Source organism: Bombina bombina, chromosome 4 (genome assembly GCF_027579735.1).
Source record: "Bombina bombina isolate aBomBom1 chromosome 4, aBomBom1.pri, whole genome shotgun sequence".
NCBI lineage: Eukaryota > Metazoa > Chordata > Amphibia > Anura > Bombinatoridae > Bombina > Bombina bombina.
Genome location: NC_069502.1, coordinates 964516727 through 964588815, shown reverse-complemented (window position 1 = coordinate 964588815; position 72089 = coordinate 964516727). Strand labels below are relative to the sequence as shown.

The 72089-nt window shown below is 39.5% G+C and overlaps 1 protein-coding gene across 1 annotated transcript; it reads left to right on the top strand.

The window, feature by feature from the left end:
* The first annotated feature begins 47072 nt into the window (after positions 1–47072).
* On the top strand, positions 47073–66869 carry LOC128657602 (cystatin). The gene is made up of 3 exons (XM_053711981.1): positions 47073–47378; positions 49168–49275; positions 65713–66869. The coding sequence occupies exons 1-3, from the start codon at positions 47157–47159 to the stop codon at positions 65788–65790; spliced, it is 408 nt and encodes a 135-aa protein (XP_053567956.1). The 5' UTR covers positions 47073–47156; the 3' UTR covers positions 65791–66869.
* The last annotated feature ends 5220 nt before the right edge of the window (positions 66870–72089 follow it).

Here is a 72089-nt window from a genome sequence, read left to right as displayed (position 1 = left end):
GTATTTGTTAAAATGTGAACTAAATATATACATGAGATTAACATGCCCAGAAAAAAAATGCAGTGCAAAAAGCGTAAATGTGCCCTATTACTATGGTCAAAATTGGTTCTCAATGGGGTAATGGTATAAATAAATATTTTAATATAAATGTAGTTAAAGGTGTTGTGTGATGGACTGGAATAAAGTTATAACAGGCTTTAATAATAAATATCTGACAAATAAATTTGTGATGCTAAGGGGCATATTTATGATTGTGCGAGGGGACATGATCCGATATAGCGGATCATGTCCACTGCACATCGATAAATGCAGACAGCATACACTCCCAGCATTTATCATTGCACCAGCAGTTCTTGTGAACTGCTGGTGCAATGCCGCCCCCTACAGATTCGCGGCCGCTAGCAGAGGGTGTCAATCAACCTGATCGTATTCGATTGGGTTGATTTCTGTCCGCCGCCTCAGAGCAGGCAGAAAGGTTATGGAGCAGCGGTCTTTAGATTGCTACTTCATAAATTCTATTTCCGGCGAGCCTTCAGGCGCACGTGGCATCGAGCTCCGTAAGGAGCTTGATAAATATGCCCCTAAGTCATTAGAAAACCATTAAAAAACATACGGCTAGATTACGAGTTGTGCGTTAGGCTGAAAAAGCAGCGTTATCAGGTCCTAACGCTGCTTTTTCACTACCGCTGCTATTACGAGTCTTGCAGGTTTAGGTGCACCGCACACTTCTTTGGCCCCACCGCAAAACGACTTACGTAAACTTTGTAAAGTCTTTTTTCTATGGGACTTCCATAGCGCTGGTATTACGAATCTGTCCTGGGAGGCCAATAAGTGAGCGGTACACCCTCTACCTCCAAGATCCCTAACGCATTTTAAAGTCCGTAGTTAAGAGTTTTATGGTACAACACCCATAAACTACCTATTAACCTCTAAACCGAGGCCCTCCCGCATTGCAAACACTATAATACATTTTTTAACCCCTAATCTGCCGCTCCGGACATCGCCGCCACTAGAATAAGCATATTAACCCCTAAACCACCGCACTTCCGCCTCACAAACACTAGTTAAATAATATTAACCCCTAATCTGCTATCCCTAACATCGCCGCCACCTACATTATTCTTATTAACCCCTAATCTGCTGCTCCGGACACCGCCGCCACCTACATTATACTTATTAACCCCTAATCTGCTGCCCCCAACATCGCTGACACCTACATTATATTTATTAACCCCTAATTTCCCGCCCCCAATGTCTCCGCAACCTACCTACATTTATTAACCCCTAATCTGCCGCCCCCAACGTTGCCGCCACTATAATAAACATATTAACCCCTAAACCACCACACTCCCGCCTCGCAAACACTATTTAAATATTATTAACCCCTAATCTGCTGTCCCTAACATTGTCGCCACCTACCAACATTTATTAACCCCTAATCTGCCGCCCCCCAACGTCGCCGCCACTATACTAAATGTATTAACCCCTAAACCTAAGTCCAACCCTAACCCCCCCTAACTTAAATAGAATTACAATAAATCTAAATAAATATTAATATTATTACCTAAATAATTCCTATTTAAAACTAAATTCTTACCTGTAAAATAAACCTTAAGATAGCTACAATATAACTAATAGTTACATTGTAGCTAGCTTAGGGTTTATTTTTATTTTACAGACAAGTTTGTATTTATTTTAACTAGGTAGAATAGTTATTAAATAGTTATTAACTATTTAATAACTACTTAGCTAAAATAAATACAAAAGTACCTGTAAAATAAAACCTAACCTAAGTTACACTAACACCTAACACTACACTACAATTAAATAAATTAACTAAATTAAAAACAATTAAATAAATGAAATTAAATTAGCTAAAGTACAAAAAAAACACTAAATTACAGAAAATAATAAACAAATTAGAAGATATTTAAACTAATTACACCTAATCTAATAGCCTTATCAAAATAACCCCCCCACATAAAAAAAAAACCCTAACCTAAACTAAACTATCAATAGCCCTTAAAAGGGCCTTTTGTGGGGCATTGCCCCAAAGTAATCAGCTCTTTTACCTGTAAAAAACAAAATACAAACAACCCCCACAACAGTAAAACCCACCACCCACAAAACCAACCCCCCAAATAAAATACTAACTAAAAAACCTAAGCTCCCCATTGCCCTGAAAGGGGCATTTGGAAGAACATTGCCCTTAAAAGGGCAGTTAGCTCTATTGCAGGCCCAAACCCTAACCTAAAAATAAAACCCACCCAATACACCCTTAAAAAAACCTAACACTAACCCCTTGAAGATCGACTTACAGTTCTGAAGACCAGACATCCATCCTCAATGAAGCTGCAGAAGTCTTCATCCAACCGGGCCGAAGTCCTCAACATAGCCGGGAGAAGTCTTCATCCAAGCCGGGCAGAAGTCTTCATCCAGATGGCATCTTCTATCATTATCCATCCGACACGGAGCGGGTCCATCTTCAAGACATCCGACGCGGAGCAACCTCTTCCTTCGGAATCTTCTTACTGAATGATGGTACCTGGATTGGAACAGCCAATAGAATGCAAGCTCAATCCTATTGGCTGATTGCATCAGCCAATAGGATTTTTTCTACCTTAATTCCGATTGGCTGATAGAATTCTATCAGCCAATCGGAATCTAAGGGACGCCATCTTGGATGACGTCACTTAAAGGTACTGTCATTCAGTAAGAAGATTCCGGATGAAGAGGATTCTCCACGTCGGATGTCTTGAAGATGGATCCGCTCCGCGTCGGATGGATGAAGATAGAAGATACCGTCTGGATGAAGACTTCTGCCCGGCTGGAGGACCACTTTGCCCGGCTTGGATAAAGACTTCTCCCTGCTTCATTGAGGACTTCGGCCCGGTTGGATGAAGACTACTGCCGCTTCCTTGAGGATGGATGTCCTACAGAACTGTAAGTCGATCTTCAGGGGGTTAGTGTTAGGGTTTTTTTTTTTTTATATACATTTTTTATTGAGGTTTATAGCGTTGACAACAAGTAAGAAAAATTGTCCCAGTACATTTCAGGTAAAGTTAATAAACATATATAAGGTAAGTAAAATTAACATATGGTGAGATACATGCATTGCAGCCAAAGATGTCGCTTCTCAATCATCCTAGAGGAGCAGTCCCAGGAGGGCATTCCATGTTAAAAGTTAATATATGCATTTCTGGGTAGTGGGGATGGCAATTAGCCATGACCACATGACCTCGTCTGGAACAATAAATGTATAAACAGTAATGTTGAGACTAACTGCATGCAATAATATGAGAGAAGCTGTAGCTGTAGTTTCGCTAGTACATGCTATAAACAAAACAAAAAAAAAGAAAGAAACTAGGACACATAGCTATAAGACCTCTTTTTTCCTTATATAACCTAAAGGGGTAACTGATATTGTCAAGAATTAGTTATGTAGCAACAAAACAGCGGTCAAGATCCGCTCGGGAGAACTAGTTGAGTGAAGAATTAGTAACTGGTAACTAAAATTAACAACACAGGAAGCGCAGGCAAGTATATGGGTATATTTTACGTGTAGATTTAAAAACACAAAAACAGTAGCTTCCTAATTTCTGGATGAATGTTTCAGTGTTAGAGTTAAGAGGAGGACCTACGGGAATTTAAAGGCAGTAGTAGGGGATATGTTGTAGTGATAAATGATGAAGGGCAGTAGAAACAACCTGTCATATCAAGAGGAGAACACCAGGGAATCTATGGTATCTGATTCTATTAGGGGGTAGTTTATAGGTAGAGTATTGTGGGCAGTGGGTTACTGTATGCCTAAAAGTAATTCACGATTAGAAGTGGAGGGTATAATGTATCCCTTAGTTTATTTAAGGGGTGTACCTTGAATAGGTAGCCTAGAAAAAGAAGTGGATGCGTATGTTTTTTTTGTTATGTTTTTTTTATTTCCCCAGGGGATATAACTTAGTGAGATCTAGGTACTATAGGGTGAGAAAATGAGTGTCATGGCATGGGTCAGATTATCGCATGATACATAGGTCTAGTAACAATTAGTACTTGCAATCTGTGGGATTCCCTCTCAGTGCCTAGTACTGAAATAGCATAGAAGGTTTAGACAGTGGGAGTAGGAGTTAGTTGTAAGAATGGGCAAATACTGCAAAACAGATTCTTATTAGATGCATGTAGGTAGTTATCTTTATACCTAGGGGAAAAATTTAACAAACTTATCAAAATAGGTAAAAATATATAAATATATATAAAAATATATAAGCATTAAAACGTTGGAATTGGCAACAATACATCAGGAACACAAACCTAAAGAAGGAGGGAACCTCAAAGCAAACTTAATTAGGTAGGACCACATCTTAAAATAAGACTGAACAATGATGAAAAAGCATAAAGTCTGTCGTCCGGTGGAAAGTGGAGGTGTAGTAGGGCAATATTAGAACTGACAGAACAAGTTTTTACAAGGTGATTGATGAGGTACTCTGAAGTTAGTTTGCCAGAGACGGTAACTTTATCATCCACAGCCTCTCTTCAGGGGTTTGATGAGTCTGGGAAGGCGGCAGAGAAGAGAGCCAGGTATATCGCAAACAGGCCATATGATAGGAAGGTGCCCATGGCTGCAGGGCTGAGCGAGCCTTAGTAAGGCATATATATTATGGAATGCGGGTATTAAGGTGTCCGCTACAGTTGTGCAGTTCTGGATGTCAATACGCAACCCTTTTGTGTCAGGAGCTCGTTTGATGGGTCTCCGATCTCCAGCTGGGGCCCCACTATGCACACGGTGGCCAGCCTCACCAACCCGGGTCACAGCTACAGGGAACTCCAGCCGAAAACCAATAGGCCTGGCAGATGCGTTGGAGCTCAGCGGGTTCGCAGAGAATATTAGCTTTCGAGAATGAGGAGTGATTTCCTGCTGCTTCAGTGGTTCCCTCATCGCAGTTTCGAGATCCAATTTGGTAAGGGCACCGCTCTCCTCTCTGCTTATCAAATGGTGCGGTAGATCATCTCTCCTGTCTTCCGCCATCTTGGGTAGGTGGCTATGTCCCCGATCTCTAGCCGCTCTAATGATGTGTGTGAGGTCTTCAAAGTTCGTGCTAATTCTATAATCGAGATTGTCTAGAAGCGCCCATATCTGTCGGGTAAGGTCCTCCTCCATGGGTAGTCAGGAACTAGAACATGCTATACCCTTTAAAAGTAGTTATAAGTAGTTACCGCTCTCCCGGGCTGCCTACACGCCAGGGGGAGGGGGTACTATGAGGTGGGCTGCAGCGCTCCGTTTTGTGTATGGTAGATTAGTTCCTCTGCCACAGTTGATCCTATTCAAACTACTATGTCCAGAGTCAGGAACCTCTCCTAGAACAGGAGGGATGGTAATTATGCAGAAAGCTTGGGATATAAATGTAGATATCAGTAATTATTTCAAGTTAAGTGTGGAGCTGCACAATCATGCGTCTTATCATGGCTGCGGCTTGGTCACGCCCCCGTGTTAGGTTTTTTTAAGGGTGTATTGGGTGGGTTTTATTTTTAGGTTAGGGTTTGGGCCTGCAATAGAGCTAACTGCCTTTTAAGGGCAATGTCCATCCAAATGCCCTTTTCAGGGCAATGGGGAGGGCAATGGGGAGCTTAGGTTTTTTTAGTTAGTATTTTATTTGGGGGGTTGGTTTTGTGGGTGGTGGGTTTTACTGTTGGGGGGCTTGTTTGTATTTTTTTTTACAGGTACAAAGATTACTTTGGGACAATGCCCCACAAAATGCCCTTTTAAGGGCTATTGATAGTTTAGTTTAGGCTAGGGTTTATTTTTATTTTGGGGGGGCTTTTTTTATTTTGATAGGGCTATTAGATTAGGTGAAATTAGTTTAAATATCTTGTAATTTGTTTATTATTTTCTGTAATTTAGTGTTTGTTTGTTTTTGTACTTTAGCTAATTGTATGTATTAGTTATATTGTAGCTAGCTTAGGGTTTATTTTACAGGTAAGTATTTAGTTTTAAATAGGAATTATTTAGGTAATAATACATTTTTTTATTTAGATTTATTGTAATTATATTTAAGTTAGAGGTTGTTGGGGTTAGACTTAAACTTAGGTTTAGGGGTTAATACATTTAGTATAGTGGCGGCGACGTTGGGGGTGGCAGATTAAGGGTTAATAAATGTAGGTAGGTGGCGGCGATGTTAAGGATTAGGGGTTAATAATATTTAACTAATGTTTGCGAGGCGGGAGTGCGGCGGTTTAGGGGTTAATATGTTTATTATAGTGGTGGCGACGTTGGGGGCGGCAGATTAGGGGTAAATAAGTGTAGTTAGGTTGCTGCGACATTGGGGGAGGGAGATTAGGGGTTAATAAATATAATGAAGGTGTCGGTGATGTTGGGGGCAGCAAATTAGGGGTTCATAAGTATAATGTAGGTGGCGGCTGTGTCCGGAGCGGTAGATTGGGGTTAATAAGTATAATGTAGGTGGCGACGATGTCAGGGGCGGCAGATTAGGGGTTAATAAGTGTAAGATTAGGGGTGTTTTGACTCGGGGTTCATGTTAGGGTGTTAGGTGTAAACATAACTTTTGTTTCCCCATAGGAATCAATGGGGCTGCGTTACTGAGTTTTACACTGCTTTTTTGCAGGTGTTAGACTTTTTCTCAGCCGGCTCTCCCCGTTGATTCCTATGGGCAAATCGTGCATGAGCACGTACGACCAGCTCACCGCTGACTTAAGCAGCGCTGGTATTGAAGTGCGGTAAGGAGCACAATTTTGCTCTACGCTCACTTATTGCCTTTTAACGCCGGGTTTGTAAAAACCTGTAATACCAGCGCTGCAGGTAAGTGAGTGGTGAGGAAAAAAACTGCTCGTTAGCCCCGCATAACTCCTAACGCAAAACTCGTAATCTGGCCAATATTTTGTCTGATGGAAAGAGTATCTTGAGTTTGAAAATGGCTTTTTTAAAATTGCATTAAAGGGACAGTCTACTTATTTTTTTATTGTTTAAAAACACAGATAATGCCTTTATTACCCATTATTATTATTATTATTATCGGTTATTTGTAGAGCGCCAACAGATTCCGCAGCGCAGAGAGATTTCAATCATTGAGCCCTTAGACAGCCATCCAGTGGCAGATACAGCCACTAAAAAAATAACTTATATGAAAGGCTAACTCTAAAAAAAGATGTTCAATACATTATTTTTTAAATATAATATTGTTTTTATACAGTCCACAATCTGAGTTAGCTTCTTGCATTTGCTAGGGAAAGCACACCTGGCCTCTGTGTTTAATGCTGCTGGGGTAGCTGTGTTGTGAGCTGGTGAGTCTGGTACACATTTTTATAGTTTTAAGTCTATTATTATTACATGAGTATGTCTCTGGTTTCTTTGACTCTCATGCCACTCAAACATTCCCATGTTCTGTGCCAATGAATATCAACTTAGAGTCCTGCACAGCAGCATCACCCTCTTCTAGTTTCATATGAAACCACCATCCACCTATCCACAGCTGTGTTTCAGGTGCTCTGTTCTGCTTTCCAGACACCTTGCTATATCAACAGTAATAATCCATTCCTCATAAAGATATACAAGGCAGATTCATGCAGCAAATTCCGTATACACTGTACCTGTGTTCATTTTCCAAACTTTAATACCGGTCATGCTTTTTTACTAGAGCTTTTTCTATGTAAGGCTTTTTGATGTACCTTTATTTTCAGCAGGTTACACAGTTTTTATGAATTGTGGCTTAAAGGGACATAATACTCATATGCTAAATCACTTGAAACTGATGCAGTATAACTGTAAAAAGCTGACAGGAAAATATCACCTGAGCATCTCTATATAAAAAAGGAAGATATTTTACTTCACAATTTCCTCAGCTCAGCAGAGTAAGTTCTGTGTAAAAAGTTATACTCAGCTACTCCCAGCTGCAGGTAAAAAAAAAAAAAAATGAAGAAATGAACAGCAGCCAATCAGCATCAGCAGTGCTGAGGTCATGAACTCTTACTGTGATCTCATGAGATTTGACTTAACTCTCATGCGATTTCATAGTAAGCTTCCTCTACCTAATTGGTGAAATAATATGAGAGTGCACAAGTTGTTTTTATATATTTCTTATCAGATATAATAATATGGATTGTATTTCCGCATATGCTTATTTTTTTTATTTGTAATGGCCTATTTGAGAATAATGTGACCTTTCTGGAAGTCACCAACCCACTATTCTACCTTTGAATTAGTGTTTAACCAGTGTTTAAACCTCCCTTTAATACACTGCATACTGTTGGCATCATCTAGTTAGCATCTCCTTGACAAAAAGATAATCATAACACAATATTTTGCCTTGTCATTCTTCTTTTTTTCATTAATTGTCAGGTCAATGTAAACAAGAGCTAAGTGTCTCTGTGTATGTTACTAGCTTTGCAACATTTTCAAATTTGACTACACAAGAAAAAAGTGTGCACACATTTTTAGTCAGATGGGAAAAAATTGCCCAGGTCAAAGGGGGAAGGGGACCCATATCAATGGTTTAGTAAGGGGCCCAAACACTTCTATTACTGGTACTGCATAGAAGCAAATTATATATACTGTACATAAAGCTCATCTTTTATATCATGCAGTCAGTATGTTGTCCTTATTTGTCTGGTCATATGTGCACTACTGGCACTGCTGTCACGGCCATGTCCAGATTTGAGCCCAGAACTCATGATTCACAGCCTCTTTCGCTGTTCCTGAGCCACCAGAGGTTTTTAGAGACTTGTTACCTCCAAAGGATTGCTCTCTGGCTCCACCTGCTTGTCAGCTGCAGGTAGCTCTGCTATAAAAGGCTGCTTCACAAACTACTTCCTGCCCTGACATTGAGGTTCATCTTGTTACTGTTGTTATTGCCTGTGACCTTGCTTGAATTTACTGTTTGGTTCCTGAATCTGGCTTGTTCTCTGACTACCCATTGAATCACCCTTGGATTTGATGCAAAATTTAACTGCTTCTCTGTTTTCTGAACTTAGCCTTGCTCACTGAATATTCTATTGGATTCTCCCTGGATTTGATGACTGTTTTGACTGTTCTCAGGTATCTGACCCTCGGCTTGTTCCTGGCTATTATCTCTGAACCAGTCTGTCTATGCGTCCTGTGGCATCATTCGGCTTCTCTGGCATCCTGTTCCTGTATCCTAGTCCTGCAGAGGATGCTTGTCAAGCGGTGGTATCCGGGTTTCAGTGCCTAGCCTTACAAAGGGCACTTGCAAAGATCCTATATCAAGCGCATGTACCCAAGAGCTGCAAAGGATATCTGCAAAGCACTAGTCACCTGCTTTTGCATCCAAACTCTGCCAATTACTAGTATCCTGCACCTGTGCCAAGCTCTGTGTAGGGTTTCTATGAAGTGTCTGTCTCCAGCTACTGTGTCCAAGCTCTGCAGAGGATATCTGCCAAGTGCCAGTATCTCTGTCAAGTTCTTGTGTCCAGCTCCTGCCCTGCCAAGCATCTGTGTCCTGATTCTGTTCTGGCCTTCAGTGGGCACCTCCTGTCTCTGCCTCAGTGTGAACCTCCTCTCAGCCTCCAGTGGGCACCTCCAATCTCGGGCCTCCAGTGGGCACTACTGTTCCTGGCCCTATCGTGGGCATTACCTCAGACTCCACTTCTGGTGTGGGCACGCCTGCTCGCCTATCCAGTTTCCAGCCTCCAAATCTCTGGTTCCAGTACAATAAACCTGCTTGTTTTCTGTTACTAAACCATGCCTAAAATGGCTAATCCCATAAAGAAGCACATACTGCTGGCCCATTTCCGTATTCCAGACAGTCCTGAGCCTGCCACCACCTCACATAAGCTCTATACCCCCAAACCTGCTCAGTCAAGCATGACAAATACACATAAATCAGACCTAACAGATCACTACTGTCAAAACCAAGATTTTTACATATTGATTAATCATTTACTTCACATTTGTAGTGGTGATTTAGACATATTGGTAATAATAATAATGTGCTAAACTGTCTCATAAATCCTTGGTTTAGGTAAAAAGGACCAAATAAATCACCAGTACCCCTCTTCTTCCTATATACTGTGTGTTCCTCCTTGCCCTTTCAGCTTCAGTTAACAAGGACCTATTTGATATATTAAAGGAAAAAAATAACAAGAAAACATACCTCTTGCAGGTTAAAGGAACAGAAAATGCTGATAACACTGAATAAAATTGTAGTCTGCAGAAATAGATTGATTGGTAAGTATATTGTTTTCGCTCACACTTTGGGCCAGATTACTTTTTCACTTTTCTTGATCCATTGACTTCTATGGGAGAATATGTTAATGCGGTCACAACATTCTAACTTCAGTTTTTTTTGCGCGTCGGTTTAGCTTTATGCTTACCTAATAAATTATTTTCTTTCCTTGGCATGGATAGTCCACACATCCATTCTAATTACTAGGGGGATATTCAACTCATGGCCAGCAGGAGGAGGCAAAGAACACCCCAGCAGAGCTGTTAAAGGGATAGTCTAGTCAAAAATAAACGTCCATGATTCAGACAGAGCATGCAATTTTAAGCAACTTTCTAACTTACTCTTATTATCAATTTTTCTTTGTTCTTTTGGTATCTTTATTTAAAAAAGCTGGAAAGTAAGTCTAGGAGCCAGCCCATTTTTGGTTCAGCACCTGGATAGCGCTTGCTGATTGGATGGCTACATTTAGACACTAATCAGCAAGCGCTATCCAGATGCTGAACCAAAAATGGGCTGGCTTCTAAGCTTACATTCCAGCTTTTTAAAATAAAGATATCAAGAGAACGAAGAAAAATTGATAATAGGAGTAAATGAGAAAATTGCTTAAAATTGCATCCTCTATCTGAATAATAAAAGTTTAATTTTGACTATACTATCCCTTTAAGTGTCACTCCCATTACCCATAATTTCCAGTCATTCGGCCGAAGGAAAAATGGAAAAAGAAGACGACACAAAGGTGTAGAGGTGCCTGAGGTTTCTATAAAAAAAAGATGTCTTAAATTAAATTAAGGGCGGGTCGTGGACTCTCCATGCCAAGGGAAAAAAAAGAATTTATCAGGTAAGCATAAATTTTGTTTTCTTTCCAATTGGCATGGAGAGTCCATTTTAATTACTAGTGGGAACCAATACCCAAACTAGAGGACACAGAATGGAAGGGCGGGAGAACAAGACAGACAGACCTAAACAGAAGGCACCACTGCTTGAAGAACCTTTCTCCCAAAAAAGCCTAAGTCAAGGCAAAAGTATCAAATATGTATATTTTGGAAAAAGTATGCAAAGAGGACCAAGTGACCACCTCGCAGATATGTTCCACAAAAGCTTCATTTTTGAAGGTCCAAATCTCTCCGGAGGCTGATATCCAGCTGACTCCTAAGCTAAATGGATAACACTTCTCAACCAGAGAGAAAGAGAAGTAGAAGAGGCCTTCTGACCCTTACGTTTACCAGAGAAAACAACAAACAGGACAATTAAAAGCCCAAAACCCTTAGTTGATTGAAGGTAAAAATTTTAGAACATGCACAACATTCAGGTTATGCAAGAGGCGATCCTTCTAAGAAGAATGATTAGGACAAAAAGAAGGAAAAACAATATCTAGATTGATATTGCTATCCGATACTACAGTGGGAAGAAAAACCCAACATAATATGAAACACCACCTTATCCACATGAAAAATAAGGAAAGGGAATCACACTGCAGAGCTGAAAATCCGGAAACTCTGCAAGCAGAAGAAAAATCAAGGAAAAACAAAACTTTCCAAGATAACAACTTAATATCAACTGTATGCATAGGCTCAAACAGAGCCTGTTGCAAAACTCTAATAATAAGGTTAAGACTCCATGGAGGAGCAACAGATTTAAACACAGACCTGAATTTGACCAAGGTCTGAACAAAAGACTTAACATCTGGCAGATCTGATGTGTAAAAGAGAAGACATTGCAGAAATCTGACACTTCAGAAAACTGACTCATAAACCTTTCTCCAGGCCATTCTGAAGAAAAAAAATATTCAAGAGAAACCCTACAATTCACTCCAATAAAGGAATACCTCATGGGAAATCTTACGAGTAATAGGATTACGAGCTTGAATCATGGTAACAAAAACCTTCTCAGAAAAGCCGTGCCTAGCTAAAAGTAGGTGATCAATCTCCAAGCAGAGAGCTTTAGAGAATCTAGTTTAGAGTGGAGGTTGGGACACAGAAGTAGACAGTCCTTCCTCAGACACAACCTCCAAGGAGGAAGAGATGCCATCTTCACCAGATCTGTGACCAGATCCTGCGAGGCCAGGCAGGAGCTATTAGAATAAAAAATTATACAAGCTAATACTCGAGGAAGGAGGGAAAAACAGTGGGAACAAGTAAGCTAAACCGAAGTCCCAAGGAACCATCAGAGCATCAATCAGAACTGTCTTGAGGGTCCCTTGATCTTGATCGATACCTAGGAAGCTTGGCGTTTAGACAAGATGCCATCAGATCCAGATCCGGAGCCCCCCACCTGAGGGATATCCTTGAGAATACTTCCAGATGGAGACCCACTCTCCTGGATGAAAAGCCTGCCTGCTCAGAAAATCCTCCTCCCAATTGTCCACCCCTGGGATGGATGACAGAGAGGAGACAATCTGGACACTCCGCTTACTGAAGAATGTGAGACATCTTCAATATAGCTAAGGAACTTTAGGTTCCTCCCTGGTGGTTAATGTATGCCACCAAAGAGAAGTGGAGACCAGGCTGAAAGAACATTGAAGAATGCCCTCAAACCCAGCCTATTTATAGGGAGGGCAGATGCCTCCTGAGTTCAAAGTCCCTGAGCTCTCCAGGAGCTCCAAACTGCACCCCAGCAAGAAAGGCTGGCATCCAAGGTCACAATCACCCAAGATGGACTCAAGAGCATGAACCCTGAGATAGACAGTCCTGAGAGATCCACCAGGACAGAGAATCTCTTGTCTGGTTGTCTAAGACTATCCTCTGGGAGATCTGAGAGGTCCCGTTCCACTGTCTGAGCATACATAACAGTAGAGGTCTTAGATGGAAAATGACCAAAAAGATAAAAATCCTACCACACACAGTGTTGTCAGGCAGTCTCCCATCCAGGTACTGACCAGGCCGGGCCCTCTTTTTAACTTTCGAGATCAGATGGGATCGGGTACTCAGGACAGAGTGGGTAGACTATGTCCATGAAAGCCACCCTGAGATCCAAGACGTCCATACACCGGGCCTCTGAAGGAAGGGTAGAGGACTGAGAGAAAAACAGAAAGCAAAAAGATTCACCTTCCACCCGCGAGAGCGGAGAAAATTTCCCCTACCAGTATATGAAATAAATTAACTCTCAGTTACTAAACTGCTCACTTAACCACTATGTTATCCATACAGAGAATCTGTATGGATCCTGATAAATCAAAAAATTGCACCTGAACCAAAATAAAGTCAAGGTACAGAGCCAACAAAATACCTTGAGATCTTCACTGTCAGAAGATAATATTCAAAGGGATTTGGCAAAGTCAAAAGGAAGGTTGCAAAATTGAAGAGTTTGTCCAAAAGACAAACCGTAGAAAATAAGAAAGGTTCCCAAGATAGGAACATGAAAATACGCGTCCATCAGGTCGAAGAAAGCCAAGAAATTGACCCTCCTGAACCAAAAGGAAAATAGAACAAATAGTTTCCATTTGGGGACAGAGTATTTAAGAAATACTAACAAGGCCCGACCCTGCTTAACTTCCATCAAGGAGAAGTGGCCAGAGGTTATTTGATGAGACACTTGAGGTCTTAGATGGTCGTAAAAAAAATACCCTCTAATTAGGGAACAAAGAAAAAATAAGATAGAATCCTTGACCGTTTTCGCCAGAGGAAACTGGGATAATCTCTCCTAGAGAAGCAAACTCCCTTACCATATAAAATAGGGTCCATATGGAGACAAAGACCCAGCACCGCTGGAGACTGCCTGCCTGGGATTGAGCCAGGCACTCTAGGTTCAGAATCCAGCTTATTCTAATAGATAAAAACCTTGCTTTATACAAAGGAATGATGAAAAAAAAAAGGCAAGAAATCTCCTTACTACCAAAGGGATTGCAAAATAAAGTCCAATAAAGCCAAATAAGAAGTAAACAACGTATATTACTTCATATAGAGAAAAGCAGCATGAAAACTAAGGGAATTACATTTGAAAAGTAAGAAAAAAGGCATCCTACGTTAAACTGCCACAAGATGGCGACAACCCCTTAGAAAAGAGACCAGTACTTCTTAAAAGTAATAAGGTATTGTGCAAGACATTTATTCCCAAACTAACCCTTATAAATCATAAAAGTATAAATAAGACTGTGCATATAAATTATAAAAGGAAAATTAGGGCGTATAACATAAATACCCCTAATAGATTCCATAAGACACATTATAGTAAGCGAGCATGCTGGAGACAGACTCCAAGATGGAGCTGATCTGTAAAAACTCACAGTCTGTGGCGGGATGAAAGGACCGCTATGGATGACATTATGCCCTGAAGAGATGTACGCCGCATCAACCTGTCACCAGTGCCTGCGGCGGTGCACTCTAAATTAGTACAGGGTCCCCTATAGAGGAGATGATCTCTACAGACATATCATGTTAAACTCAGGCTTGAGTTAAGAGTGAGTGGTTTGGTTAGAGGGGCGCTTGCTCCAATATGTAATCCACCAATTCGATGTCAGTCCAGAAGACTCTGGAAATGAAAGGACTCTAATTTTGTGTTTGTATACACTCAATAAAAATAAGTGCAGTATACTCACTAAATAAAAAATCCAGTATCAGCGACGCCACAATATGACAAGAAAGAAACCTTAGTGGCTTTATAAAAACATAGGTTTATTAAGCTCTACGCATTTCAACGAACCAGTCGTCTTTTTCAAGAGCAAGTTAAAAGGCGAAACAAAGTAAGCTACATTGTGGCAGATACTGATGGTTTAAATACACTGTGCAAAATAACCAGCTTCCGGTCTAATGGAAGATGGTTTTACAAAGTAATCGCTTTCCCAATTAAATTTATTTCCAACCGAAAATAATCAAAACTTGTAAAAAGTTGTGCCAAACTATAAAAAGCTTAAGTAAAGAAAATATTATAAAATAATCTCATAAAAATTATCATTAAACATCCCTTTCAGGTTGAAATAAAACTAACCAATCCCTACCAAACCTAAAGTTCAAAATGACCAATCAAATTTAAAGTTCCCATTCAAGTAGGCTTAGGTCAGTTAGTCCTCAAATAGGTTCAGCTAAGTTTGTGAGGTCACATGATGTTGGTGAGCCAATCCGGATGCGGTCTTGTTTCTGTGTTAGGTTTCAGTTTCCAAATAGATCTGAACTATCCGGAATGAGTCACATGTTGGATTTGATCAATTATCTGTTACTACTTACTGGTATTCCAGTCTGATTTGGAAGATCACATGATTGTCGGCTTCCCAAAAACATCCATCTTTCGAACCCATAATAAACAATAAAACTGAATATCTTTATGATACAACCTTATGGAGAAGATAGAGACAACTAGTCCTCAGATAACATACATATTCATATCAAACCATTGGAAGGATATAATAATCTTAATATTAATTTTGATGTTGTATTTTCACGGAAACTACATAAAATACACAGAATATAAATATATAAGAAATATAGAAATAGATATTCATTTTCAAACAAAAGCTGCAACCCTGATATCTTTATTGAGACCCCGGTTGGCCATATGTTCTGAGGGCATGTATCCACCAAAGTTCCCTTTTTAAAACGTTCCTTATCTATTTGTCCTCCACTCCAGTGCAGTGACACTATCTCTTTACCCATCCAACTAAGACCCCCTGTTTTAAAGCTCTGACAGTTGTTGCAGTGTAAAGTGTTCTTTATCAATCTTGTTCAGATGCTCCAAGATCATGGTTTTTAAAAATCTGGTTGTTTGACCTAAATATTGGATTTTACAATTACACTGCAACAAGTATATATTATTTTTGGTTTTGCAACTGATAAAACTCTTAATTTCAAATACTTTCCCAGTAACTGCTGATTGAAAGTACTTATATACCTTATTTGAATAATTACACCCTTTGCATCTCCCACATGTGTAAAAGCCCTTTAAATCCAATATTTGGATTGGTTATTGGGGACACATACCCTTCACAAGAGAAGGGGCCAGTTGCTATTTAAAATTGGTTCCTTTTCTGAAAACTATCTTTGGTGTCTGAGGTATAATATCCTTGAACAATTTATCCTCTTTGAGGATATGCCAGTGTTTCCTAATATTATTTCAAACCTGTCTATGTCCTCTGTTAAATGTGGTAATGAATCTTGGGAAACTAGATTGTTGGTTAGTTCTGTTGTTCTTATCCTTCTCAATTAGGAGGGGATTTCTTTCTAATTTTTTAATTTGTATTCTCTCCTGACTGTTCCTCAAAATCCTCCATCCTAAGGAATTGTCCCCTAGGTATCGTTTTTAACCATACAGGGTGATGACGACTATCTTTCCTGAAATAAGTATTTATATCACATTTTTAAAAAAAAGTTTTTGTGTGAATATGATTATTTAATATAAATATTGAGAGATCTAGAAAAGTGATCTCTTTTTTTATTTATTTCAGGTGTGTCTCTGGCTCCTGAAAGCCAGATTCATTATGATGAGTATAAGTTCTATGTGACTCGTTGTGAAAAGAATTAGTTCTATGTAATGTGATACGTGCTTGAGGAGTGTATTGTTGATTCGATTTGTGGCCATATCTGCGATTATTAGTGTTTGCAGCACTCCTGCTCTAAAATCATGTGCCCTATGTTTAGGTTGGTGTCTATTGTACCCTTTTGCCTGTACCTTGTGATATTGATTACTGGTTTTTACCTATTTGTATCTACGTTATAGTGCCCAGGCCTGGATCTATTTCCTCCCCTAGAGGGGCCTGTATTAGAATCACAGTGTCTAAATGTATTTGCAATATTTAAACCTTGTTTTTGAACATATTGGGTCCCATTTTCAAAACCCTTGCTATCCCTGAGGTATATATTATACGTCGAGTCACCAATCTGTTCATCTATCTCTCTTGCTTTTTCTTTTATCTGTTCAAATAAGTCTTTACAAGTTTTATTGGTCAAAAAAGGATCCAATTTGGTTTCTAGTAAACAAATTTCTTTCTCAATCTCTTTGAGATTAAAATCCTGAGTTTCAAAAAGTAGGCTTACTAGCTCCAAAGAGCACTTATGGAGAGCCGCATTCCACTTTTGCATAAAAATTTCATCATCAATACCAAATGCAAGTATTTTTAATACACGTATGCTCCTTGGGACAATATCTTCATTTAAATATCTACTTAGGAAAAAGGTCTCCTCCCACCATGAGTATACTGCACTTATTTTTATTGAGTGTATACAAACACAAAATTGGAGTCCTTCACTTTCCAGAGTCTTCTAGACTGACATCGAATTGGTGGATTACACATTGGAGCAAGCCAAACCATATCTACTAACAGTTCGCTGGGAGAAACTGTGAGAGGCAGCGGCTCCGCTCCTGAAGGGGAGTATTTGTTCTTACCATTTACTTAAACAATTGTTTGTATTTTTCCATTGTTGTTTTCTCCTTTAATGGTTAAGAACACATTGCAAGATTAGAGAGCAGCTAGGCAAACTAAGTATAATAATACGTTCAAACAGAATGCCAGAGAGGGTTCTGATTGGGAACATATATTGAATAAATTACAAAAGCTTTATCTTAAGAAAAAAAAAATGGTGGGAGACCACTTTCCTAAGTAGATATTTAAATTAGGATATTCAGACTGAAAGCGCAAGAGAGAAACACCCCACAATAGTGTAATATGTTAGGCACAGATAAGATTTATTGATACACAAATCTACTCACAAACAGTTCATATCATCTTAATAGGCACAACAGGAGGGATTTCAGTCCACGGCAGTCATAGCTGTTTGATGTTCCGAGCCGGCGTGTGACGTCACCACCCTACAAAACCACATTGCACATACCCGCCTCCTATCCTGTCAGTACAACAGCTGATCACACCCTCTCCTAGCCCCAACGTTTTCCCGACCGCTTTCTCAAGGGGATGTGTGTGTGCTAATCCAAGAAAGGGGAAAGCAGAAGAAGGTGCCACAATAGTGCACAATCAGTGTAACTAGATCTCCATGCACACAGTAGATGATTATACTTACAAAGTATAAAGCACTTGATAAGTGCCACAAATGCCTACTGGACCTTTAACAGCTGTCCAGATAGCTGTCCTCACGATATACAGCAGAACCCCCACAGAGCAGTGCAGCCTGGAGACAAGCAGATTGCGTCCTTTGGAAACTTTCTCCACTGAAAGCAACTTCTTTACAACTGATCCAGTTGTAAAGAAAGTTGTTAAGTCCAATGACTAAAAATAATATATGTTTGAATTAAAACAGAATAAAATACACAACGCGTTTCCCGGTCACACTGGCTGCTTCATCAGGTGTATATAAAACAATGGACATTCACGACTTAAAAAGCCCCACTCGGCGTCTAATGCCGCTCAAGGTGCATGCGTACAAATTTTCTCATGACCAATGAGGTGTTTGGTATAAACCGGCTTGACTCTGATAGGTCTAGATAAAGGTGTGTCATAAAGAATGTTGAGCCTCCAACTCTCATTGGATCTCAACGAGTTATACTATAGTAGAATTGCAAATGACAATACATTACGAATGGTGTAACAATCAGATCACTAAGCGTTAATTGTAAATATAGGAAAAATAAACCTGACAAGTAATTTTAGAATTTTTTTTGACAGTTATGGTTTGTTGCATGCAGAGAGTAATAACTGTAGGAAGTGGATCCAAAATATTCCCAAGAGTCAATTTATGAGGTTGAGGAGGAATTGTTCTAAGCCCAGTGATTATGAAAATAAAGCATCAGTACTTAAGAATAAATTAATTAGTAGAAAATATAATGAGAGAGAAGTTGACAAACAAATGATAGAAGTTAGTATGCTGGATCATAATAACTTCTTAATCAATAAGAAAGATAGAGAACAGACGAAAACAGGGAATGGAAATCAAGATAACAAATCTATTAAATTTATTACGCAATATGGAGTAGGGGTATCTAAAATTAGAGGTGTCCTTAGAAATACTGGCCTATACTTAAAAGTGACCTCCTGTTGAAATCACATGTAGATGACTTCCCAAATATTGTGTTCAGAAAAAGTGCAAAATTGAAAAACTGCCTGGCCCCTACTAGGTTAAGAGATACAACTGATAGTAGGGATGACACAGGAAGAAAGAATGGGGATTTCTTAAAATTACAAGGCACATATAAATGCCATAAAAGCAGATATCTGATGTGTAATTAAATTGACCAGCAGAGAATCACCTTTGTATCTAAAACTACAGGTGAAACTTTTCAAACCAGAAAATGTATCACCTGTAAAAGAACATTTGTAGTTTACCTGTTACAGTGTGGGTGTGGCCTACAGTATGTAGGCTGCACTAAACGCAAGTGGTCTAAACGGTTTAGTGAACATGTAGCCAACATTAAGAAGGCCTTTCAGAAACATAGTGTATCTAGAAACTTTGGTATCAAACACAACTGTGACCCAAAAACATTTACTATTAAAGGTACAGAGATGGTACCGAATAATCCAAGAGGTCGTGACAGATTGTTGACATTGAGAAAACGTGACACGTTTTGGATCCATAGATTAGCCACATTGGAACCAAATGGGTTAAATGTCGACATTGATATAGCTGTTTTTGTATGAATTTAATGATTTAGTAAAAAGTGGCTTTTACATTATTCCTTTCTTACTCTATTTAATTTTTAATCAATATTAATGAGTTTCGAATTTGCTATATAAATAATAAGGTGTAGTGTATAGTGGTATATTTACATATTGTGGTGGCGTCACTAGAGGGGTGCGGGCTGCACCCGGGTGACACCCTCCAGGGGGTGACACCACCGGAATGTTTATTTTTTTTAAATGTTATTGAAATTCAAAGAAATACAATGTAGAGATGCATAGATTTTTTTATTAGAGGGACCAGCATTTGTGAACATTAGTGGGATTGGGAAAGTTGTAGACACAGTTAATTTTTTTGCCCCTTGAGCCAGCGTTGCAATTTCCACAAATAGTTTTCCCGGCTGCTTTTGCTTGTTTGTACTTTGCTCCTCCCCTGCCCAATTTCACTATGAATGTTGTGGGCGTGCCGTGGGGCTTGCGAAGTTGAGCTGCTAGCCTAAACCTGCCTGCCTATCTGTGCTCACTGCTCAGTGACGTGTGGAGCAGTGGAGTCACTCACTGCTGTGCTGTCTCTAAACAGGAACTGGGAAATTGTGAGGGGGATGCCTGGCACCTGACCGCATGACTGTCTGACACTGTCTCTAAAGTGAAGGAGCCACGTATGATGCCCACCAGACCGGTACGGTTATGGTACACTAAGTGCACACTGAAGAGGTAGGAGGGGAGGGCGGGCGGGGGTCTGGGGGTGGGCAGAGTGCAGAGGTGATTGGCCATAAGAAGCTGTAGGCACGCGGCCCGGGGCTTTGCACTGACAGACTTGGAACAGAGTCAGAGAGCAGAATTTTCATAGTTTGCGCGCCTAAACCTTTTCTTTAGTGATTTATTTTTAGAGTGCACTGTTTATGTTTCATTTGATGCTCTGCTGAGCCAGGGAGCAGCTCTAGGTCCCCGCCGCAACTATAATATATGTATTACCCCCTAAACCGCCGCTCCCGGACCCCGCCGCAACTATAATATATGTATTACCCCCTAAACCGCCACTCCCGGACCCCGCTGCCACCTACATTATACCTAGTAACCCCTATCCTGCCCCCCCCTATACCGCCGCCACCTATAATAAATTTATTAACCCCTATCCTGTGGATCCCGGACCTCGCCGCAACTAAATAAATATTTTAACCCCTAAACCGCTGCTCTGTAATACATTTATTAACCCCTATCCTGCCCCCCCTACACCGCTGCAACTATAATAAAATTATTAACCCCTAAACCTAAGTCTAACACTAACCCTAACACCCCCCTAACTTAAATATTAATTAAATACATCTAAATAATATTTCTCTTATTAACTACATTATTCTTATTTAAAACTAAATACTTACCTTTAAAATAAACCCTAATATAGCTATAATATAAATAATAATTATATTGTAGCTATTTTAGGATTTATATTTATTTTACAGGTAACTTTGTATTTATTTTAACTAGTTAGAATAGTTATTAAATAGTTATTAACTATTTAATAACTACCTAGCTAAAAGAAATACAAAATTACCTGTAAAATAAATCCTATCAGCCAATCGGAAATTGAAGGGACGCTATCTTGGATGACGTCCCTTAAAGGAACCTTCATTCGTCTTTAGTCCGTCGGGGAAGAAGGATGTTCCGCGTCGGCAGGATGAAGATGGATCCGGAAGAAAGAAGACTGAAGATGCCGCTTGGAAGAAGACATCACCCGGATGGAAGACCTCTTCAGCGCCGCCTGGATGTTGACTTCAATCGGATGGAAGACTTCTTCAGCGCCCCTTGGATGATGACTTCTGCCGCTCCGGATCTCCTCTTCGGTTCCATCGGTGGTCGGCTGGCTGAAGACGGCTCAAGGTAGGATGATCTTCAGGGGGGTAGTGTTAGGTTTATTTAAGGGGGATTTGGGTTAGTTTAGGGGTATGTGGGTGGTGGGTTTTAATGTTGGGGGGGTATTGTATGTTTTTTTTTACAGGCAAAAGAGCAGAATTCTTTGGGGCATGCCCTGCAAAAGGCCCTTTTAAGGGCTGGTAAGGTAATTGAGCTGGTAACTTTTTAATGTAGAATAGGGTAGGGAATTTTTTTATTTTGGGGGGCTTTGTTATTTTATTAGGGGGCTTAGATTAGGTGTAAGTAGCTTAAAATTGTTGTAATATTTTTTAAATGTTTGTAAATTATTTTTTTATTTTTTGTAACAGCTTTTTTTATTTTGTGTACTTTAGTTAGTTTATTTAATTGAATTTAATTGTAGTTGTTTGTAGGTAATTTATTTAATTAATGTAATGATAGCGTAGTGTTAGGTTTAATTGTAACTTAGGTTAGGATTTATTTTACAGGTAATTTTGTATTTCTTTTAGCTAGGTAGGTATTAAAAAGTTAATAACTATTTAATAACTATTCTAACTAGCTAAAATAAATACAAACAACTAGATTTAGAGTTTTGCGTTAGAAGGGGTGCGTTAGCTACGTGTGTTTTTTTCCCCCCGCACCTTTTAAATACCGCTGGTATTTAGAGTTCACAGAATGGCTGCGTTAGGCTCCAAAAAGGGAGCGTAGAGCATAATTTACCGCCACTGCAATTCTAAATACCAGCGGTGCTTACGGACGCGGCCAGCTTCAAAAACGTGCTCGTGCACGATTCCCCCATAGGAAACACCTGCAAAAAAGCAGCGTTAAGCTCCTAACCCAGCCCCATTGTTTCCTATGGGGAAACACTCTCTAAGTCTGCACCTAACACCTTAACATGTACCCCGAGTCTAAACACCCCTAACCTTACACTTATTAACCCCTAATCTGCTGCCCCCGCTATCGCTGACCCCTGCATATTTTTTTTAATCCCTAATCTGCCGCTCCGTACACCGCCGCCACCTACGTTATCCCTATGAACCCCTAATCTGCTGCCCCTAACACCGCTGACCCCTTTATTATATTTATTAACCCCTAATATGCCGCCCCCAACGTCGCCGCCACCTACCTACACTTATTAACCCCTAATCTGCCGACCGGACCTCACCGCTACTATAATAAAGTTATTAACCCCTAATCTGCCTCACTCCCGCCTCAATAACCCTATAATAAATAGTATTAACCCCTAATCTGCCCTCCCTAACATCACCGACACCTAACTTCAAGTATTAACCCCTATTCTGCCGACTGGACCTCGCCGCTACTCTATTAAATGTATTAACCCCTAAAACTAAGTCTAACCCTAACACTAACACCCCCCTAAGTTAAATATAATTTTTATCTAACAAAATAAATTAACTTTTATGAAATAAATTATTCCTATTTAAAGCTAAATACTTACCTGTAAAATAAACCCTAATATAGCCACAAAATAAATAATAATTATATTGTAGCTATTTTAGGATTTATATTTATTTTACAGGCAACTTTGTATTTATTGTAACCAGGTACAATAGCTATTAATGGATTACTTTCCTTTATAATTTTTAAGCCAAACAACTAACATATTAAAGTTAATAAACATTAATTAAAACCCACTGACCTATATTTTCTCCAAAACGAAGTTTCAGAACGTTCTAAAAGTTATATCTTTTATTTGCCGATGATGTCACATTATCCTGCCCACTATTTTCAGCGCTGCATGTTCAAAATCCTTAAACCAATGAAATTGTGTTTAAAGCGCCATTTTGAAACCTAGGTATTGTAAATGGATTGGTACAGAGCAAAGGATACCCGCAGAGTGGGTGTGGAAAACAATTACATTTGCAGACAAGATTTCTGATATACGGTAGAGATATGTTAATGAAATGCTATTGATAAAAAGCGTATTTGGGGTAGTTAGTTAGTAACAGGCATAGAAAATATTTACTTACAGTGGCCCTTTAAATAGTTAATAACTATTTAATAGCTACCTAGTTAAAATAATTACAAAATTACCTGTAAAATAAATCCTAACCTAAGTTACAATTAAACCTAACACTACACTATCAATAAATTAATTAAATAAAATACCTACAAATAAATACAATTAAATAAACTAACTAAAGTTAAAAAAATAAAAAAAAAACTAAGTTACAAAAAATAAAAAAATAATTTACAAACATTAGAAAAACATTACAACAATTTTAAGCTAATTACACCTACTCTAAGCCCCCTAATAAAATAACAAAGCCCCCCAAAATAAAAATATGCCCTACCCTATTCTAAAATAAAAATAGAAAAGCTCTTTTACCTTACCAGCCCTTAAAAGGGCCTTTTGTGGGGCGTGCCCCAAAGAAAACAGCTCTTTTGCCTGTAAAAAAAAACATACAATACCCCCCCCCAACATTACAACCCACCACCCACATACCCCTAATCTAACCCAAACCCCCCTTAAATAAACCTAACACTAAGCCCCTGAAGATCATCCTACCTTATCTTCACCACGCCGGGTATCATCGATCGGTCCAGAGGAGGCTCAGAAGTCTTCATCCAAGCCCAAGCGGGGGCTGAAGAGATCCATCATCGGGCTGAAGAGGTCCATCATCGGGCTGAAGAGGTCCATCATCGGGCTGAAGAGGTCAATCATTGGGCTGAAGAGGTCCATCATCGGGCTGAAGTCTTGATCCAAGCGGGCGCTGAAGAGGTCCATCATCGGGCTGAAGTCTTGATCCAAGCGGGCGCTGAAGAGGTCCATCATCGGGCTGAAGTCTTCTATCAAGCGGATTCTAGAATCCTATCAGCCAATCGGAATTCGAGGGACGCCATCTTGGATGACGTCCCTTAAAGGAACCGTCATTCGTTTGTAAGTCGTCGGCCAGGATGGATATTCCGCGTCGGCGGGATGAAGATGGATCCGGAATAAAGAAGATTGAAGATGCCTCTTGATAGAAGACTTCAGCCCGATGATGGACCTCTTCAGCGCCTGCTTGGATCAAGACTTCAGCCCGATAATGGACCTCTTCAGCGCCTGCTTGGATCAAGACTTCAGCCGGATGATGGACCTCTTCAGCCGGATGGAGGACCTCTTCAGCCTGATGATGGACCTCTTCAGCCCGATGATGGACCTCTTCAGCCCGATGATGTATCTCTTCAGCCCACGCTTGGGCTTGGATGAAGACTTCGGAGCCTCCTCTGGACCGATCGGTGATACCCGGCATGTTGAAGATAAGGTAGGATGATCTTCAGGGACTTAGTGTTAGGTTTATTTAAGGGGGGTTTGGGTTAGATTAGGGGTATGTGGGTGGTGGGTTGTAATGTTGGGGGGGGGTATTGTATGTTTTTTTTTACAGGCAAAAGAGCAGAATTCTTTGGGGCATGCCCCGCAAAAGGCCCTTTTAAGGGCTGGTAAGGTAAAAGAGCTTTTCTATTTTTATTTTAGAATAGGGTAGGGCATTTTTTTTATTTTGGGGGGCTTTGTTATTTTATTAGGGGGCTTAGAGTAGGTGTAATTAGCTTAAAATTTTAATATTTTTCCAATGTTTGTAAATTAGTTTTATATTTTTTGTAACTTAGTTCTTTTTTTATTTTTTTCTCTTTAGTTGGTTTATTTAATTGTATTTATTTGTAGGTATTTTATTTAATTAATTTATTGATAGTGTAGTGTTAGGTTTAATTGTAACTTAGGTTAGGATTTATTTTACAGGTAATTTTGTAAATATTTTAACTAGGTAGCTATTAAATAGTTATTAACTATTTAATAGCTATTGTACCTGGTTAAAATAAATACAAAGTTGCCTGTAAAATAAATATTAATCCAAAAATAGCTACAATATAATTATAATTTATATTGTAGCTATATTAGGATTTATTTCACAGGTAAGTATTTAGCTTTAAATAGGAATAATTTATTTAATAAGAGTTAATTTATTTTGTTAGATAAAAATTATATTTAACTCAGGGGGGGGTGTTAGTGTTAGACTTAGCTTTAGGGGTTAATAAATTTATTAGAGTAGCGGTGAGGTCCGGTCAGCAGATTAGGGATTAATACTTGAAGTTAGGTGTCAGCGATGTTAGGGAGGGCAGATTAGGGGTTAATACTATTTATTATAGAGTTATTGAGGCGGGAGTGAGGCGGATTAGGGGTTAATAACTTTATTATAGTAGCGGTGAGGTCCGGTCGGCAGATTAGGGGTTAATAATTGTAGGTAGGTGGCGGCGACGTTGGGGGCGGCAGATTAGGGGTTAATAAATATAATATAGGGGTTGGCGGTGTTCAGTGACGTGCAGTGAGGTCAGAGGCAGGTGAGGCACTGGCTAGGATATGCCTTCATTCTTTAGATATCCTTTGTTGAAGAAATAGCAATGTACATGAGTGAGCCAATCACATGAGGTATCTATTGTGCAGCCACCTATCAGCAGCTACTGAGCATATTTAGATATGATTTTCATCAAAGGATATCAAGAGAATGAAGGAAAGTAGTAATAACGGGTGGGAGAGACAGGGAGAGAGAGATAGACAGAGAGACAGAGGGGGAGAGAGAGACAAAGAGACAGAGGAGAGAGAGACAAAGAGAGACAGAGGGTAGAGAGAAAGACAAAGAGACCATGGGGGAGAATGAGACACATAAGGATAGAGACAGAGGGGGTTGGAGAGACAGGGAGAGAGAGATGGATAGAGAGAGAGAGAGAGAGAGAGAGAGAGAGAGAGAGAGAAAAAGAGAGAGAGAAGAGAGAGAGACACAGAGGGGGAGAGAGAAAGATACACAGAGGAGAGAGAGACAGAGGGGGAGGGAGAAAGGGAGAGACAGAGGGGGAGGGAGAAGGGAGATACAGAGGGGGAGGGAGAGAGAGACAGAGGAGAGAGAGAGACAGAGGAGAGAGACAGAGGAGAGAGACAGAGGAGAGAGAGACAGAGGGGAGAGAGAGAGAGACAGAGGGGAGAGAGAGACAGAGGAGAGAGAGAGAGACAGAGGGGGGAGAGAGAGACAGAGAGGAGAGAGAGGGGGAGAGAGAGAGAGAGAGAGGGATAGGGATAGAGAGACAGAGGGGAGAGAGAGAGACAGGGGGGGAGAGATAGAGAGAGAGAAAGACAGAGGGGGAGAGATAGAGAGACAGGGGGAGAGAGAGAGAGAGAGACAGGGAGAGAGAGAGAGAGAGAGAGAGAGAGACACAGGGGGGAGAGAGAAGGGAGAGAGAGAGAGAGAGAGAGAGAGAGAGAGAGACAGGGGGAGAGAGAGAGCGACAGAGGGGAGAGAGGGGGAGAGGGAGAAAGAGAGGGACAGAGCAGTGGCGTCACTAGGGTTGGTGTCACCCGGTGCGGTAAGTTATGGTGTCACCCCCCCCCCCAGAAAGCAGACACACACAAAAACACAGGCAAACACACATACAAACACTCAGACACACTTAAAACATACTCAGATGCACACACAAACACTCGGAAACACACTCAGACACACACACAAAAACACTGAGACACACACACACAAAAACTCAGACACACACATACAAAATATGTAAACTGCACTGCATTAATTATAAAGCTCATGCCTAGAGCTGCTCCCTGGCTCAGCAGAGCATCAAATGAAAAATAAACAGAAAAAATAAATTACTAAAGAAAAGTTTTAGGTGCAAACTATGAAAATTCTGCTCTCTGACTCTGTTCCAAGTCTGTCAGTACACAGCCCCGGGCCGCGTGCCTACCACTTCTTATGGCCAATCACCTCTGCACTCTGCCCACCCCCAGACCCCCCCCCCGCCCACCTACCTGTTCAGTGTGCACTTAGTGTACCATAACCGTAATGGTCTGGTGGGCATCATACGTGGCTCCTTCACTTTAAAGACAGTGTCAGACAGTTATGCGGTCAGGTGCCAGGCATCCCCTCATGATTTGCCAGTTCCCGTTTAGAGAGACAGCACAGCAGTGAGTGACTCCACTGCTCCACATGTCACTGAGCAGTGAGCACAGATAGGCAGGCAGGTTTAGGCTAGCAGCGCAACTTTGCAAGCCCCACGGCATGTCCACAACATTCATAGCGAAATTGGGCAGGGGAGAAGCAAAGTACAAACAAGCAAAAGCAGCCGGGAAAACTATTTGTTGAAATTGCAGCACTGGCTCAAGGGGCAAAAAAATTGTGTGTCTACAACTTCCCCAGTCCCACCAATGTTCCCAAATGCCAGCCCCTCTAATAAAAAAAAATCCATGCATATCAACATTGTATTTCCTTGAATTTCAATAAAATTTAAAAAAAAAAAAAAAAAAAAAATTTTTTTTTTTTTTGGTGTCACCCCCTGGTGGGTGTCACCCGGGTGCGGCCCGCCCCCCCCGCCCCCCCCCTAGTGACGCCACTGGGACAGAGGGGAGAGAGAGAGACAGAGGGGAGAAAGAGAGAGAGAGAAGAGAGAGACAGAGGGGAGAGAGAAACAGAGGGGGAGAGAGAGAAAAAGAGACACAGAGGGGAGAGAGAGAGAGACAGACAGAGGGGAGAGAGAGAGAAAGAGGGGGAGGGAGAAAGGGAGAGAAGGAGGGGGAGGGAGAAAGGGAGAGACAGGGGGAGGGAGAAAGGGAGAGACAGGGGGAGGGAGAAAGAGAGAGACAGAGGGAGAGAAAGAGAGAGAGACAGATGGGAGAAAGAGACAGAGGGGGATGGAGAAAGGGAGAGACAGAAGGGAGAGAGAGAGGGGGAGAGAGAGAGACAGATGGGGGGAGAGAGACAGAGGGGGATGGAGAAAGGGAGAGACAGAAGGGAGAGAGAGAGAGGGGAGAGATAGAGAGAGAGAGGGGAGAGAGAGAGAGAGAGAGAGGGGGGGGGGGAGAGAGAGAGAGAGAGAGAGAGAGAGAGGAGAGAGAGAGAGACAGAGGGGGAGGGATAAAGAGACAGAGGGGGAGGGATAGAGAGACAGAGGGGGAGAGAGAGACAGAGGAGAGAGAGAGACAGATGGGAGAGAGAGAGAGAGACAGAGGGGGATGGAGAAAGGGAGAGACAGAAGGGAGAGAGAGAGGGGGGAGAGAGAGACAGAGGGGGATGGAGAAAGGGAGAGACAGAAGGGAGAGAGAGAGAGAGAGAGAGAGAGAGGAGAGAGAGACAGAGGAGGAGGGATAGAGAGACAGAGGGGGAGAGAGAGATGCGGTGAGAGAGAGAGAGAGAGAGACAGAGGGGGAGGGATAGAGAGACAGAAGGGGAGGGATAGAGAGACAGAGGGGAAGGGATAGAGAGACAGAGGGGAGAGAGAGAGAAGAGAGAGGTAGAGGGAGAAAGAGAGACACAGAAGGGAGAGAGAGACAGACAGACAGAGGGGGAGAGAGACAGAGGGGAGAGAGAGAAGAGAGGGGGGAGAGAGAGAGAGACAGAGGGGAGAGAGAGAAGAGAGAGGGGAGAGAGAGACAGAGGGGGAGAGAGAGACAGAGGGGGAGAGAGAGACAGAGGGGGGAGAGAGAGAAAGAGAGAGACAGAGGGGAGAGAGAGAAGAGAGAGACAGTGGGGAGAGAGAGACAGAGGGGAGAGAGACAGAGGGGGAGAGAGAGAAAGAGAGACACAGAGGGGAGAGAGAGACAGACAGAGGGGAGAGAGACAGAGGGGGAGGGAGAAAGGGAGAGACAGAGGGGGAGGGAGAAAGGGAGAGACAGAGGGGGAGGGAGAAAGGGAGAGACAGAGGGGAGAGAGAGAGACAGAGGGGAGAGAGACAGAGGGGAGAGAGAGAGACAGAGGGGAGAGAGAGAGACAGAGGGGGAGAGAGACAGAGGGGAGAGAGAGAGACAGAGGGGAGAGAGAGAGACATGGGGGAGAGAGAGAGACATAGGGGAGAGAGAGAGACAGAGGGGAGAGAGACAGAGGGGGAGAGAGAGAGAGAGACAGAGGGGAGAGAGAGGGGGGAGAGAGAGAGAGAGAGACAGAGGGGGGAGAGAGAGAGAGAGAGACAGAGGGGAGAGAGAGAGAGGGGGGGAGAGATAGAGAGAGGGGAGAGAGAGAGACAGAGGGGAGAGAAACATACAGGGGGAGACATAGGGGAGGGGGGGTGAGACATAGGGGAGGGGAGAGAGACACAGGGGAGGGGGGGAGAGACACAGGGGAGGGGGGTGGGAGGGAGACCCAGGGGAGGGGGGGTGGAGGGGAGACCCAGGGGAGGGGGGGTGGGGGGGGAGGGGGGGAGACACAGGGGAGGAGGGGTGGGGGAGACACAGGGGATGAAATGGAGGTTCTGAAGTCAGCAGTGGTGTACCATTACCAAGCAAATTGAGCAGTGCACATACCTTTAATCTGCAGCTCTGCTAGACATGGTGACACTGTCTGACTGAGCACTTCACACTATGGCACCGGGCAACTGCATTACACACACACACAGGCAGCTTCTTTCCCTCTCAGCAGGAAATGACAGTTTGAAATCAGAGTGCTGTCCCAGGTTACCAAGGCAATGCTCTGATTTAAAACTGTCATGTACCAGTGGGGGGGCCGCGGGGGTCGAGGGGGGGCCGCGGGAGGTAAGGGGGGGGCCGCGGGGGGCGAGGGGGGGCCGCGGGGGGTCGCAAGAAAAAAAAAAAAAGTTGAAAAAAAAAAGTTGAGAAAATAAAATTACACCAGCACCAGTACAGTACCATAGTGTAACTTACTCTCTCTAGATTGTCATTGTAGACCTGTAGGCTGCCTGGCTCACAAACAGGGCAATAAAATACTTTACTTACCGTTATCCAGGGCAGGTCCATCTCAGCACTGTCAGGCTCAGCACTCAGCTCTTCTGTCTTCTCCGGTCTCTTCTCTCTTCTTGTCCTTGATTCCCACCAGTCCTACTGGAGCAAGCCTCCAATAGCAGTGAGCTCTGAGCCTCTGACACCCACGTCACACTCAGGCAGCTGCTTAGAGAGCAGCCTCTAATAGGATCTGTATGGGCTGCAAAGAGACTTAAGTGCCACTGGGTGGCGCAGTCTCTAGCAGCACTTAGACATGGAGCAGTGAGCTGAGCTCTGACATCACACTCCGGCAGCTGCTTAGAGAGCAGCCTCTATAAGATACGGTATGGGCTGCAGACAGAGACTTAAGTGCCACTGGGTGGCACATTCTCTAGCTGGCGGGTGGCAGGCGGCAGAGGTGGGGGGGGAGGGGGTACCTTGGTTACCTAAAAAAAATTTATATATAAAAATAAAAAATATATATATTTTTTATTTTTAACATTATAAATAAAGTGAGTGTAATTACACACATAGGACAGGGTAGGCGCTGCCTCCCCTGCCTCCTATGACAGCACGTCACTGGCGGTGTTAGGGGCAGCAGATTAGGGGTACATAGGGATAATGTAGGTTGCGGTGGTGTGCGGTCGGCAGATTAGGGGTTAAAAAAAGTTATTAGAGTGGCGGCGATGTGGGGGGGCCTCGGTTTAGGGGTACATAGGTAGTTTATGGGTGTTAGTGTACTTTAGAGCACAGTAGTTAAGAGCTTTATGAACCGGCGTTAGCCCAAAAAGCTCTTAACTCCTGGCTTTTCTCTGCGGCTAGAGTTTTGTTTTTAGAGCTCTAACGCTCACTTCAGACAAGACTCTAAATACCGGCGTTAGAAATATCCCATTGAAAAGATAGGATACGCAAATGGTGTAGGGGGATCTGCGGTATTGAAAAGTCGCGGCTGGAAAGTGAGCGTTAGACCCTTACCTACACGACTCTAAATACCAGCGGTAGCCCAAAACTAGCGTTAGGAGCCCCTAACGCTGGTTTTGACGGCTAACGCAAAACTCTAAATCTAGGCGAAAGTTACCTGTAAAATAAATATAAATCCTAAAATAGCTACAATATAATTATTATTTATATTGTAGCTATATTAAGGTTTATTTTAAAGGTAAGTATTTAGTTTTAAATAGGATTAATTTAGTTAATAAGATAAATATTATTTAGATGTATTTAATTAATATTTAAGTTAGGGGGGTGTTAGGGTTAGTGTTAGACTTAGGTTTAGTGGTTAATAATTTTATTATAGTTGCGGCGGTGTAGGGGGGCAGGATAGGGGTTAATAAATTTATTACAGTGGCGGCGGTGTAGGAGGGGGCAGGATAAGGGTTAATAAATTTATTATAGGTGGTGAAGGTGTAGGGGGGGCAGATTAGGGGTTAATAAGTTTAAGATAGGTTGCGGCGGGGTCCGGGAGCGGGAGTTTAGGGGTTAAACTATTAATTTATTTGCGGCGGGGTCCAGGATCGGCAGAATAGGGGTTAATAAATTTATTATAGGTGGCGGCGGTATAGGGGGGGCAGGATAGGGGTTACTAGGTATAATGTAGGTGGCGGTGGGCTCCGGGAGCGGCGGTTTAGGGGTTAATACATTTATTATAGTTGCGGCGGGGTCTAGGAGCGGCGGTTTAGGGGTTACTAACTTTATTTAGTTGCGGGGGGCTCCAGGGGTGCCGGTATAGGGGGTAGAACAGTTAGTGTGGGTGCTTAGTGACAGCTTGTCAATAAAGCTGTCAAAAAGCCGAAGAGCAGCGAGATCGGATGAGTGATAACTCTCACAGTCCGCTGCTCACCGCCCTGTACTTGGTGCGCGGCTTTTTGACAGCTTTTTTGATAACTTAGGCGAAATTTTTCAGGTCCGCAGCGGTGATGGTAGGCGAGCTTAGGCGGGCGTATTGGACCGGCGAAGGCAGGTAAAGTAGACGTGTTGATAACTAGAGGCCATAATGTGCAAAATTATCAATATAACCTAAAACATGTAACTGAAACAAAACCATAAAAATTTATTTTTTCATTTATAAAGCATTGCTACTTTAAAGGGACACTGAACCCAAATTTTTTATTTTGTGATTCAGATAGAGCATGCAATTTTAAGTAACTTTCCAATTTACTCCTATAATCAAATGTTCTTCAATCTCTTGGTATTTGTATTTGAAAAGCAAGAATGTAAGTTTAGATGTCAGCCCATCTTTGATGAACAACCTGGGTTGTTCTTGCTGATTGGTGGATACATTCATCCACCAATAAACAAGTGCTGTCCAGGGTCCTGGACTTTCTTTTTCAAATAAAGATCGCAAGAGAACGAAGAAAAATTGACAATAGGAGTAAATTAGAAAGTTGCTTAAAAGTGCATGATCTATCTGAATCATGAAAGAAAAAATGTGGGGTCAGTGTCAATATATTAGAAATATATGTTTCCCCTCCCGCTATTCATTTGCAGGAAAGCACGTGGTAATAAATGGTTTGCAACTAGTTTCTGGAACAGCAATTAAAAATCGAATAGCAGCAGAGGGCAGACATTGACAAGATTGAAATACAGAGTAAAATGCCTTTTATAGAATGTAATTAACTTAATTACTGTCACTATCTTGTGGGAGCTGAGTCTGTGTTGTTATTGCTAATTTTGGGTACCTAGATAAGTATATTGATTACACGTTGACAACAACTGAAAGTGTTGCAGTTATAATGCAGCCATATTGCTATCAATTCTCTGGCTTGCACGACATCTATCCCATTGCATTTAAACTGTGATTGTATTGTTTTTCCTGAATTTTGAAACCTAGATTCCAATCTTTTTAAATCTGTTGAAAACACATTTGTTTAAATGAGTTGGGCCTGAGATGACCCCTGAACAAATACACGTGTTACATTTGGATAGGATGCTTAGGGTTGTCAGGTGTCCAGGATTCATCTGGGCAGTCTAGTATTTCAGCAGGATGTCCATTAAAATCTTTACAAAAATACTGAACAATTCAAAGTCCATTTTTTGTAAAGTTCCCTAAATAACAACTACATTTTAAAGTCTTCCTGTGCCTCTATGCATTAAAATATGTCCAAGAAGGAAGTGAGACTGTACATATATTATTGCTACTGGCAACCAAGTAAAGTAGAAAATCACTGTGCTATGTGTTAGTGGAAGCTAAGATTACTGATAAAACACTGCTCTAATGTAATATGCAGAGCTGCTGGTGTAAAATCTCTGCCCTGTATTTTATTGGCAACCATGTTGGTGTAAAACACTATTCTGTGTGTGCTTCTGGCAGTTGGTGATGGTGGTGGGGGAGACGACAAGTCACTGCTGAGTGTGTAACTGAAAGCCAAAGAGGTGATTATTATTATTATCATTTATTTGTATAGCGCCGCCAAATTCCGTAGCGCTGGGTACAATGATGGGGGTATACAATGACAAAGATCTGTGATACAATACAAAACATAACAAGACTAAACAAATCTAGCACAAGAGGAAGAGGGCCCTGCTCCGGAGAGCTCACAGTCTATAGGTTTAGGGTGCAGAGACATAAGGTTGGGGTAGCTTGTTACATCGGTTGTATTTGCAGCAGTGAGTCAGGCAGTTCATGTACATGTATTAGTTTGGTTAGGATGAGAGATGGAGGAGATATGGTAAGCCTCTCTGAATAGGTGGGTTTTCAAGGATCTTCTGAAGCTATACAAGGTTGGAGACAGTCTGATGGAGCGGGGTAGAGAGTTCCAGAGGACAGGAGCAGCACGTGCGAAGTCTTGGAGGCGGGAGTGGGATGTAGAGATAACAGGAGTGTAGAGACGTAGGTCAGAGTTTGATCGAAGAGGACGGGATGGGGAGTATTTCACGATGAGAGAGGAGATATAGTTGGGAGTTAGACTGTTGAGTGCTTTGTAAGTTAGGGTTAATACTTTAAACTGTATTCTGGAGTGTATGGGGAGCCAGTGTAGAGACTGGCAGAGCGGTGATCAAGGTGATCTCATTGATGTGTTACTATCAGCCAAAGGGAAAACATTACTGTTCAGTTCTAAAAAACATATGTGGCTGGGTCATAGCTGGATCCTAAGGTAAAGCTTTAGGGAGGGTTAAACATACAGTATTAAGTTCTCTAACAAATTAGGGCATATCATTGTTTAACTATTATGACCCTTTAAATCTAAACTGTGGTTTGTATACATATTGTATTATAAATGTATGATTATAATATGTTGTATTATTATTATTAAAAAGTCCCTTCCTCTAAACCCTAAAAGTAAACTGAGTAACTTTTAAAAAACATTATAAACAATTTATAAATTGCTCTAATCATTTATTTGCAAGTTATATAATTGTTGACTTACATGGTCTTTACACTATGTACCATATAGCTCTTGATTTGCATAGGAGAGGAAACATACCTAATAATACAGATGCAGATCATTTCTGGTCTTCCAATAAGAAATCAGAACATTACAAAATATGCATAGACACACATTTGTAAGAGATTTAATAGTAGTGATCTGGTTCCCCTTATTCATATCCATGAGCATAATAAAGAAAGATGAAACATTTTAAAGGGTCAGTCTAGTCAAAATTAAACTTGCATGATTCAGATAGTTTTTTTTTATTATTATTTCTTTTTATTGAACAGAAAAGGAAAGTACATAATTATGCGATGAGGGCATGACAATGCAAGAGGGATAATAATCAATTTTGACAGCGATGTATTATATATATACTTGTGAGACAAGAGTGAGCCAGATAAACAAAATAGTATTCATGCTTTTGACAATGATGCAATATACATAATCATAAACATGTGGATTAAAAGTAGGCAAGATAAACAAAATGATAATGAACATTTAGATGATGATGTATTGTACATAACAATATACTTATTTAACATGAGTAAGCTAGAGAAATAAAATGATACTGAGCATTTTGACAATAATGTACCATACATATTAGTATTCTTGCGGAATAAGTGTAATCTGGACAAATAAAATGCTATCTTCATAAACCAAACATTAGTCAAACTATAGACAGATGACTGATTATACAGTGGTGTAGAATACCCCAGGACACAAGCCAATTATCTACTGGATAGATTTATATTTACTATTTAGATAATCCAAGAATATTTCACAATAGAGGTAATCTATCCACCTGATATTTAGTGCCACTTTTTTATCTTCAGTAAAGTTGCTATGTGTTTTTAAAGTACACACATTTACACAAACAAATTTTTAATCCAATGTTGATTTAATAAAAGTTATGTTTTAATTTTCTTTCAAACCTTTGGCTCACAATGGCTGTTTAAGTTTCATATTAATATTAATAACTTCATAAGGAACTGAAGTGCTACTTAGGTGCATTCATTCAGTCTCTATCTTCTATGATATAGACTATACTCGCAACTAGTGTCTTTTTATGCACAAGCACTCAAGCTCACAAGGTATACATGCATATACCCTATATTAAAAATACAGAAATTTGATAAATTTATGCACGGTATCCAGACACAGTCATAGAAAAGGATACGTTGTTTGTAAACAACTTGAATACATTCTCTGTATATATTAAAGTAATATATTGAGTGTTCCTATCTTACCAGTGTAGTGCTCTTGCTACTCTTTGTTAAACTAAGATGACTGATTCTGTTCAGTTAATCTTCCTTTCTCCAGTACAGCATTTAGTTATTTATTTATATATATATTTCCTTTCCTTCTCTTTTTTCTTTCTTTCTTTCTTTCTTTCTTTCTTTCTTTCTTCTTTCTTTCTTTCTTTCTTTCTTTCTTTCTTTCTTTCTTTCTTTCTTCTTTCTTTCTTTCTTTCTTTCTTTCTTTCTTTCTTTCTCTCCCCTCCTCTCCATCCCCTTATTCCTTTACTTTATTTTTTCCTTCCCTGTTTCTCATTACTACCCTTCTCTATTCCCTTTTCGTCTCCCCCTCAGGTTCTCTTCCCTGTTGTTCACTTTCCTTTCCCTCCCTACTTTCCCTTATTCTATCAAACTGTAATATACCAAACTATTAACAACTTAACCCTAGAGCTAAAAAATAAAATCAAACACTCTCTGAGATGAAAGAAAATACTGACAATAATACTATGGTATTGAGGAGAAAAAAAAGGGGGGTGAAAGTGTGTGTGTGTGTGTGGGGGGGGGGGGTGCAGGGAAATCCTCCCTCCATACCTCCTTCACCCGTCGATCTTTGCCTCTATCATTCCTTCCACTCTAACCCCTAGACCTCTACATGAACTAAAATGTTACGCATTATAACAATGACCATTCACCTCTCAAGTGGGCATTTAACATGCGTTCTGTTTGTAAGAAGGGAGATAGTATCTGTTTTTGTTTTGGTGCCTCTAAGGTTTTTATATAGCATTTCCATTTCTTTAAGAAGATCGGCAGGCGTTGCATAGTATCCAATTGAGTGTCATGCTGTTCAATAAGCAGATGTGTCCACAACTTGTGAGCAACATGCACTACCTTGGGACTTTTTTTTATCTATCCACAAAGATAAAATACAATTCCGAGCCAAAAGAAAAATCAAGGGCAGAGATGGACATAACCTATTTAGACTAGCATCCCAGTCTAGGAAACAAATTATCTCCAGATTAATTGTAAGTTTAACATTGAAAGTTTTTAGCAACCAATATTGTAGCCTGCTCCAAAAATTCTGCGGTTGCACAACTAACAGCGTTATTATCTGACTGCTTAGTATATAATTGTTTATAATAATTTTCAAAACAATTAAGAATATCCTGGGTTTTAGTAAGAGTTTTCCCCCTATGAGAGATAGAGGCTATATTTTTTTAATGGATCTTTTATTTACCAAAGAGGCCATGAGTCTACCTGATTTATTTCCATAACGTAAATATATAGAGTTTCTCTTAAGAAGGCCCTGCGTTGCTTGACGTTCTAAGAATGGTTCTAAGGACATCTTCACTGTCACGTAGAGATTAAAGTGAGGGGTAGTTTTGGTTTCTCGGTATGTCTGATACGCATCTGCTACTTCTTTGCTCAACAAAATAAATCTCTTTAGTATGTTCCGACGCATGTTTGCTACATAAGAAACAATATTGCCCGTCAAAACTGCCTTGGCCGTTTCCCAAAGCAGTTCTGGAGTGGAATTATGCTCTTTGTTATCGGTGACATAATCCGTCCATGCATGTGAAAGGAACTTGTGAAAAGAGTCTGATCTATAAAGATGGGCGGGAAATCTTAGTGTGTTTCTGTTCGAAATTGGGCCTTCAAAAGCAAACACCAACTCGACCGGAGCATGGTCTGATAGAAGAACATTATGAATCGTGTCTGAATGTACACTGGGAATTAGAGCATCAGATATTAGAAACATGTCTATATGCAAGCATGAGGCTTTGGCCTTTGATATGCACGTAAAATCATTATCAGTAGGATGTCTTAATCTCCAAATATCACTGACCAGTAATTCAGAAAAGAGCTTGGAGAACAGAAGTTATTCAAATTTACCTATAGGCCTGTTGCTACATGCTCGAGGGCCTCCCGGACCTGCCACCCTATCACACAGCGGGTTTGGGGTTAAATTAAAGTCGCCCCCAATAATCATGTGAGAGCCCAAAAATGGCATCATTATCTGAATGAAATTGTACCAGAAGTCTTTGTCTTTCTTATTTGGGGCATATATATTACACAAGGTGTAAGTAGGTGTCTCTATCTTAGCTTGTACTAAATACCTGGCCTCCGGGTCTTTTAGAGTTTTCAAGATTTCAACAGATTTTCGATTCCCAAAAATAATTGCCAGACCTCTATTTGAATTTGTGTGAGATACATATTGGAGCTTGCTCACCCAGTCACTCCTCAACTTATCATGTTCTTTTTTTTTTTTTTTTTTAAATAATTTTTATTGAGGTTCTTTTCAAGACAAACAATTAGTAATTGTCAATACATATTAAAAAGAGGAACAGATTGTTACAGAGTAGGCTGTCAACAAAAAAGAAAGATCATATAAGTACATAATACAGTGATATGACAAATTACTCGTGAAATACATGCAATAAACGCTGTTCAAACAGTACACCCACTATAAGATATAAGCGGCCACTTTTGGACCGCAAAGATGCTGTAACATGATGTAAAGCAGGTGAACATTGATGTGACAGGGCCACTCATGGACCCCTAATGGAGAACCTCTTTTATTTTTAGAACTATAGTTAGGATATATTGTAGTAAGGATTATAAAGAATTTAACTTTTTAGAACTATGGTTGGTAAAATGCGTAATAAAGCTATAATAATTAGGGAAGACATAAGGTAGTTTGGCCGTTTGACCCTCACTCCTGCTTAGCAATTAAAAAAAAAAAAAAAATAGGAAATAACATAAGACTCCCTAGTCTGAAATAAAAAGTTTGTGCAAGAGCTGTCCTAATAAAACATAAAGTATGACTAAAGAGCAAACGTAGACATTTGTGGGATGAGGAGAGTAAGCTACATACAATAGGTCCTCTAAAGGTATATAGAGGACCCTTATTGTGGCCATACTGTGGGAGATAAGGTGCTCTTAAACCTACTGGGGGGGGAAACAGTTCAAATCATGCACAAAGGCTTCAAAATGTAAGCTTTAGCCTAAAACAGGGAACTAAGCACGTTAGCAGGCAGGAACACGGGGGTAATTCCAACTAAAATAAGAGGTGCATTGTAGTAGAAAGTAGGCTACAGCATCAAGGTATGTAGGAATAGGTTCCCAGGTATGATTTCCCTAAGCTGACTAGTAAAAATTCTGTACAGGTTACTTAGGTACACCAATTTATAAATCAAAGATCTCTGCCTTAATGGCAAAACACATACATATTCCAAGTTCAAATATTTTTTACAGTCTATACTGCTGCTAGGACAACAACATATATATACCAAAGGGTACAGAGCTTAAAAAGGTTGTAAATCTTAATCAAACAGAAATGGTCCCTTGAATTGGAAGATAGCATGCTTGGCATTGATATAAGAGTATTTTGGGAATAATGATGTTTAAGCAGGACCAGCCTGCGTAAGACTCCATGTCAATACACTTGTGGGTATCATATAGCACTGCCAAGCAATAATAATACGTGTTAACATATGCATGTACCATGTTACATTAATACATTGTTAATTCTCTTATCCAGGGAGCATCTATACAGGGTTTATAAGAAAAACCTAAAGGCAATGTACAATAACACACCTAAAGTACTACAACATTACAATTCTAGCTATAATGTTAGGTGTCCAAATAATTTGTGGCTCATATGAAAGTCTGTAGGTGTTAGACAATGTGCCTACTATGGGTTAAGAATCAAAAAGTGCTATCTCAGCAGTGTGTGCGCCATAAACTAGGGGCCAAGATGGTGCTTTTCAATAACCTTATAAGTGCCCTTAATCTGTATATGACTAAGCCCAGCAAAGCTCATCCTCTACTACCATAATTGAAGTGCCTAAGTCCCAATATAGAGGCAAGAAAGTCCTTTAAGATGATACGTGTAGGCTTAATTGTTCTGCTAGGCTCGTAATTACCGCTGATAATGTTAGACACTGGAGTCCATAGTCCCCCAGAATAGGCCCTAGGGCCCAGATATACGGGACAGATACGCCACCTGGGTCCCACACACGATGCAGCAGGGGAATGCAAAGAGGCAGGTGAGTCTCCAACCAGGCTTGTTGTGGCCGATTGATATCACAAAAGAGCAGACAAAGTGTTGTTAGGACTTGGAGAGACAGTTCAACGTGGGTCCCTTGGTCTCTGCTGTTACGGACTTTATGCTGGCTGACAAACTTTGCAGAGCTGCGCCCCTCTTCTCCGCTGTTGAGCGATATTTTAAAACTGAAATCCTCCCGGTTAGTAGCGTAGCTTTGGGGTGATCTGTTAGTGTACTGTAAGGCGATCCCCTCCTCTGTCTCCCTCGCCGGTCCAGGCTGCGCCGCCATTTCTGCAAGTCCGGATCTTTGATCTCCCTCTGATGCATAGGAGGTAGGAAGTGGATGCTGGGGCCCCAAAGCGATGCCACTCCTGTCCCCTCTCTCGCAGCTTGTAGACTGTATGGGTGATCGGCTCAAGCAGGTTCCACCACTGCTGGTCGCTGTATACAGGTTAACCGCCAAGGCAGCATGGTGGGAGGCAAGTAAGCTACGCAGCTCGTCCAAGAAGTTGAAGGGAATCTCCATGTTAAATATAACGTAGTAAAGATTAGTCAGGAGTGAGGGGGATAACACTTTTAAATTTTGTCTTGGCAAGGTAGGTATATGCAGTATCTTGCGGGATGTTACTGCATCTTAACGACAGGGCTAGCTAGTAACCTGCCGGTGGGTAAAAATGGTAGGCCGCAGCCTTTGCTATACTCCGGTGTGCTAAATATTGCCACAAATCCCGAAAAAGTTGTATGCTGGTGAAGAACATGCTATGCTATGAAGCTTCGTTCATAATGTGAAGTCAATGGGATAGTTTAGAGTAAGTTTTGCATACATTTGTGACAGGAGGTAGAGGAGCTGAAAATTTTGCGACCTGTTATGGCCGCCACCCGGAAGTTCCCCCAACTTATCATGTTCTTTATCATTGAGATGCGTCTCCTGTAACATGGCGACATCTGTATTCAATCTGCGCAAGTGCATCAAAATTGCTTTTCTTTTAATCGGGGAGTTAATTCCGCCGATATTCCATGAACAAAATCTAAGTGTCAAGTCTATCTAATCATAAAGTCTGAGAGTGATCAAGGAGGGCGGAGAGGCAAGAGAGGGGAGGGGGAAGAAAAGAAAAAAAAAAGGGGGAAGTGGGAGAAATATAGACTAGGAGGCTGAGGGTAGCAAGAGGGCATAAAATTCCATTTTTGACCTCAAAAGAATATGTAAGGACTAAGCGTCCAACGAATGAATGAGCAAACCCACAGCTATCACAAAAGTTTTGAAAAGATCTGTGTCCAACAAATAAATTCCTCAATACACATCTTTTAAAAACCAAAGTTACACTCCAGATAGTATTTGATAATAACAAAACCAGCATAAAACTAACATATTGTATTATAAACATTCCCAAACATAGGATACGCTCCTAGAATAACCCCCACACTAAGGGGAAATAATTTGATCAAATTAGCCTCTGTTAATGAATCATGTCAACCTGGTTCTGTATGTGAGGCATGATTAGGTGAATGACTAGGTGAAGTTGATTTGGATTAAAGAAATTCTCTAACCTCCCCAGGTGCATCAAAAAACCTGGGGCCTGATGCTGTGAGCAGTTTCAATTTTGCTGGGTAGAGCAAATACAATTTGTGACCCTCTTTGTGAAGAGCCGTGCATATTGGGGAAAATTTTCTGCAGTAATCTTGAAACACAGAAATGTTAACATTGTTATACAACACAGCAGGAGTAGAGCGATATGCTCTGAGAATAGAGATCTTCATTTGGATATGTAGAAACTTAACCATGACCTGTCAAGGTGAATTACCCTTATCAGCAAACCTTTCTGGTCCAATCCTATGGGCCCTTTCAACACTCCCTTTAAAAAGAGAGTCCTCCAAACCCAGTAGAGTAGGGAGAGTATTTTCCACGAAATCAAGGAGTTCCATGTTTTTCACAACTTCCGGTATACCCACTTTACACAAATTATTGCGTCTGGACCTATTCTCAAGATCCTCTAGGCGCTGATGCAGTATAATATTTTGATGGTTTAAGTCAAAGTTTTTTAGAGCTAGTAACACCTACATCCTCCAATTCAGAGACTCTCTCCTTAACTTCAAGCATTCTAGTTGAAAACTGTTTAAGCTCACCAGAAATACTGTCTATGCCTTTTTGGAGACTTTCAGTTTTTGGTAGAAAAAGTGAGGTTATTTGTTGGATTATGATATGCGTCTCACTTGACTTTACATTCGTGCCTGGAGAGGCAGGCTGTGCAGTGACCTGTGTTTCAGGGATTTGCTTTGCCCTTCTATCACTAGTTTTAACTTTTGAGGCCATCTTGGATGATTCCGGATATTTATCCATACAGGTCACTGCACAATCTGCACCATAACTCGAATATTAAAAAATTTTTTTTTTAAAGTTAGCTCAAACCTTCTCAGAAGTGAGAAAGAAAAAAAATACCACAGGGAATGGTACAATAATACAGATAATTGTAGGTTCTAGATAAGTTTACCCACACCTCTATAAACAGTGAAGTTATTGAGCAATATTTAGCCTGAGAGGAAAAAAAACCCTGTAATTAATTACACAACTTGTACTGTACAGGGCGGCATTCTTACTACTCTTCAATATCAGTCTCTTATAAGCTGGTCATATTCCTTACCTCTTCAAAGATAATACGAAGCACGAGAAGAAAGAGTACATGCACAAGACGTAACTGTTTATTAGCACTGGAGTATAAGCACTATGCTGGAATGCAAGACTAAGGCTTCCAATTTACAGCTGTGTGGCAGGTAAACAGGGTCTGTACCAATGTCTTATGGCTTATAGAGCAGTCAATTATTATAACACCAGGGCCATGGGAAAGATGAGATGCTTGTGCCTTATGTTTTATAGTAGATGCGCTATCTCACCCACAGCTATAGCCGCTGTCTCTTCGAATCCAGGGATCCCTTCTGCCGCTTCACAATTCTATGTGCCAGCTCGAGTGTTGTAGCGTGTACATGCAATTCTCCGCTCTCCACCAGATTCAGCGATTGATCCGTTCCCTGACCAGGCAGGGTTCTTACAAGTAGTAGGGTATGATCCGCTGCAGTGTAACCGAAGATGCAATGCAAATCCAGCTGTAAGTACATCAGCTCCCAAGATGGCGATGGTCCGTTTTTTCCCACTTTAGGGCTGTGAGTGAAGCCACAGTGCGTATAACTGGAGAGAGTTTCTAATGCCCCCAGATGAATTTAGCCGTGTTAGGTCCGGGTCCGTGTTTCTCAGAGAGTCATCCTGCTTGGTCGAGAAATCCAAATTTGATGGATATGAACTAGATAACATTGTGCTCACTCCCGTGGATTTATTTAGTGGAGTGTAAACTGCATGTCTGTCAAAAGCACTGAGATAAGGGGGCAGTCTGCAGAGGCTTAGATACAAGGTAATCACAGAGGTAAAATATATATTAATATAACTGTGTTGGTTATGCAAAACTGGGGAATGGGTAATATAGGGAGTATCTATCTTTTTAAACAATAAAAATTCTGGTGTAGACTATCCCTTTAAGATTATAATATAAAATGTTTAATTATGCACAGTAAAACAAAATAAAAAAATTGCAACACAATTTCATTGCTAATTTTGTGCTACTTTCCTGTAATTAAACTCTGAAAACTGCTGGTTTGCACTTATGAGAACTGGCAGTTCACACTAAGGGACTGATGATCAAAAACCCACAGCCATGGATAGAAATCATTAAAGGGACACTGAACCCAAATTTTTTTCTTTCGTGATTCAGATAGTGCATGCAGTTTTAAGCAACTTTCTAATTTACTCCTATGCTGTCGGCATTTATTGACGTGCGTCGGACATGGTTCGCTATAGCGGATCATGTCCGTCCGCACAATGATAAATGGACCCCTTACTCTTTATGCTAGGTCCCCACTCATGCTAGAGCGAACGCTTTCATTTTCAACTTGTAATACGTACACAAGTTAGTGTGGGTATGATATTGCTTATTGCGACCAGCGTTAACAATAGAGAACCACTTGTAATCTATCCCTTAAAGAGACAGTCAAGTAAAAAAAAAAACTTTCATTATTAAAATAGGGCATGCAATTTTAAACAACTTTCCAATTTACTTTTATTACCAATTTTGCTTTGTTCCCTTGGTATTATTAGTTGAAAGCTAAATCTAGGAGGTATATATGCTATTTCTTAGACCTTGAAGGCCACCTCTAATCTGAAAGCTTTTTGACAGTTTTTCCCCACTAGAGGGCGTTAGTTCATGTATTTCATATAGATAACATTGAACTCAGGCATGTGAAGCTCCTAGAAGCATGCACAGATTGGCTAAAAATGCAAGTCTGTCAAAAGAACTGAAATAAGGGGGCTGCCAGGATCAACTTCCTTACTCATAGTTTTTCATCTGCTGCATCTCTCTGCCAATACCTTCACTGGCTTCCTCTTGCCTCTAGGATTAAACACAAAATTTTCACTCTGACATACAAAGCTCTCAACTGCACTGCTCCCCCCTACATTTCAGAACTTGTCTCCAGATACTCTCCCTCCCGTCCCCTTCGATCAGCTCAGGATCTCCTCCTCTCTTGTTACTTCCTCACATTCCCATTTACAGGACTTCTCCAGACTGGCCCCCATCTTGTGGAACTCCCTGCCTCGCTCCACAAGACTCTCCCCTATTTTTAACAGCTTCAAGCGCTCCCTAAAAACTCTACTATTCAGGGATGCTTACAACCAACACTAACCTTTCCTAACTCCATTGCTTTCCTCTTGAACCCACTTGAATGTAAGCCTATGAGCCCAGCTGTTTGCAGATCGCCGTCATAAGAGCCGACTGCAACAGTGAAACTCTCGGCAGGGCCCTCTACCCACTTGATCCCTACAAAAGCTAGCCTGTATACCGACTATGTTTACAGCGCTGCAGAATCTGTTGGCGCTCTACAAATACCTGATAATAATAATAATAATAATAATAATAATAATAATAAAAGGGGGCAGTTTCTAGAGCCATAGATACAAGGTAATCACAGAGGTAAAAAGTATATTATTATAACTGTGTTGGTTATGCAAAATTGGGGAATGGGTAATAAAGGTATTATCTACCTTTTTAAACAACAAAAATTCTGGTGTTTACTGTCCCTTTCAGCTAATACTTATAAAAGCAAAGCAATCATTATCTGAAACATTGAAAAACATATGCTTTTATGAAAATAAATAAAAATAATTGAAATAATAATAATCCTATACTATAAAAGGCCAAGTGTGTTTGTCCGAAGCTGTATCTAAGTATCTGCAGTGCGAGCAGAAGTGGGCGTGTCTGAACGTGAAGGGGCGTGGTCGAGCGCGAGGGCCGTCAAGGGGGCAGGCCAGGTGGGCTGTGAAAGGCTGTGCAGTCTGAGTGCTCAAAACAGTTTAAAAGAGGGGAGAGAGGGGGTAGGGAAAAGATAAGAAAGGTGAGAGAGAGATCAAGAGGGGAGAGAGAGATTAAGAGGGGAGATAAAGAGAGCACAAGAGAGGGAGCAAAAGAGATGGAGAGAGACAGCAAAAGAGAGGGGGAGGGAGAGCAAAAGAGAGGGGGGAAGAGAGAGAAAGAGAGAGTGGGGGAAGAGAGAGAGAGAGAGGGGGGGAGGGGGGAGAGAGGGGAGGAGAGAGAGAGGCGGGAAGGGGGAGAGAGAGGGGAGAGAGAGAGAGGGGAGAGCGAGAGAGAGGGGAGAGAGAGAGGGGAGAGAGAGAGAGGGGCGAGAGAGAGGGGAGAGAGAGGGGGGAGTGAGAGGGGAGAGAGAGAGAGGAGAGAGAGAGAGAGAGAGAGAGAGAGAGAGAGAGAGGGGAGAGAGAGAGAGGGGAGAGAGAGAGGGGAGAGAGAGAGAGGGGAGAGAAAGAGAGGGGAGAGAGAGATAGAGGGGAGAGAGAGAGAGAGAGAGAGAGAGAGGGGAGAGAGAGAGGGGAGAGAGAGAGATGGAGGGGAGAGAGAGGGGGAGAGAGAGAGATGGAGAGGAGAGAGAGAGGGAGAGAGAGATAGAGGGGGGAGAGAGAGAGAGAGAGGGGGGAGAGAGGGGAGAGAGAGAGAGGGGAGAGAGAGGGGAGAGAGAGAGAGGGGGGAGAGAGAGAGATAGAGGGGAGAGAGAGAGATAGAGGGGAGAGAGAGAGAGAGTGGAGAGAGAGAGATAGAGGGGAGAGAGAGAGAGGAAGAGAGATAGATAGATAGAGGGGAGAGAGATAGAGGGGGGAGAGAGAGGGGGAGAGAGAGAGAGAGGGGAGAGAGACAGGGGAGAGAGAGCGCAAAAGAGAGGGGGAGAGAGAGCGCAAAAGAGAGGGGTGAGAGAGAGCGCAAAAGAGAGGGGTGAGAGAGAGAGCACAAAAGAGAGGGGGAGAGAGAGCGCAAAAGAGAGGGGGAGAGAGAGTGCGCAAAAGAGGGGGGGAGAGAGAGAGCGCAAAAGAGGGGGGATTAGAGAGAGTGCAAAAGAGTGGGGAGAGAAAGAGCACAAAAGAGGGGGGGAGAGAGAGAGTGAAAAAGAGGGGGGAGAGAGAGCGCAAAAGAGGGGGGAGGGAGAGAGCGCAAAAGAGAGGGGGAAGAGAGATCACAAAAGAGAGGGGGAGAGAGAGCTCAAAAGAGAGGGGGAAAGAGAGAGCTCAAAAGAGAGGTGGAGAGAGAGAGCGCAAAAGAAGGGGGGAGAGAGAGAGCGCAAAAGAGGGGGGAGAGAGAGCGCAAAAGAGGGAGGAGAGAGAGAGCTCAAAAGAGAGGGGGAAAGAAAGCGCAAAAGAGAGGGGGGAGAGAGAGCAAAAGAGAGGGGGAGGGAGAGAGCGCAAGGGGTTGCACCGCTGTACCCTGCAAATAAATGGCCCGTGTCAATGGGCTTTAAGACTAGTAATCATAATAATCAACAAAATAAAATGATAATAAATAATTAATACAAAAAGTTATAATAGTAGATTTAAGAGCTTGAGTATTAAGACTACATTAATGACAATATATGTCAATTTAAATGCAAAAAAATAATCTGTTTATTTTTGTTTTTCTACAAGATCTGTGTGTGTGCAGTAAAGTCATCAAGGGAAGAGAATGTTGAAATGAGTTATTTCTAGCAAATTTCCATGACCTTGATTTGTTTTTTTTGGGCTGCATTCCTGATGCGTAATTTAAGGGAAGGATTTGGCAGGCTATTTTGTTTCAAATGCTTATATACTTGTACTGCTGTTCTTTTCACTCAGTAGGAAAGCAACAGATACAAATTCAGTCTTCAATTAGAAAATTAATAGACAAAGCAATATATTGATGATGGCTTATTTACGGGCTGTGTCTGTGCTAGTCCTTTTGTCTATATTAGTACAAGCCTTTGCCCAAATTAAAAAGCCAACTATGGGAGGCTGGTTTGAAGCAAAGGAGGATGATCAACATGTCCAGAATGCCCTACAGTTTGCGACAGAAGAGTACAACAAAGCAAATAACGGTGACTACATCCTAAGAGTCCACCAGACCATCAAACTAAAGAAGAAGGTCAGTATGAAATTTACATTATTGATAAGAAAACAGATATTTTTAAATTAGTTTATTAAATAGCTGCAATTGTTGACTGACAAAAAATGCTTTCAAAGTCCCCTATAGGTACAGAAAGCTTTGTACCTGTTCAAAAAATACATTATTGTTGCCACCCATTTTAATCTGCAAATTGGTAATACTCCATCATAAAATGGATGATATGTTGAGGATAAATATATTCTATATTGTATGTATAGACACAACAAGAATTGTATATCCACATTTTTGTATTTTAATAGCCAATACGTTTCTTGGTTGATTAAAGATGTATCATAGGAATTTATTTGTAGTTATTAAATGTACAATAACCTATGTGAAAGTGATAAAAAAAAAATAATACAAATCTATGAAGAAATATTCTTGTTTCCAGACAATACTTTGTTTATCTACATTTTCTGTATCTATTGTATAATCTAGATGCACATCAATGGTAAATTATACAAATTATCACTTATTTAAAATACTTTCTGGTTATGTGCAGGCATAGTCTAATTTATTTCTAACACATCTAGAAAATAAGCAAATAAAAATTGTAATCAATGTTCAGTTAAAATGACTGCTGTCTAAGTCTTGCTCTGTATTGCTCTTAAAATGCATTATTATTCCTTTATCAGATTAAATGTCTTTCACATAACCATACAATAGATATAATCAGACAACCTTAACAAAGCTGTGATTTGTGCGGCATGAGCTTTTTGTCCTTTGGATGGAAAGTGAACATAGCTAAGCTTATTGTTTGCAATTCATCAGCGTAACCGAATGAGATCCAGCAATGTAACTTCAGCTGTCTGAAGATGAGAACCATATGTATGGTAACTCCCTTGCAAAAAGCAAAGGAGAAGAGCAAAATAACATTTAACAAGAAATATAACACATTTGTTATGGAGACAAATTATAAATAGGGAAATATATAAGCACATATATATAAGGCCTAATTGTGCAACATTTTTACGCAGAAATAAAAGACTCAATTATCAATTATTCCTCTGGTTTCTGTTTTTATAAAATTTTATATTGTTGCTGTATTGACAAAATTCCTATACATGTATACATCAAAAGGCTTAGAAAGTTTAGGTGTTTAGTCCTAGTGGTCTTTTGAGTTTTATGTTTGAGTTAACTCTATTTGTGCCATAAGATTAGAATTATGAATATTTTTAAATAAGTATGTGCGGTTCAGGGATCTACTTATAAATCCATAAGTATACAATGGACTCTCTGTTAAGTTTACTTAACAAAAAACCCATATGTTGCTCTAATCATTTTAGATTTATGCTTTGATCTAGTAAAAGATGTGAATTACAATATTTAAATGGGTCTTTATAGAAACTTGACAATGATAAAAAAAAAGTTTAAATCTGTATAAAATACATTTTAATATTCCCCTTTTATTGTCCAACTTATCATTTATTAATTTATTTTTAATTAAAGATAAGTGCACTTAATACATTTCATATTGAACATTTTTTAAAACAAAATTTTAATCCCTCCCTCTAAATGGAAATATATAATTTTATCAATTTGCATGGTATAGACTGACCCATAATATTCATAGACACTGAGTAAGATAATAGCATTTCTAAGTAAGACTGATTTCAGTTGTCTTATTTAGAAATTAAAGTCAGTATGCATTTCGGATTATCAGATCTATCTACTGTATCTATCTATATCTATCTATCTATCTATCTATCTATCATCTATCTATTTTTCTGTCAGTCAACTTACCTAATTAATATTTGTTTTTTTAAAGGTGGTTTCTGGTATGATGTACTTAATGGAAGTAGATGTTATCACTACTGAATGCACAAATGAAGACTCAATTCCAGAAGTCTGTCCAAATGAGGAAAACACATCAAAGGTATGGATTTCTTTTTTCTTAAAGGGACATGAAACCCAAATAAATTCTGTCATGATTCAGATATAGAATACAATGTTAAACAACTTTCCAATTGACTTCTATTATTTAATTTGCTTCCTTCTCTTGTTATCCTTTGCTGAAAGCTTTATCTAGGAAAGCTCAGGAGCAGCAGAGAACCTAGGTTCTAGCTGTTGATTGGTAGCTGCATATATATATATATATATATATATATATATATATATATATATCGATTGTGATTAGCTCACCCATGAGTTCAGTTTGAAACCATTAGTGCATTGCGGCGACTTCAACAAATGATACCACAAGAATGAAACAAATTAGATAATAGAAGTAAATTAGAAAGTTGTTTAAAATTGTATTCTCTATCTGAATCATGAAAGAAAAAATTTGGGTTTCATGTCCCTTTAAATGTAAAATGAAATTTCTCATGATTCTTATTGTTGAATAAAATATAATAATGCTAATATTCCCAAACTTGGGCCTAGATTTGGAGTTTGGCGGTAGAAGGGCTGTTAACGCTCCGCAGGTTTTTTTCTGGCCGCACCATAAATTTAACTCTGGTATCGAGAGTTCAAACAAATGCTGCGTTAGGCTCCAAAAAAGGAGCGTAGAGCATTTTTACCGCAAATGCAACTCTCGATACCAGAGTTGCTTACGGACGCGGCCAGCCTCAAAAACGTGCTCGTGCACGATTCTCCCATAGGAAACAATGGGACTGTTTGAGCTGAAAAAAAAACCTAACACCTGCAAAAAAGCAGCGTTCAGCTCCTAACGCAGTCCCATTGTTTCCTATGGGGAAACACTTCCTACGTCTGCACCTAACACTCTAACATGTACCCCGAGTCTAAACACCCCTAACCTTACACTTATTAACCCCTATTCTGCCGCCCCCGCTATCGCTGACCCCTGCATATTTTTTTTAACCCCTAATCTGCCGCTCCGTAAACCGCCGCAACCTACGTTATCCCTATGTACCCCTAATCTGCTGCCCCTAACACCGCCGACCCCTATATTATATTTATTAACCCCTAATCTGCCCCCCTCAACGTCGCCGACACCTGCCTACACTTATTAACCCCTAATCTGCCGAGCGGACCTGAGCGCTACTATAATAAAGTTATTAACCCCTAATCCGCCTCACTAACCCTATCATAAATAGTATTAACCCCTAATCTGCCCTCCCTAACATCGCCGACACCTACCTTCAATTATTAACCCCTAATCTGCCGAGCGGACCTCACCGCTATTCTAATAAATGTATTAACCCCTAAAGCTAAGTCTAACCCTAACACTAACACCCCCCTAACTTAAATATAATTTACATCTAACGAAATAAATTAACTCTTATTAAATAACATATTCCTATTTAAAGCTAAATACTTACCTGTAAAATAAATCCTAATATAGCTACAATATAAATTATAATTATATTATAGCTATTTTAGGATTAATATTTATTTTACAGGCAACTTTGTAATTATTTTAACCATGTACAATAGCTATTAAATAGTTAAGAACTATTTAATAGTTACCTAGTTAAAATAATAACAAATTTACCTGTAAAATAAATCCTAACCTAAGATATAATTAAACCTAACACTACCCTATCAATACATTAATTAAATACACTACCTACAATTACCTACAATTAACCTAACACTACACTATCAATAAATTAATTAAACACAATTCCTACAAATAAATACAATTAAATAAACTAGCTAAAGTACAAAAAATAAAAAAGAACTAAGTTACAAAAAATAAAAAAATATTTACAAACATAAGAAAAATATTACAACAATTTTAAACTAATTACACCTACTCTAAGCCCCCTAATAAAATAACAAATCCCCCCAAAATAAAAAATTCCCTACCCTATTCTAAATTAAAAAAGTTACAAGCTCTTTTACCTTACCAGCCCTGAACAGGGCCCTTTGCGGGGCATGCCCCAAGAATTTCAGCTCTTTTGCCTGTAAAAAAAAACATACCATACCCCCCCCCAACATTACAACCCACCACCCACATACCCCTAATCTAACCCAAACCCCCCTTAAAGAAACCTAACACTAAGCCCCTGAAGATCTTCCTACCTTGTCTTCACCATCCAGGTATCACCGATCCGTCCTGGCTCCAACATCTTCATCCAACCCAAGCGGGGGTTGGCGATCCATCATCCGGTGGCTGAAGAGGTCCAGAAGAGGCTCCAAAGTCTTCCTCCTATCCGGCAAGAAGAGGACATCCGGACCGGCAAACATCTTCTCCAAGCGGCATCTTCGATCTTCTTCCATCCGGTGCGGAGCGGGTCCATCTTGAAGCAGGCGACGCGGATCCATCCTCTTCTTCCGTTGTCTCCCGACGAATGACGGTTCCTTTAAGGGACGTCATCCAAGATGGCGTCCCTCGAATTCCGATTGGCTGATAGGATTCTATCAGCCAATCGGAATTAAGGTAGGAATTTTCTGATTGGCTGATGGAATCAGCCAATCAGAATCAAGTTCAATCCGATTGGCTGATCCAATCAGCCAATCAGATTGAGCTTGCATTCTATTGGCTGATCGGAACATCTTGGATAACGTCCCTTAAAGGAACCGTCATTCGTCGGGAGACAACGGAAGAAGAGGATGGATCCGCGTCGCCTGCTTCAAGATGGACCCGCTCCGCACCGGATGGAAGAAGATCGAAGATGCCGCTTGGAGAAGATGTTTGCCGGTCCGGATGTCCTCTTCTTGCCGGATAGGAGGAAGACTTTGGAGCCTCTTCTGGACCTCTTCAGCCACCGGATGATGGATCGCCAACCCCCGCTTGGGTTGGATGAAGATGTTGGAGCCAGGACGGATCGGTGATACCTGGATGGTGAAGACAAAGTAGGAAGATCTTCAGGGGCTTAGTGTTAGGTTTCTTTAAGGGGGGTTTGGGTTAGATTAGGGGTATGTGGGTGGTGGGTTGTAATGTTGGGGGGGGGGTATGGTATGTTTTTTTTTACAGGCAAAAGAGCTGAAATTCTTGGGGCATGCCCCGCAAAGGGCCCTGTTCAGGGCTGGTAAGGTAAAAGAGCTTGTAACTTTTTTAATTTAGAATAGGGTAGGGAATTTTTTATTTTGGGGGGCTTTGTTATTTTATTAGGGGGCTTAGAGTAGGTGTAATTAGTTTAAAATTGTTGTAATATTTTTCTTATGTTTGTAAATATTTTTTTATTTTTTGTAACTTAGTTCTTTTTTATTTTTTGTACTTTAGCTAGTTTATTTAATTGTATTTATTTGTAGGAATTGTGTTTAATTAATTTATTGATAGTGTAGTGTTAGGTTAATTGTAGGTAATTGTAGGTAGTTTATTTAATTAATGTATTGATAGGGTAGTGTTAGGTTTAATTATATCTTAGGTTAGGATTTATTTTACAGGTAAATTTGTTATTATTTTAACTAGGTAACTATTAAATAGTTCTTAACTATTTAATAGCTATTGTACATGGTTAAAATAATTACAAAGTTGCCTGTAAAATAAATATTAATCCTAAAATAGCTATAATATAATTATAATTTATATTGTAGCTATATTAGGATTTATTTTACAGGTAAGTATTTAGCTTTAAATAGGAATAAGTTATTTAATAAGAGTTAATTTATTTCGTTAGATGTAAATTATATTTAAGTTAGGGGGGTGTTAGTGTTAGGGTTAGACTTAGCTTTAGGGGTTAATCCATTTATTATAGTAGCGATGAGCTCCGGTCGTCAGATTAGGGGTTAATAATTGAAGGTAGGTGTTGGCGATGTTAGGGAGGGCAGATTAGGGGTTAATACTATTTATGATAGGGTTAGTGAGGCGGGTTAGGGGTTAATAACTTTATTATAGTAGCGGTGCGGTCCGCTCGGCAGATTAGGGGTTAATAAGTGTAGGCAGGTGTCGGCGACGTTGAGGGGGGCAGATTAGGGGTTAATAAATATAATATAGGGTTTGGCGGTGTTAGGGGCAGCAGATTAGGGGTACATAGGGATAACGTAGGTGGTGGCGCTTTGCGGTCGGAAGATTAGGGGTTAATTATTTTAAGTAGCTGGCGGCGACGTTGTGGGGGGCAGGTTAGGGGTTAATAAATGTAATACAGGGGTCGGCGGGGTTAGGGGCAGCAGATTAGGGGTACATAAGTATAACGTAGGTGGCGGTCGGCAGATTAGGGGTTAAAATATTTTAATCGAGTGGCGGCGATGTGGGGGGAGCTCGGTTTAGGGGTACATAGGTAGTTTATGGGTGTTAACTCCTGCTTTTTTCAGGCGGCTGGAGTTTTGTCGTTAGATTTCTAACGCTCACTTCAGAAACGACTCTAAATACCAGCGTTAGGAAGATCCCATTGAAAAGATAGGATATGCAAATGGCGTAGGGGGATCTGCGGTATGGAAAAGTCGCGGCTGAAAAGTGAGCGTTAGACCCTTTAATCACTGACTCCAAATACCAGCGGGCGGCCAAAACCAGCGTTAGGAGCCTCTAACGCTGGTTTTGACGGCTACCGCCGAACTCCAAATCTAGGCCTATGAATTTAAAAACTATGTATCCAAATTAATATAATCAAATGTAAAAAGGAGTGCATATTTTCAGCCTACATACGTACTGTACACACTGTGGGGCCAAATTATCAAGCTCCAGAAAGACCACTGCTCCATAACTTCGATAGGGCTGATTAACACCCCTGCAAGCGGCCGATTGGCTGGAATCTGTAGGGGGCGGCATTGCACAAGCAGTTCACAAGAACTGCTTGTGCAATGATAAATGCCGACAGTGTATACTGTCGGCTTTTATCGATGTGCGGCGGACATGATACGCTACATCATATCATGTCGCCTCGCACTTTCATAAATCGGCCCCTGTATCTTGAATAGTGTATTGTGATAATGTAACAAATATCCCAGAGATCTATATAACAATTCTTTATAGATTTAAACAGTCAACAGTGTGTGAAATATTTGATAACACAATAACAGTAAACGTGGATATTGTTTTGGGTGTCAACTAGACATTTAAAGGGATAGGAAAGTCAAAACTAATTGTATTATTCCGATCAAACGTAATTTTAAAAAAAACTTTTAAATTCACTCATATTTCCAAATTTACTTTGTTTTCTTTGTATCCTTTGTTTAAAACAAAATATATACATATTCTACACTAATGGGAGCTAACTGCTGATTAATAAATACAATAATTTGTCTTTTGTTGTTGGCTGACAAGATTTGTTAAGAAAGCTTGCAGCAATGCACTGCTGCTCCTTCAACAAAAGATACCAAGAGAATTAAGAACATTTGATAATATGAGTACATTGGAAGTACATGTTCTATCTGAATCATGAAAGAAAAAAAAATCTCTCATATCCCTTTAAAGCATTATAAAATTGAAATGTAGAGCATTTTACTAGTGCACTATTGCATGTATTTAACTATGTGTTTAACTTCTGTAAAAGGATTAAACATCAGCTCCAATGGAGAAATTCATTAATGGGAGATAGCTGACCACATCAGGTGGGCTACTGACAAGAGATACATTTGTGTAACCTCTAATCACCAGCTAGCTCCCAGTAGTGAAGGCTATGTACATATTCATTTTTAGAAAAGGATACCAAGATAAAAAAATATATTTAAAAACACAAAAGTGTTTTACAAAAAAAATAAATTGAAATAATTCAAGAATACAAGAGATATATGGCTTGCTTGAAGACTAATTAAGCTCATACTTAAGAGAGAATTATAGGCACCCCAGGAGACATTTGTTTTCAGCTACTTTGTTTTTTAAGAATTGTTACTTTTCAAAGATGACATATTTGAAGATTCAACTATTTTCAAACGTATGATTCTTCAATATTTGATTAAAACTTGTTACCCAAATAATGCAGAAACTTTATGTCATAAAAAGACAAATAAGAAATAAAATTAATGCACATACAAAATATATTTAAAGAAAGTACTATACTTTTTGCTTTAATAAGAAGTTATAACTAAGAGGCTCATTTATCAAGCTCCGAATGGAGCTTGAGGGCCCTGCAGACTCGCCAGAAACAGCAGTTATGAAGCAGCGGTATAAAGACTGCTGTCCGCCTGCTCTGTACGATCGGGTTGATTGACTCCTCCCTGCTGGCGGCCGATTGGCCGCGAGTCTGCAGGGGGCGGCGTTGCACCAGCAGCTCACAAGAGCTGCTGGTGCAATGCTGAATATGGAGAGCGTATTGCTCTCCGCATTCAGCGTTGTCTGTCGGACCTGATCCGCACTGTCAGATCAGGTCTGACAAACATTTGATAAATAGGCCTCATAATGTTTTGTACCAGCAGTATAGTAATTGCGTAAATAGGCAGTAAAGACTTTGATATTGTAAAATATCAGTGTTGTATTATCTTTAGGAAAAATATTTATTTATTTTTCCTGCATTTCCTGTAAGTAGAGTCTAAAAAACTATGGGCCAGATTTGGAGTGCAAACATTTGAGCGCAAGCGATAAGGGATCTATCGGGGAATTTGCTCTCCTTGGTCTTACCACTACAAGTTGAAAGTAAACGCAAATGCTTGAGCACAATCACAATTTACGATATAATGATTCAACAAAGCTCTGGTCAACTGTTTTGCGACACAGGTCAAGGGCTTTAACATTGATATACATACATATACATGTCTAAAAATGTATATGTGTGTATATATATATATATATATATATATATATATATACATACATATATACAGCAGAGGTGTGTGCACTACAGCGCACAGGTACACAAAATGGCAAGGCAATGAAAAATGAGACCTTACTTCAGGAGTAGGTGTATCGTCTTTCCACGACAAAAAAACAACCGTCAGTCCCAATGGTCTCCTCCAACCCACAGGAACGTATAGGCAGTGGTATGAATAAAGAAAAAAATGAACTCCAAAGAAAGGTGCAGTCAGTTTTTGTGAAAGAATATCATGTACAGCCTTAATGTTAAAGGTAAAACATTTATTGATATGCATTTAAAAGAACAACTCATGGAGTAGCGGTAAAGCTGATGACATAATCTGACACATTTCGCACAAATCTCATGCTTTCTCAAACATAGATTGGGACAGGTGTTTCCTACCTTAAGTAGCCACAACAATCTGTCTCCAATCGTGACGTATATTTTTTAGGGTGTTAATGCAATCCAGACGGCCCATACAGAGCCTATAGATATAGATTAACTATTTCATCTATTCTGGTGTGCACAAACATCAGAAAGATTTTAGCGACACAGTACAAAGAATGTAAATAAGACATAAGTAAAACAAGAACATACATTAAAAAACAACTAATGTACATCAATCCAAGTAATCACGTTGTTATGTAACATTTGCATTACATCAATAACAGCGCTAATTTATATTTGTTACTTATGTTTTCAAATGGAGCTATAATATAATGAATAATGTTTGAGTTAGAATGAATATTTGGAAAAGATACATTGTTAGGAATGCGACACATTGTTGGGTATATATTTAATTTAAACATTTACAATGAACAGCCCCTACACAGCGTATACATATACCACCTCCTACTATTGGCAGGGTCGGCTCCAGAACTAATGAAATGGGGGGGGGGGGGCATTTTTTTTCACGAGGGGGCACGCATTTACATAGCATGTAATAGAGTCAAAATAAGAGGAGACATACACATTCTGCAGGAAAGTGTAGCTTCTGGCTGGCTTATCCCGCACTATTAACATTTGGAGAATATGTGCTAAATCACTAGGTAAAATAATGAAGTCTAAATCCTATGCAGTGCACTAAAACAGAGCCATTAAACTTGAGACCCCCAATGCAATAGCTCCTTAAAAACAATTCACCCCTTAATCACCATGATCCAAAACTCTTAAACTCATTCTCACAGTTCGGCAGCTAACTCCGCCCCCAGCATGCAGCATTACATAACAATTCATTATTTTATTTATTATTTTTAAAACGTATGATCATATCAATATTTTTGGAGGGGGCACAGTATTCCATTTGGGTGGGCATTGCCCCCCAATGCCCCCCCCTTGGAGCCGACCCTGACTATTGGGAGTAAAATCATCAAATATGTATACAATAATGAAATTCAATGTAGTGAAAATTGGTTAACCAGAAAATTATTTTTTAGATGTGGAAGAGGCTAATTCAACTTCAACAAACTTTGTCCACCATATTAAATATAGGGTTGTACACAATATGTTGTATACATCATAACCTGTGGAGTATGTGGCAAGCAGTACATAGGTTCTACCAGTCGTAACTTGAAGGATAGGATCCGTGAACACCTCACCTCCATTGACAGAGATTCGCCAAAAACTTGGCAAACAGTTTTTCTACCATAAGGAAAAGAAAAAAGCACTTTTCTTTCAGGCCACTGATTTTATCCCAGCCAATAAGAGAGGGGGAGATAGATATAGAGAACTTCTAGATAGAGAAGTTCAATGGATCTTTAAATTTGAAACAAAAGAACCCCATGGCATAAACTCTAGATGGGATACAGATCTGTATCATGGCCTCTAAATCTCCATCTTCTTCCTCTATTGCCTATACATAGGAGTACAAACAATAATAAATAAACCCATGTATTTAGATGCAATAATTTTAGGTTTATTAAAAGTTATTATCTATTGAATAAATGTTTGCAAATATATATATAGATCAAGTATATGGATTGAGTTTGGTATATGAATACGCTGAGTAGGGGCTGTTCGTTGTAAATGTTTAAATTAAGTATATACCCAACAATGTGTTGCATTCCCAACAATGTATCTTTTCCAAATATCCATTCAGATTCATGACATATAGTACCTTCTGAATGTACAGCTAAATATAAATACCAATATGACTTCTTGAAAGTATAGTTGAGTGGATTGTTTTTGCCTATATTCATGCATACCAAGTCAATGTAATTTTGGTTTCCTTTTTCATTTTACACTTCAATCCATTTAAATTGTTACAAATATGAATTAGCGCTGTTATTGATGTAATGCAAATGTCACATAACAATCTCCTAGATTACGAGTTTGGCGTTAGCCTTAAAAAGCAGCGTTGAGAGGTCCCAACGCTGCTTTTTTCCTAACGCTGGTATTACGAGTCTGGCAGGTACAGGCTCACCGCTCACTTTTCTTCCGCGACTCAAGGCTACCGCAAATCCCCTTACGTCAATTGCGTATCCTATCTTTTTAATTTGCCTAATGCTGGTATTAAGAGTCTTGGAAGAAGTGAGCGGTAGACCCTCTCCTGTCAAGACTTCTACCGCATTTAAAAGTCAGTAGTTAAGAGTTTTATGGGCTAACGCCGGAACATAAAACTCTTAACTAAAGTGCTAAAAAGTACACTCATAAACTACCTATTAACCCCTAAACTGAGGCCCCCCCACATCAGAAACACTTACATAAATATATTAACCGATATGTGAAAAATGAGGTGTGGTAGCCAAGCGCTAAGATAATCCCTTAAGCTGAATACAAATGAAGGGTCTAACCAACCCCCAAGGGAAAGAACAGGTAGTGAAGGAATATGTACAGCGCCAATAAAGGCTAAGGGATAAATATAAACACTAAAAAACTAAAAAACGAAATATATACCTGCTAAGGCTGAAAAAGGATTTATTACAATTAAATAGTATTGGTACCAATAGATAAAATGAGTAAAAACAGTTAATAAAAACAATGGTAAGGTAGAGTGATGTGCTAATACACTCACAAAGTGCAAATGGCAATTGGGTCCAAGGGTTGGAAAACTAAAATGGTGAAATCCACGTGTGGGTGTGGACACACAAATAAACAAAATGTGTATGCAACATAAATATGTATACAACTTAAATGTGCAACATAATAGTGCAAATGTTTTACAACATGAGTGAGAGTAATTTTGATCACTGTGTGTATAATAAAAAGAAAAATCGATTCACATCAAAAATTCACAAAAAATCACAATAAAATATATTGAAAAGTCCTGATGACACTGCAGTGCAAAAAAATGAATCACAGGTGAGTTAATGCCATTGAGTGGCAAATGTGGAAGAAGGGTGGTTTGACACAAGGCAAAGAAAGGAAATCCAGTGAAAAAACAAAAATAAAAATCAAAAAACAAAAAACAAAACACAAAAGTCAAAAACAAAAATGATGTTCAACAAAAGATCAAAAAAGAACAAAAGGAGTGTTGTAATCCAAATAACAGTAAATTAAAAGGCAATCATGTGAAGGAACCTTGAATCCTGAGGGGAAGGGTTCCCAGGCAAATCCTAACAACGGTCAGCTCTTTGTCCAATGTCCTAGAGATGTCCCTGTAAAAAAAGGTATATATTTCGTTTTTTAGTTTTTTAATATTTATCCCTTAGCCTTTATTGGCGCTGTACATATTCCTTCACTACCTATAAATATATTAACCCCTAATCTGCCGAACGGACATCGCCGTCACTGTAATAAATATATTAACCCCTAAACAGCCGCACTCCCGCCTCGCAAACACTAGTTACATTTTATTAACCCCTAATCTGCCGTCCCTTACATTGGCGACACCTACTTACATTTATTAACCCCTAATATGCCACCCCCAACGTCGCCGCTACTATATTAAAGGTATTAACCCCTAAACCTAAGTCTAAACCTAACCCCCCCTAACTTAAATATAATTTAAATTAAACGAAATAAAATTACTACAATTAAATAAATTAATCCTATTTAAAACTAAATACTTACCTATAAAATAAACCCTAAGCTAGCTACAATATAACTAATAGTTACATTGTAGCTAGCTTAGGATTTATATTTATTTCACAGGCAACTTTGTATTTATTTTAACTAGGTAGAATAGTTATTAAATAGTTATTAACTATTTAATAACTACCTAGCTAAAATAAGTACAAAATTACCTGTAAAATAAATCCTAACCTAAATTACAATTACACCTAACACTACACTATCATTAAATAAATTTCCTAAACTACCTACAATTAAATACAATTAAATTAAATAAACAAAATTACAGAACCCCCCCCCCCCACTAAATTACAGGGAAAAAAAAGAATTACAAGAATTTTAAACTAATTACACCTAATCTAATCCCCCTAATAAAATAAAAAATCCCCCCAAAATAATAAAATTCCCTACCCTATACTAAATTATAAATAGCCCTTAAAAGGGCCTTTTGCAGGGCATTGCCCCAAAGTAATCAGCTCTTTCACCTGTAAAAAAAATACAATACCCCCCCAATATTAAAACCCACCACCCACACACCCAACCCTACTCTAAAACCCACCCAATCCCCCCTTAAAAAAACCTAACACTACCCCCCTGAAGATCTCCCTACCTTGAGCCGTCTTCACCCAGCCGGGCACAAGTGGACATCCAGAGGGGCAGAAGTCTTCATCCGATCCGGGCAGAAGAGGTCCTCCAAGCGGCAGAAGTCTTCATCCAAGCGGCATCTTCTATCTTCATCCATCCAAGCTGAGCGGGTCCATCTTCAAGCCAGCTGACGCAGAGCCATCTTCTTCAAATGACGTCCTGACACTGAATGAAAGTTCCTTTAACATGCAGGGACTTCCCTGGAAAAGACGATGTCTGGGTGGCAGCATATATTACTCCAAAATGTATATATATCTCTCTGCATTAATGGGGCCTTCACAGATGTGCAAGTTACACATGCCATGGTCACTGACACCCCCACACACCCATACCATGACAGACGCTGGCTTTTGGACTTGACGCTGATAACAGCTTGGATGGTCCTTTTCCTCTTTGGCCCGGAAAACATGATCGCTGTTTTTTCCAAAAACTATTTGAAATGTTGACTCGTAGGACTACAAAACACAATTCCACCGTACTACTATCCATCTCAGATGAGACCGAGTCCAGAGAAGTCGGTGGCGCTTCTGGACAGTGTTGATGAATGGCTTCTGCTTTGCATCGTACAGTCTTCACTTGCATCTGTGGATGCGGCAGCAAATGGTGTTGACTGACAAAGTTTTACAAAAGTATTTCCGACCCCATGTCAGGATATCTATTACAGACTCATGGAGGTTTTTGACAGTGACATCTGAGGGATCGAAGATCACGCACATTCAGAAGTGGTTTTCGGCCTTGCCCTTTACACACAGAGATTTGACAGGATTCCTTGAATCTTTTAATTATATTATGCACTGTAGAAGGTAAAATGTCAAAAATCCTACCGATTTGTCTTTGGGGAATGTTGTTCTCAAAGTGTTGGATCATACGCTGATGCATCTGTTGGCAGATTGGCGAGCCTCAACCCATCTTTGCTCTTGAAGGATTAGGACTTTTTTGGAGGCTCCTTATATACTATGATAACACGATTGCCTCACCTGTTTCACATCCACTTCTTATTTCAACTTGTCACATGGCTATTAGTCCTAAATTGACTCTGTCCCAACTTTTTTGGAATGTGTTGCAGTCATCCGATTTGAAATGAGTGTATAAAAATACATAAAATTCACAAAGTAAAACATCAATAATGTTTTAATAATGTGTTTTCAATATAGTACAGTGTGAATTGAATCTTCAAATGACTCTTTTTCTTTGTTTTTTGCATTTTCCATACTACTCCAACTTTTTCAGAATTGGGGTTGCTATATATATATATATATATATATATATATATATATCCGCAAAAATACCTGACTCTGCCATTGCCATACATGGGTATTCATGCCATAGAATTGACAGAGCAAAAAGAGGAGGCGGCATTGTAATTTATGTTGACAATTCCGTAAAGTTACAAAATCTAGCTCTCCTGCCCCCTTTGATTTCCTTTCTGGCACAATTGAGATCCCGTGCAGTAAATCAATCATTGTTGCAGGAATCTACCGTCCACCTAGCTCCCCGTGCATTCCCTTTCTGACATAGCCCATCTCCTTAGTGAAACCATAGCTCAAACCCCAAAAAGTGAAATTTTGGTCTTTGGAGATTTTAATATTGATTGGCTGAATCCTAAAAACAATAGTTATTGCTCACCATTTAAGACTTTGCAGCAATTAATCTCCTCCCCAACTCACATAAACATTAAAAGCCATAACCACACCCTCCTCGATTGGATTCTCTCCACTTCCCCTGACCGAATCCAGGAGGCAGGTGTTCTCCATAACAGTTTCATTAACCACTGCTTAGTATACTGTGTGCACAAAATAAGGGCTACTAAATCCTCTCCCAAGGTTAAAATCACCAGGTCCTTCAAAAAATTTAATCTTCAATCATTTCTAAATGACATCAAGAACCTCCCCTGGCACAGATTAAACCTAATTTCAGATTTAGACTCTGCAGTTGAATTCCTTCAGTCCAAACTCCTACAAGTTTGGAATTTGCATGCCCCGCTGCGTAAGGTGAGAGTAAAAGGAGCGCATATGAATTGGATCACAGCTGACCTCATTCAAATGTACCAATTTCGGGATTCATTGTGGTCAAAGTTCAAGCATACTGGCTCTATGAACGATCACTGTGTATATAGAAAATTGCGAAATATATGCACTAAACAAACAAAATTGGCCAAGGCTCAATATTTCTGTGAAAATCTGAAAAATAACATATCAAACCCTAGAAAGTTTTGGAAAGTCATAAATAACTTACACACTCCCCCAATCCACTCCCAACCCTCCACTGTCAAAGTGGATAACCAAACCCTGCAAATTCCCTTAGAAGTAGCAAATGCCTTTAACAATTATTTTGTCGTATGCTCCACCACCCTGATTGCCAAACTAATAAATGACACACATCCTGAAACTACAAATGTGGATCAGGCCCCACTAAATCTACAAAGACCAAATATAGATAAGTTAAATTTTAGACCTGTACCCATCAATGTCGTTAAGAAACACCTTAATAATCTAAAAATGAAAAACCAGTCTGGACCTGAGCAAATCCCAGCAATGCTGTTGAAGCTCAGCACGTCAGCAATTGTTAAACCCTAATTAACGAATCCTTGGTGTCTGGATACATACCCAAACTTTGGAAGACTGCAAGAGTAGTGCCTTTCCATAAAAGTGGTGAGTTAACCATGGTTACTAACTATCGCCCAATATCATTGCTCCCAGTATTGTCAAAAATCTTAGAAAAATGCGTCCATACGCAACTATGTGAGTATTACCAACAATCTAGCTATATGACCCCTGTTCAATCGGGTTTTTGCCCGAATCACTCCACTACAACTGCCCTCCTAAAAGTTTGCAACAACATCCAAACTGGCATGGAACAAGGAGACCTAACTGGAGCTATTTTTCTTGATTTTGCAAAGGCCTTTGACACAGTAGACCACAACATACTACTGCTCCAACTAAAAAACTCAGGTATTGGTGATCGTGCGCTAACCTGGTTTCGATCATATGTATCGGATCAATCACAGTATGTCTCCATTTCTGACAGTGACTCCCTCCCTCTCCCAGTCACGTGTGGTGTTCCCCAAGGTTCCATTTTCAGCCCCCTACTATTCACATTATTTATAAATGATCTGCCAAATGTCTGCAAATCCTCAACTGTACACATGTACGCAGATGACACGGTAATCTATGCAAACAAACCCGATCTGCCGTAGCTTGAGGCAGTGCTCCAAGACCAGTTCACAGAGGTAGAAAAGTGGATCTCAAAAAACAAACTCTTCCTAAACACTTACAAAACTGTTACAATTATCTTTGGAATGGTACCTAAATTATGCAAACTACAAAAGTCCCATCTACGCATTAAAACAAAATCAAATGGCACACTGACCGCAGTCCACTCTTTCAAAAACTTGGGTATGTTGTTAGACCCCAATCTATCTTTTGGCCTCCACATAGAAAAGCATCTAAACTCTATCCAAAACTAGGTGCCCTGTACAGAAACAAATCCTGCCTCAGCCCTAGAGTAAAGGAAAAGATTGTGCAGCAAATGCTGATACCAATCATCGATTATGGAGATGTAGTATATGCACCTGCACCGCAAACTCACCTTAATAAACTTAATACACTGTATAACTCATTCTGGTGCTTTGTGCTACAAGGTAACTACAGGACCCACCATTGTGACATGCTAAAAGAACTAAACTGGCTGTCACTGGAATCCAGACGCACCCTCCATCTTTCCTGCCTTGTGTTTAAGAGCATTTCTAGGAAGATCCCACCCTACCTGAGTAGAATGCTCTCCCCGGCTGTTCCCACCTCCCATAACCTCCGATCCAGTAGCAGTACATTATTTAGTCTGCCTCCATACAAAAAGAAAGCAGCTCGATCCTCCTTTTCCTACAGAGCACCACAATTATGGAACGACTTCCCGCACACTTTAAAACCTTCCCCAAGTCTAAAATCATTTAAGAGATCCCTCTCTGCATATCTCAAAACAGAATGCATCTGTCATGGTTGATTTTATATTTCCTACCTGTTCTATGTTAAATTCTGCATATGTTATGCATTAATATTGTTTTTGTATTATTGTATCCTATTGTATCAATGCAATGTTTTGTGGACCCAGGACATACTTGAAAACGAGAGAAATCCCAATGTATCCTTCATGGTAAAATATTTTATAAATAAATTATATATATATATATATATATATATATATATATATAAAATGTGTCATAAATAATATTTATGCAATATTCATTTTAAAAAAAGTGTTATACTGTGTATTTATATTTCACATTCCAATGTTCTGCACATAGCAGAATATGTTCTATGTATTTTTAAATAGATATTTTTATTTATATATATATATATATAAAATCATGTATATATATATATATATATATATATATATATATATATATATATATATATATATATATATATATATATATATATATATATATATATATAGGTAGAGATATATATTGTACCAAAATACAATCACTTATATATAGAAATATGTATTTTTAAATAAATAGAACATATTCTGCTATGTGAAGGACATCGGGATGTTAAATATTCATATTTTCATGTTGGGTTAGCACACATAAGAATATGCGATTGAGTTAGTTTTCTTTAAAAAAAAAATTCCCATTGACTTCTATGCGCGCATAGGTTTAGCACAAGGGTGATAAACTTTAACTTTCAACTAATAATACCAGCACAACCTGACGCACACAAAAAGTTTACTTCTAGTGAAATTAGCGCTATAGCGGAAGTGTAAAATACCGCTACAGTTGTAATCTGGCTCTGTATGTTTTGCGTTTTTTTTTATTTTGTTAGATGTAAAATTGTATGTAAACTGTCATATTGAGTTGTTATTGCTCTCTGAAATCAACATTTTGTGTAGTTTTTATAAGTATCACTTCATTATTAAAACACTTTACTCATTTTGTGCATGATGTGTAAGAATGTGCAAAATGAAAAAAAAAAATAGAAAGAAATCTCTATTCTTTGCTTACAAAATATATGGATAGAATTCTAAATGTTACTGTGGAAGGTGAATTGAAAACTCACTTATGTGTTTCTTTTATACAGATTAAACGATGCACATTCCAAGTTCTGTGGGTCCCTTGGAAGAACATCATTGAATTGCAAAAAAGTTATTGCCGTTAAAATGTTGTGAAGACTTAAATTAAAAAGAAAACATTCCATGTTACTTTTTGGAAAATAAAAAAGTCACAATCTATCTTCATTACAAAAGCAATTACTTTGCCTTGAACTTCAGAAAACTTTAAGAAATGCACTCATTTTATGGTATTATGTATCAGACTGAATCATGTTTCATTTAACTATTTCTGACTGGTCAAAAGTGTAGATGAGACATAAATGCGTGAATATTATAAACAGTTCTTGCAAAGTTATATAGGCTGTTTAAGCATCCAACTGTGAAACATGTTGAAACCTCATAGATGAAGGAATTTAGTGCCTGTAATGCCAATTCAGCCTTTCAGCTTTCAAGGGTGGCACATTTGAGTAAATATAATTAATCATAATAACAGCTATCATTTAACAGCTGTTAATCCTCAATTACGCCAGAGTTCTGTGTATCTGAATGCACTTGTGTACAAGAGTGCAATATAAATAATATTTTTATATTATGACATATACTTTTAAAGAGCCAATACCTATGATATGAAATAAATGGAGAAAGAAATATCAACTATGTTGTACTATGAATATATTTATAAGATTTAACCAAAGATAGATTATAAAACATCAATAAGAGATTGTTGATGTATTGCTAAACATAGTAACGCAAATAATAAAACCTGTTGTTGTTTGAGCAATTAATTACTTAGAGCCTTGCTGATATTTGGCCTGCAGTCTGATTTGAATAACATTGGTTTGATATAGAATAGCAACAATTTCTAAACTGTAGATTATGTTTGTTTCATATGATTACAATTATCTGTAGACATTATAGAAAATGTATATATTTTTAATTGTGCATAACACATTATGCCATTTTATAGTATCACAAAAAGATAACATTATGTGACAGCATATTGTATGAATGGTTATGGTTTAGCCAATTCTTTGATTTTCGAGATTACAGAATGAAGAATTAATGGCAAAATAATTTACTAAACAGATCCAGTTTATACCTGCAGAATAGATCATGATATTTTCTAATTCTTTTCATTTGCTATGTAATCGTTCTCTATATTGTAATAAAATATGCCTGTTTTCAAGCTTTGTCATTATTTATTATAAATTTAAATTGAAAATATCCTAATTTGGTATCTTTAATGTCAAATCATGCAGTAAGTAATATCATATATAACATTATTTTTATAGTAATATATAGAAGAAAAATAATATAAAAGGAAAACAAATTCCATCAAACATAATGGATCTGTACAAAAAACATTTTTTATGAGCAAATGGCTTTACATTTCATGTGATACATTACAAACTGAGAAATAATACAAATTCTATAGTTTTAAAGTATATACATATAAGATAGATTGCTTGACAAAGCATGGAAGTCATGCATTACTATTTTTACACAGTATTGGCACTTAAAAGGTATGAACATGCCTTAAAATGATCATCAATGATAGAGGGTAATTGAAATAAAATGTTAAACCAAGAACATTGTATCTGAGAGACCTCGATTGTGCTTCTAGCAATGAAGTTGCACTGCATCTAACTGCCTAACATGAGCCCCCCACTGCATAAAACCTCTACGCACAACCATCCCGGGGACTTAACCTCCTAACTGCCTGAACTCCACATAATCCAACCACTAACCATAACACCCCATGACACTCTTTGGATCCCTATTGCATCTAACCCTCCTAATCATGAGACCATAATTAACTTATTAAAGGGATGGTAAAGTAAAAATTAAACTCATGATTTAGATAGAACATGCAATTAAAAAAAAAAATCCATTTTACTTCTATTATATAATTTGCTGTTGTACATAGTTCTCTTGGTATCCTTAGTTCAAAAGCATACCTAGGCAAGTTCAGTAGCAGCAATGAGCTGCTTGGAGCTAGCTGCTGATGGCACACATGTATGCCTTTTGTTATTGGTTAACTGAATGTGTTAAGCTAGCTCCCCGTGGTGCATTTGTGTTCCTTCAATAGATGATGCAAAGAGAATTAAGCAAATTTACACCACATAGAAGAACAGCCCAAGCACATTGACAAGCCTCAGCTGTAATAAGCTTGGACATTTTATATTGATAATTTTATTTTTCAAATAAAAAAAAAAGGGTTAAGTAGTCAAGCTGTCAGAGCTAACACTTTCGGACTGACCTTGTTAATGAAACTGACCTTGTTAATGAAACTGACCTTGTTAATGAAAAATGGGGACTTGAGGAAGTATTCAATAATTAAGACTTAAGAAAGAAAACTGGGTATGGGTGTACCTAGGTACACACAAGCCCAAAAGGGGGCGCTTCCCAATACTAGATCTACAAACAATAAAAACTATAAATAAAAATTGAAATATAAAATATATTTTATAGTAGTGTATATATAAAAACCATACACCAGCAGAACACAAAAGTCCAATGTAATCCAAAAGGCGGCAGCACTCTGTCAGAGGACGGTCAAATCCTGGTGTGTGATGATCTAAAGAAAAAAAGAAGAACAGAGGCGCCATCATGGCCTAGTACCACCGACACAGTATGATAAAGTTGCAAGATGTCAAATAATACTCACAAAGGTGAAGCACCCAATGGTGCTAATGGGGCAGACTGGAACTTTGCAGTGGTCCAGCTCACTGTATAGAACCAGTAATTGTCTCCGGTCAGAAATCCCTTGGGGAAGCCTTCTTAATACCTGCTTTTTCCTGATACGGACAGTCAATGCCTTTCCCTTTAGGAGAGTTTCAACACAGAGTTCTAGGGTCAAGAAGTGCAAAAATGTCTGCCCTAATGAATTACAGCTTGGCACTTTTCCATTGCAATGTCTCTTTTACCCCTTAACCCAAAATGACTTATATATGTCAAGTGGTACAAAGCCCATAGTATACATATGTAGGGCAGACATTTTTGCACTTCTCGACCCTAGAACTCTGTGTTGAAACTCTCCTAAAGGGAAAGGCATTGACGGTCCATATCAGGAAAAAGCAGGTGTTAAGAAGGCTTCCCCAAGGGATTTCTGACCGGACACCATAGCTGGTTCTATACAGTGAGCTGGACCACTGCGAAGTTCCAGTCTGCCCCATTAGCACCATTGGGTGCTTCACCTTTGTGAGTTTTATTTGACATCTTGCAACTTTATCATACTGTGTCAGTGGTACTAGGCAATAATAAAGACTTCAATGAAGAATGAAAAAACAATTTCTCTAAGATAGACCTTTATTCATATCACATTGAAATCTGAACATAATGAAGTGGTTCACAACTTTGAAAATCCTAGAGCACTGCTCTTAATTCCAAAAATAAAGAAGGGACATCTCAGAAGCTATTAGATAAATCCAGAATGTACCCACTTGCTTGAGACCACTATCTAATTAAATCAAGAAGGATTAAAAAAACTCTGTCACTGAGATAATTTGCTTTCTATCAACCACCAGTCAACAGTACCTTATTTGATGGAACAGATTCATATTCTCAAGAAGATTCATCAAACTTCCATTTCCATTCCATTGTTATAGAAAATAAAGTTGATAGAGCCTTCTGTGAGGCATTGCATAAAATACTGCACCCAAAGGAGCCACAGTATGACCTAGCATTCCCTCACAAACATTTGATGTTGATAGCTGCACAACTGTGTGACTTCTAGAATTATTTTGCAAATTCCATTCTTTGGACGGATAACTCAAGAAGGCCAAATGTATAGAATCATGGCCAGAAATATTTTTGCATGGATTCTATCTTAAAACCCACACAAAAAGATTGTATAGTAGCTTGCATGGTTTTTCTTTGTTTTCTAAGCCATTCCAATCCCTAAGTAATCTTTATTTTGAATTAGTGCCCCCAAATAAAACTCAGTGGTAAGCAATAGTAATAATATACATGCAGATCAGTATATCATTTTCAGTATAGATAGATATATAGATAGATGAACCTGCGCTAATAAACGGCTTACCTGCACTATGATTATACACATTCTGTACACATCTATGTATAGACTGACTGCCCCATCAGCACTTGCACCCTGGTGCCACTGCACCTACTGCACCAATGGTAATTCTGCCCCTAAATAGAACAGTGAAACACAGCTTAACACATGAAAAAAGCAACCTATAAGATACAGGTGTATAATAGTATTTAAAGGGAGTTTTTACAAGGATTTTCACAGACCTTCACAGCAGCAAAACATACATGGCCAAGTTCAAAATAACATGGCAGTATATTAACTTCTTAAGCCTGCAGGTTACTTTTGCTAGCGTACCCTGTTGACGTAGCAGCCACCTATAACTTTCTCCGTTATGCTGCAGTTCCGGCTGTCGGCTCTAACAGCTTAGACTGTAGCCAGATGGAGAAGGCATCTGCCTTCATATTGTAAGGGAGCACTGATCATATTCCCATTACTATATGAAGCAGATCACTGATCCCAAAAGGAACACTCTGTGTGCTAGAGGGGAGGTGGGAAGGTGAAGGGGACTCCTACACTACAGAAAGCCTTTATTGTATTAATAAATTAATAGAAAAATGAATAATCTATGTAAAAAATGTGTACTGGCAGACCGCTGCCATTACCTAAAATGGCAGAGACCATTAGGAGGAGGGAGGGTTAGAGAGCTGTTTGTGGGGGATCATGGATGTAAGAGGCTAAGGAGAGGGGATCCTGCACTGCAGGAAAAAAAAATCTTTAAAATGTCATACTGGCATATTGTCTACCAGTATTTAAGATGGAGGTGAGGGGTGGGGGCTGTGAGAACTGTTTGGGAGAGATCAGGTATGGATCAGGGGGGTGGGAGGGTAATACCTACATTATAATACTATTACCCTTACCAGCTATCTAACCCCTTCAGGTAGGAATCAGGGGTGGGAGGTGTCAGGTTGGAGGGTATGCTACAGCTAAAATTAACCTTACAAGCTACCTGATTAACTTATTCACTGCTGGGGATTTCATAAGTGTGACATGCAGCTGCAATTAGCAACCTTCTAAATACCAACAAACAATTGGCAAAGCCTTACATGTCTGCTATATCTGACCAAAGAGGATCCCAGAGAAGCTTTTACAATCATTTGTCATATCAATTGAGTAGTTGTGTGTAAAGAATTTCAGCGAGAACCCCAAAGTTTGTGAAAATTTAGCAGTGAAATGGTGACATGAAACATACCAAAATGGGCCTAGATAAATACATTAGGTTGTCTACTAAAATATATATATATATATAGTTTTGACAGCTAAATAAAAAAAACCTCTCACCTAGATTATGAGTTTTGCGCTAAACAGGGTGCGAAACTAACGCCAAAAAAGTTGCTTTTTTTCACTCCATTACGAGTTACTGCCATTACGAGTTACTGAAAAGCCTCCTTGTGTTGTGCATTATGATGATTTAAGCTCCATACCGCACAAAATCCAAGGGCTGATTTGACGTGCTTGTACACGCTTTCCCCCATAGACATCAATAGGGAGAGAGTGTTAAAAAAATAAAACACCTGAAGTGCGAAATGAAAAATCTCTGTAACGCAACCCCATTGATGTCTATGGGGGAAAAAAAGTTAAGTTTAAACCTAACACCCTAACATAAATCCCAAGTCTAAACACCCCTAATCTGCCGCTCCCAACATCGCCGACACCTAAATAAAGTTATCAACCCCTAATCCGCTGCTCCCGACATTGCAAAAACTAATAAAAGCTATTAACCCCTAATCCGCCGCTCCCCGACATCGCCGCCACTAAATTTTATGATTAACCCATAAACCTCCACTCTCCGACATCACCGTCACTAAATAAAATGATTAACCCCTAAACCTCCAGCCTCCCATATCGCCGCTACTAAATAAACCTATTAACCCCTAAACCTCCGGCCCCCCACATTGCTACTACTAAATAAACCTATTAACCCCTAAACCTCAGGCCCCCCACATCGCTGCCCCTAAATAAACCTATTAACCCCTTAACCGCCACCTCTCCACATCGCAAAACACTAAATTAAACTATTAACCCTTAAACCTAACACCCCCCTAACATTAAATTAAAATTAAAATATAACTATATTTAAATAAATAAAAACTTACCTGTGAAATAAAAATAAACCTAACATTAAGCTATAAATTAATCTAATATAACTATTCTAATAAAATAAAAAATACTACCAATTAAAAATCATAAATGACAAATTTAAAAAAAACTTAACACTACAAATAAAAATGTAAAAGTCTAAAATTACAAAAAATAATAAACATTAAATTATGAAAAATAAAAAACACTAAGCTTACAAAAAATAATAAACGAAATGATCAACAATAAAAATAATTACACCTAATCTAATAGCCC

Coding starts and splice junctions, on each gene's coding strand:
- LOC128657602 (XM_053711981.1), top strand. CDS start 47,157: ATGATGGCTTATTTACGGGCTGTGTCTGTGCTAGTCCTTTTGTCTATA. Junction 47,379..49,167: donor CCATCAAACTAAAGAAGAAG/GTCAGTATGAAA, acceptor GTTTTTTTAAAG/GTGGTTTCTGGTATGATGTA. Junction 49,276..65,712: donor ATGAGGAAAACACATCAAAG/GTATGGATTTCT, acceptor TCTTTTATACAG/ATTAAACGATGCACATTCCA.